General features: G+C 47.4%; 1 protein-coding gene across 1 annotated transcript; it reads right to left on the bottom strand.

The window, feature by feature from the left end:
• Positions 1-3,369: 3,369 nt before the first annotated feature.
• LOC148509537 (uncharacterized) lies at positions 3,370-49,074 on the bottom strand. The gene is made up of 10 exons (XM_088442991.1): positions 48,062-49,074; positions 47,117-47,184; positions 12,317-12,509; positions 10,381-11,922; positions 9,340-9,439; positions 8,884-9,137; positions 8,101-8,598; positions 7,808-7,889; positions 7,590-7,708; positions 3,370-6,761 (listed from the first exon to the last, which is right to left on the bottom strand). The coding sequence occupies exons 1-10, from the start codon at positions 49,001-49,003 to the stop codon at positions 4,452-4,454; spliced, it is 6,108 nt and encodes a 2,035-aa protein (XP_088299117.1). The 5' UTR covers positions 49,004-49,074; the 3' UTR covers positions 3,370-4,451.
• Between the last annotated feature and the right edge of the window lie 23,015 nt (positions 49,075-72,089).

Genomic DNA, 72,089 nt, shown 5'->3' on the forward strand with positions numbered 1-72,089 from the left:
CACAGGACAGATCAAACTCGGCATTTAATTCACAATGGCCGGGTTCCTGGTTTTAAATGTAGGCAAGTAAACAATGGCATGCACTCGCTGGACTTTGTTTTTTCTCATTATTGCAGTGCAATAATATGGCGATGTGTTTTGACCTCATGGTATAAAAAGTCACAAACACCCTATACAAACCTAACTGATCTACTAAAAGCAATACCGCCAAAAAGATGAATGTTTACAAATTGCCTTTAAAAACACACCACCATCCAGATTTTCAATAAATATAAAATAAAAAAAAAATAAAAAAAAATAAAAAATCGGTCAGATTTATCAAGCACCACTTTTGAAAACAATCAATAGAAGCAGACTAGAAAGATGGCTCAAATAGCATATAGTTTGAGCCATGTGGCCATTCAGTATGTGAGGACATTTAGAAAAGGCAATCGTTGTGTATTGATGGAGGAAAACATTAAATACTTATAGGGCGCAATATTATTTTAGGAATATATGTGGGTGCAAAAATAGTGTCTAGTTTGATTAAAATAAGATATTACATTCTTCAAGTATCATTAATTGGTGTTAAAAATATATTTAATTTATTTTTAGGACTCTAGAAATGGTGCACACAAATAAATGTTGCCCCCTTTATAAATATATATGTTTTAACACCAATTAATATTGGCTTTACTATACTTGCTATATAGTGCTCTCAAACATTTTTGCACCCAATTATATTAAAAGTAATATTGCTTCCTTAACAGTATTCCTAATGTTATTTTCCTCCTTCAATACAGATGGATTGCCTTCATTAACACTGTATTGGGAGTACTCACTTTCTGATTGGCCACATAGATGCAGCGGTTTTGTGGAGAGTTTTTCCGGAGGGGTGGCCATTTGAAATCTGATGCCCATTGCCAGCAGGTTTAAAAGCATCACCCAAATCGGCGATTAGTAAATCTGAGTGGTTGAAGGTGAAAACTGCGGGCAATGGGCAGCAGGTTGAAAACATGACAAAAAAAACCCCTTCCCTTTAGTAAATCTGCCCCTAAGTGTAGGGGCCCACGCTTTTACTTTTTTGAGGATTTTTGCCGTTTTGCCGTTTAAGTGAGCGTTGCAGTGTGGTATATACTCTTGTATATCTATGTTTTGGGATACCCTCTGTAATGAATACTATTAAACGTCCACAGTTAAGGTGCCTACACACTTGCTCACGATCATAGTGTCCGATTTCCCCTCTCGCCTGCAGCTCCCTGGCAGTCGTGTGCACAATTTGGTGTTAAAAACTGTCCAATGTGACAAAAGATCTATTGTGCCTCCTAACTATTCCAGTGCATTGTGACTGAGAATGTCAGATCTGCCCTACAGCACAGCAGATCTGAAGATGCGATGTACGACCTGCGGGGACGCGCATCGGCATCGTGAGTAGACACTCACGATTAGGACATATTTTACACGATTTGTCATCACAATACGTCGGAATCAGGAAAAATCGTGTAAAATATCGCTAAGCGTGTAGGTACCTTTAGACTTAATTTCAAAACTCTACATAAAGGGTTCTCAACTTCTGTCCTCAAGTACCAGCAACAGGTCATGTTTTGTGGACATCTTTAATCATGCACAGGTGAGGTCATCTGGGTCAGTAATTATCCCACCTGCTTCTACAGACCTGTTGGGAAAACTTGAGGGTTGGTGCTGAGAACCACTGCTCTACATATCTATTATATTTACATCAATATTTGTAATATGCAGCAGGTATAGGAAGGCATACCCCAATTGGGGTACAAACCTATGCAGGGGATGAAGCATGGTAAACATCTGGACTCCCTCCCTATAACATCTCATGTGTTCTACAGCATTGACTCAATTTCAATTTGCATGTACTCCCCGACAGGTTATGTTTTCAGGAATTCTTTCTGTGGGATTATTACTGATCATAAAAAAAAAGAAAAAAAGAAAAACTAATCTGTGCATGATTAAAGAAATCCTAAAACCATGACCATGTTGATGGTACTTGGTGACTGAAGTAAAGAACCAGTGATCTACAGTATCACTTCTCTGCAGCAAATACCCCAGCACCTAGGGCAGGACTATCACTCTCCATCCTCTCACACACAATTAACAGACATTTATAGGAACACACTATTCAGTGCGAGGGAGTGAGATGCCGTTGTACCTTCGTAGAAAGGCCGATAACAGCACAAGTCGCCCCCCTTTCATCTCTCAACCCGATCTAGCGTTTCCGCTAGGCTGTTTTGGTGGGGTGCCGCGCCGCGCCCTATTTCTGAAGGGCAGAGAGCACCCTGCCCTGAAGCGTGGCGCCCCGCTGAGAGCCTGTGGGTTCTGTCTTCACCCGCGGATCAGTTTCCCGCGGATGGTCAAAACGGCGGCGCAGCTGTCACCGCCGGTGAATGGATGCCGGGCGCATGCGACGAAAGTGACGAAAAGGAGACGCGTCATAAAGACTCGCCCCCTTTTCTTTGGCCACGCGCGCAGAAGTGCCCTAGCTCTAGATTTGGCGCCCTGCCTGCTGCCGGACCTAGAGTGAACATTACCGATCTCGCACCGGACTCGTAGATTTTTGTAAGGAGCCATATGGGGATGTGAACAAACATCAGCGAGACCAGAAGTAACGCAAGTACGGCATATAGCCGCATTTACTCACGCACAATGGGCTATGCGGCTAATAGCATTTACTGCTACTTCACACCACTTATGGACTCTTGAGTTTCCTACATACATATATCACAGCGAGAAGATCAGGATATTAAATATTTGGCTTAACATCTGATGGAGTGTTTAAGGAGCAGATAAGCTGATTTGCAGACTTTATTTAATTAGTAAACTTCAGAATGGTCGAATGCACACAGCATGACATAACAGGACTTCATTCAAAACCACTTCATACAATCACTTGTTTTTCCTCAGAGGGCACTAATCTAGCCGCTAACTCTTCTCCGATAAAGATAGTTTGTAAAATGTGGTGTTTGATGCCGGAGTTGCGGAACATTACAGATGTCATTCCGAGTTCTGACTTTGCCGCAGTCAGCGAGACTGAGCTGTAAGAGAGTGATGCCGATCTCCGCTTAACTTTGTACTTTTAAATTATCTGATGTTGTCACATACACAAATCACGTACATTTCATATTCCTATAGACTGATTGAAGCATATGTACAGAAAACATGGGCAAAAAAAAAAAAAAAAAAAAAAACCAGTTGATGCATCTATAAATGTACACTGAAGTGCGAGACTACGACATTGTGTGTTGTTGGTTCCTGTTTATACCATCAATTTTACGCAAGCACAAATATTCTACTGCAAATGTTTGATGTACACGTCGGAATACCGACCAAAATAAACTGGGGGGGGGGGGGAGGCAAGTATTAACTATTTATGATCACCTTTTATTGAAATGTAATTTTTAGCATACACTGCACAGATATTTTAAAGAAAAAAAACAAAACAAAACAATGCATTCCAAGAGGTGGAAAGGTATTACAGCCACAGAACATGTGTGCCCATTATACAGTGTTCGTCTCAGTCTTCGTAACACGCAGCTGAACTGCGATGGGCGATTGCATGCATTTACTTCATTTCTCTCCAAAAGGCAGTAACAACGTCTAAGACATCCATGGTTGGGTCTGCAGTCTCTCAGACATCAACTCGACAATTAGTTTTCTGCAGGATACCACAATGCCTGAGGAACAATTATACAATGACACCAGTATGAACTCAGCCCCAAAAAAACTAAAAGAAAATAAATAAATATTTATAAACCAGGGGTGGGCAATAATTAGCCCTCCAGCTGCTGCAGAGCTACACATCCCAGAATGCTCTGCCAGTTTTGCTATTTGGCCATGTTTAAACTGTCGCAGGGCATGCTGGGATGTGTAGTTCTACAGCAGCTGGGGGGCTGCTTATTGCCCACTGCTGATCTAAACACAGGTATGCATATGAACATAGAACGGTGATCCTAAAACAAGTATTTACAGAACCGCAATACAGCAGGTTTGAAAAAAAAAGAAAAAGGTAAGTGTACCCCACGTAGAGCCGTTTCTTACTGCGTACTTACACACATCTCTGGTCCCAGGACATACCTAGCACGTTGATGATGAACAGAAGCTTAATTTGAACAGTTTCCAAACTTCTGAAAAGGAAAACACACCCTTCCTAAACAATAAGTATTTACAAACCAAAAGGATTATGCTTGAACACCAAGAATTTGATGCACAATCCAACATTTAAAATCAAATTTTGTAAGGTTACAATTGAAAAGTTGAAGTACATTTAAATGTTGAAAGCAGTTTCCTAACATATTACAACCTGTGGATTTATGGTTTTAAACACAAACAAGTAATTTTGCTGGAAGCAGAGGTAGTACTAGCAGGGACTGGAACCCTCCTAATATTTATACTCAATTGCGTTACTATGAATTTTACTGTTCGTCATAGCGGTGAGCGCGTGTTTAGTCAGAATCACATGTGGTTAGTACTGACAAGTCGTCCATGGAATAATCCGATACAGGTGGGGTCTTCTCTTGTATGGTCTTTGAATAATCCTTATCCACAAGAGATTTTCCATATGAAATATTCACAGGCTGCTTGGTTGCAGACAAATCCAATTGTGATGATGCGTAACCAGATGACATTAAGCTCTGACCAAAGGGTTTGTGCTTGGAAGCAGCAATAGCACTCATGGAGACATCGGGGACTTCACAAGCCATATCGGAGTCATCCAGATCTTCACAAGATTCCACTGGGATAACAGCCTTAATAGGTGTCTTCGTATGAGGCTGTGCGTGCTCTAGTTTTATGTTCTTTCTTGGATTTTCCACTTTCATTTGCACAGTAGCACTGATGGCAACTGGTTGATCTTCCATTTCTTGATCCTCAGAAGTTGTTAAATCTTCAGGATCGTCTTCTGTAGCTATTAGCTTGTAATAGGAGTCCAGTTCATGCTGCAGATCTTTAGTCGGACTTGTTTTAATAGTCACCTTGTTCTGCTCATGGGGCTGTTGACCTGCTGCATAATTATCTGCTTTAGTGGACTTCTGGGCTCCTGCAGATGATATTTTAATATACCCTATGTCTGGTGTGTGGCCAAACAAAGATGGCAGAGACAGAGGTGCCCTTTTAAATTTTTGGTTTAGTTTGGTAGTAGCACTGTAAATGGGATTTAGCTTCACAGCAGGCACTGAAGTTGGCTTCACACTTGGAGCAATAGTTACAACAGGCTTCTTTTCCAATGGTTTTGGGACAATGGTTTCCTTGTTGGTCTTTGTTTCTTGCAAAGGTATATATTCCAGTTTACCTGTCACTGGATTCATTGAAAGACAGGTGAATTGGGTAGTAATTTCTTTTGGTTTACTAGGTGCGTTGGTATCTGAAGGCTTTTGCACACTGGTGTTTATTCCTTTCTCTTCTTGTGAATGGGTGTACCCTGGCTTACTAGTCAATGGAGTAATGGAAGCTTTGATGTTCTTGCCTGTTTCAACTTGGGATGTACTTTTTGTTGAACTATTTGGAATGGTCACTGCTTTAGGCGGCTCCATTTTGCCAGGTGCTGTGTTAATTGGAGGCTGACATGTTTTGACAGGTGCCACATGGCTAGCACTTTGAGTAGAAGACTTCGTCACCTGCACGTGCTGGTCCTTTACAGTACCTGTTTTTTTTGTTAGATCACTGGGATTACTAGTAACTTTATGTGAAGGGTTGGAGGAAGAGGCAGCATTAGTTGGGCTGGAATTAACACTACTTTTCTTAGAGCTAGAATCCACCAGTTTTGTGGGCGCTGCAGTCGCTCTTCCTTTTTTAGCCGCAGTATTATGATCAACACTAACTGTCTTTTTATTGAAAAACATATCATATTGCTCTTTTTTTCTTTTCTCCAATAACTCATTATTGGCCACTTTCTTAGTGATTTTGGTCTTTTCATGGTTTGGTTTCACACCACTAGAGGTCTCGGTCAGTTTGACTGTGGAAACCGGTTCTGGTTTCGATACGGACTCTTTTGTTTCTTTCAGACTCACCAATTGTCCTGCAGAAACTTTGGAATCCAAATCTTCCAAAAATACCTCTGCGGGCTTACCTTTCAATACAGGGATAGCTTTGGATGATGTGCTTGAAGATTTTATAGACAAGAATGTATTGAGAGGAGCCGGCTTGCTTATTGGAGCCACGGAGGGAGTTCTTTGATGGGTCGTAGGATCTGGCAGATCGGGTTGAACTTTAGTTTGTGTTGTGAAAGTTGAAGAAGTAGTAGTAGAGGAACTGGGGGTGCATGTGGAGACTGTTGACGTGATAGATTCAGTGGAGGAGGAAGAGGTTGAATTTCGAGGGCTTTCCTGTGTATTACTGGGCTTACACAATTTAATTTCAGTTCCCTTTGCCGTAACAGCATGACCCTTAACCTCATCGTCTTGATCTTTTTTAGCTGCAGCCTCAACTTTCGGTGTGCTGCTAACGGTATGGCTTTTAGACTCCGATGTCTTCCAGGCATGCTTCCCAACTGCAGTGGATTTAACTGCCCCCTTATCTGGAATAGTATTCCGTTTCTGGTCAGACTTGGCAGGTGAAAGAGAAGATTTGCGTTTGACATTTCTTTCTCTCTCCTCTTCCTGTTTTTTCACCTTCTTAGTTTTGCTCTGCTCATGTTGCTCATTAGCCTTGCGTTTTTGCTCTCTCTGTCTGCGAGCTGTCTCCTGAGCAGCTATTAAGCCCGCGTTCTTCTTCAAGAGACGCAGTTTTTCGTAATTGATGTTCACAGCAAGGTATTTCTGGAGGATGCAAAAAAATAATAATAATAAAAAAAAAAAAATATATAATAAATTTTATTAAAATTTATAAACCAGGTAAGAAATTGCAAGTTTTATATTTATGAGAAAGGGGTTAGTCTTTACTAGGAAACTAGTACTCTCTTTATTTTAACAATGTCTGTGGTATATAGGCGTCTCGCTGCTTAAGACAAGTACATCTTAAAGCCTGCAGAAGTTCTTTTTAGCGGACTCATACAATGTAAGCCGTCTGCAGGTCTTTAAAAATGTGAAAAAAAGTCAGCACTGCATTTCCATAAAACGCACAATTTGAAAAGTTCAGGATTAATGTGGGAAGAGTTTAAGTAGTCAAGTCTCCTATAAAACTGTAAAGCTGGCCACACACTAGACCAACTTACATCCAACCAGCCAACTTGTTGATTGGTTGGAATGAAAATCTGGTAAGGAATGATGATCAGCAATTTGCTCCTAAATGCCATAAAACAGATGAAAATGGTCGTCAGACAAGTTTGTTAAATGTTTGATCTAAACTATTTGTTCAAACAGGTTTTTGTCCATTTTCTGGCATTTGGGAGCAAATTGCTGATTGTCATTTGCTTTCATACCTTACCAGATTTTCATTCCAACCAATCAACTAGTTGGCTGATTGGACAGATAATCTTTAGATGTGTGGCCAGCTTATGAGGAGAGTTCATCACAGATAAGCCCTCTAGACAGACATTGACTACATCCGTACCCAGGACTGCTCATGAACCATAGCAAAAGACTTACCACTGCCCTAAACCTCAAATAAAGCATCTGGTTTAAAGACATCATTTTGGAAATACATACCTCGTACTTTTCATTGTGTGGATAAGCTTTGACATGCTCTACAGCAACCTTGTGATCTGGAAAGAGTTCTTTACATATTTCACAGTAGTATCCACAAGTTGGGTGCATGAACTCAGGACCTGCAACGTTTGACAGTAGAGCAGGCAAGTAAGAGAACATTCAAGATGTTGCCCCTCCTCCTCCTCCTTTCCAAGCAACTATATGGAGCAAAGTCTCACCTCTCAGAGTAACATTCAATTTTGTTTTAACACTATTTTCAGTTCTCTCTTTAACCCAAGGAGTTTTCTGCGCTTCCAATTTCTATTTGAATAGAAAGGGGAATGAACATTTCATGTTTATGAGCACACATCTACTCATACAGTATAGATGTAAAAATATAAATATATATTTAAAAAACTACTAGTTGTACACAAATGCCCAAAACACCCAATTTCTCAGTGATGAGTAACATTACAAGCACCCATAATCATTCGGTCATACAATAAACAGATACCGATTTTTAAGGTCATACCTCACTGTGTTGTTTATCATGCAAGTGCAGGAGGAACTCCGGCAAAGTCATGAAGAGGAGATTGCAGCTCTCGCACCAATGTCCACCAAAATCACAATATTCAAATATTTGAGTCGTATCAAAGGGTGCAGGCTCCTCGTGGTTAGGGGATGTCTTGGAAGGCGGGGCGCTGGACTTTGGGCTCTTTGACCTCGACTCGTCTTGCGACATTGAAATATCCTGTGTCTTGGATGAGCAAGACGAGCTGGGCTCTGATGGCACTTTCAAGTCAGAGTTTGATTTTGGTGGGCTGCTTTTACGCTTGGAATCGTCTGACTTCACAGTACTGCTGGATAAGTCTGATGAACTTGCAGATGAGTTGACATCCCCTAATTTAATGTCAGAACCAGGTTTTGTGCCAGTCTCGAGTTTGTCAATCTTTGGCACTGGGTCAGTGCTGCTCTTCAAGTTAGTCTTTGTCTTAGAGTCACTACTGGCTTTTGACTCACTGTCAAAGCCCTGGGTGAGAAAAAAAAACATGTTTAAGTAGAAAATGAACATGGAACACTCGGAGGAGGAAAAACGGGTAAGATGGATCTTAAGAAATGTATAAATGGCAGATATTTCATCGGAGAACACTAAATGGAGCTACTGGCCAAAGAGTGGCGCCATTTGTGCTACTGATTAAGCAATTCAATTTGGGCTCATGATATAGAACTACTTACTGCAATTTCACTACTAAAACTTAGACAATTCTCATATGAGACACGAAAAGGAATGAGATGACCTCTGTGAAACTCTCACCCTTGACGACACAGGAGAGCCAGGGCTCCATTCCCGTTTCTTAGACGTTTCTTTCCATTCAGCTAACTCAGTAGGGCTGACTCCTAGGATCCCTGCCAGCTTAATGAGCTTCTGCTTTTTCTCCTTTGTATCTTCAAGTTCTTGACACAGGGAGGTAATCTGCTTCTGGGCAGATGACAAAACTGTATTCAGTTCCTCTAGAAGGGGATCCTTATGGCCAGCCTTCTCCCTTTGTTTCTTCTGCAGCAGAAGACCTGTGAGAAACAAAGTCAGTCATCATGTGCAGTCTATGGGTGGGTGGGTGGGTGTGTTATGGTGATAAGAGATTTAGAAGTACACATTTGCCAAACTCCTATTGCATTCCCATCTCACAAAACATTATAATGGGCCGACGGTTGACCATAATCAGACACTACGTCATTGTCGTCAGTGTAAACTAGGTGTGGTAACACTCACCTTGATGGATACTTAGCTGCTCCACCTTTGTACTGAGTGTTTTCAAATTCTCGGTCTTGGCTTGATGCACTTTCTGAAGTTCATTCAGCTCCTCCATAACCTTCAATAAATGAAAGGGTCTTTTTTTTTCCCATGTCAAATGTGCATGTATCTTTACATATTACATACCTAGATATGGCCCAATGGCCAGTGTGAGGAACGACGCCAGACAGCTCCGAAGCTCGGTAAGGACGTAAATAGAATTGCTTAACTTCAGTCTTACTTAAAACTTTGCATGACAGTTGGGTTCGCAACCTTTTCAGTGAGTACCACCACAATAAATAAGAGACATCACTGGAATGCAGCACTAATCAGACATGATCTAGGTAGCTTAAAAACAATGTAAAAGCCAAAACAAAAATCATGATGATTAGAAACATGGAGACTGCTGATAGGGTTTAACAATTACTTCAATTACATGCAATATCCAACATAAGGCACCAATGATCGACAATGAACATCGTTACTTATATATGTAAGAGACCAGAGGGGGGAAGCCCGCCCCCACCCCATAAAAGCATGGGGAGAACACTGCAATTTAATGTTACGCTACTATACACCAGCTGGTATTGAGATGATCTGCGATTGCCATTTACTGCTGTCTCACTATTTATTCTTCTGTGCATTCCAGAGACAGCAGCTATTGCTCAGAAAGCATGTGCTTCACGATCTTTAATCACTCCAGGGTAGTGAAAAAAATAAAAATCAGATGCCCAATTGGTTTCTTAGTGTACCATGTAGCGGAAAAGGCTCTATGCAAACTGCAGATTGGAGGTACTGGAACAGCAAGTATAACTGACATGCTAGGCTTTATTATTTTAGCTTGCTGCCTATAATAGATCTCCTTTGTACACGGTCTAACAGCTGAGACAGGGATTTTGAAATTCTGTTTTTAGCTGAGCTACGGTGAATCATCAGGGTAAACAAACAATGCATCTCATCACTTGAGACATACAAGGTTAAAAAAATAAAGTGCCCTTTAATATTCAAGAAGAGACTTACTTTAATTTTCTCAGTTTCGCTTCTGCGGTCGGCTTCCTGTTTGGACATTCGTTCATCCTCAACAGCAGATGATGGTCTGACCTCACTTTTGACAGGCTCTTTAGTGGTTTCAATGATCAGTAAATTACTACGGGGGTTGTAGATTATGGGAGGAGCCACAGGGGCAGGCATGTGAACCTTATGGACCGGTGGATACATGGGCCAGTTGGATGGGGGATACGTCGGATAGGGAGAGTAGGGAATATAGTTTGGTGGCGGTATGGAATATGTCTGCACTATTGGTGTGGGACTGTAGGGCGGATAAAGGGGAACTTGGGGAGCGGGAGAGATTGGCTCCGGCACATAGCTAATTGTGGGTGGCTGCATGGGTATTTCTACATTGTGTGAGGGAATGGCCTGCTCTTTGGGAACTGGCTTCTGTATTAGTGGAGGCGTTTTCGCTTTGGTGGCAGGTTTTGAGGGCTGGGGTATTGGTGGAGTCTGCTCTTTAACCGGCTGAACTGGCTTTGCGGCTTTCTCTATCTTTGCTGTTGGTTTAGTGAGGTCTTTTTCCTTCTTTTCTGTTGTAACAGGGGGCTGAGCAGTCTTGAGTTTGGGGACAACAGGACTGGTTTTGGCCACACCCTGTGGTTGCTGTGCTGGAGCCTGTGGTATCTTCTGTATCCATTTCTTTCCATGAAGTCGTTCATGAGTTCTGTCAGCGAGTTGTCCGATTTCTGCTAAGCCAATGTCCAACCCGATAGTCTTCAGCAGATCATGGATCTTTTCAAACTCTTGTTTATTGGGAGCCTCGGCAGGTGCAGCTACAGAGGATGTTTGGCTAGATGACACTTTCTCGGAATCAGTTTTCTTATTATCCTCATCCCCATACAAGAATCTTTCCTCATCTTCAATTTCCGAGGTACTTCTTTGATTCTTATCCGGAGTGCTGCTAGAAATATTTTCTTTTGCCACGGGAGGAGATAATTTGCACTCAATATCCTTTGCATGTTCGTGTGGTAACAAAAAACGGTCGAGATTATCAACATCTGGTGTTTTAACTTCTTCCTTACGTACCAAAAAGGGTCTGGTGGGATTGAAAGGAACTCGAGTTTCACAGGCACTCTTGTTAAACATATCCAGGAAGTCTCCCATAGAGCCATTCTGGCTTCTCTTAGGGACATTTGCTGTAGGCAATTTGTTCTCAGAATTGTCATGTTGAGGTGTCTTGACAACATTGTCTGCATTGGCTAGTGTGCCACCCTGTTTTGCTGTGGTCAAGGTTCTGCCCATTGGTGTTGCTGGAGATGGGTTACTCCCAGTTACAAGTGGAGAGTTGGTTTTCATTCCAGCTAAAGGAGGGTTGGAAATGCTACTCATCTTGTGTGCTGGAAGGATAGGACTGGGCTTCTGGTTTACTGGTGTCTTATGACTGGTTGTGATTTGTGGCAAGTTAGTCTTGCTGGGGCCAATAGCAGCAATTTTAGAGCCTACTTCACTGGTTCTCACTGGAGCTGGGGAGGACTTCAAATCTGTTAGATCTTTGTTACTTGAATTATCAACCTGTTTTTAGAAGGAAATAAAAACAAAATTAAACTGTGAATAGAACCATGAATGTCCATGTGCAATACACCAATGCTGGCCGACAAAGGACTCCATTGCTGGTGTCAAGGATTTCTCAGGACATTTCTAATAATACTTTTACAGCAGAGATGAAGTTATTTTCCAACACCCTAAAACAAAAAATGATTCCACACATTTGTAGTTTAATCAAGTTCCAGTGACACATAGGAGGAAGCACTTACTAGTGAGAGGCTGCTGATCCTAGAATTTGCACTATCAGTTCAGGAAAAAAAATCCATTTGTTGTGGGAAGTTGCACACAGATAAACAGATTCTTAACAACATGAGTATTGGGGTCCAGTTATAGAGGAAGATGCATGGGACTGAGGACATACCCGAGGGGACTGGTCATTGCGCGTGGCCTCTGGTTCAGTACGTTTCTTTAAAATTGACTTTTTTGGCATGGGTAGTGGTTCACCTGGTCTTCTATCCTGGAGGCTTGGATAGTTATAGGGGAACCCAGAGATTGGACGTGAGTCACTAGAACTCTTGTAGATACTGGACGTCGCCTCATGGCCAGATGCAGATCTGAAACAATAAAGAATAGGACTAAGAACTCCAACAACTACATGGCAACAATACCAGGCAACCTGACTTGTCGAAGATTGAGCTGATCATCTTCCCTCCTATCCAGGTCCCCTCTGCTCCCTCGATTTCACCATCCATCAACAACCTCACCATCTCATCTATTCAGCATGTCTGCTGTCATTGTTTCCTTAAATAAAACACATTCAGTCCCTATCCCAGTCTTGTTGCTTCAACCTTTGCAATATCTCCAGGATCAGACCCGCTCACCCTAGAGTAGTGGTGGACAAACGGCTCCCCAGCTGTTAATAAACTACACATCCCAGCATGCCCTGCCAGTTTTGCTATTTGGCCATGTTCTAACTGTTGCAAGGCATAACTGGGATGTGTAGTTCAACAACAGCTGGAGGGCAGCTTATTGCCAACCCCTGCCCTAGAGGAAGCAAAGACCCTCATCCACTCACTGGTCATCTCTAGACTAGACTACTGTAACCTCCTCTTATCTGGTCTCCTTGGAACCCATCTCTTTCCACTCCAATCTGTCCTCAATACTTCGGCTCAGCTCACCCTCCTCACCAAACATAATGCTTCTGCCTCCCCCCTTCAATTGGTCCCCTTTCCTTTCAGAACCCAATTTAAACATTTCACACTAACCTATAAAGTCCTAACCCAATTCACCCCCCCTACATTTCCAACCTCATCTCCCTTCACACTCCTGGGCACCCACTTTACAAACCTTTACTTCCTAGGAGACCAATTATATAGTGTCTATACACTTTCAACTTACACTGTCCAAACACTTTCAACATCTCCTCTTAAGTATATCCATCCAATAACTTCATTTATATGTTAAACGATTTTAAGAACCACCCTCAAACTTGATGGACTACCTGTGAAAACTACAACTCCCAGAGCACCATCTGATATTATGACCACATCCGGTCTCGACCTTCCATTTCCGGTGGTCACGTCTAGCTAAAGAACTATGCACACTGGAGACCGAAGAGGGAAAGAAAGGAAAAAAAAAAAAAAAAGGAAAGAAACTACAATTCCCAGAAACTTTCAATATCATGACCACTTCCGGTTTCGGGCTTCTACTTCCCGTCCGCCAGCCGGCACCGGAAGTGCCTCCATTTTGTATTCTACTATCTACACTATAAAATGAGCCATTAATAGCTCTACCTCCATGCCTTGATAAAGAGTTTATTAACTCGAAACGCGTTGGATCGGAGGACCTACTACCTGATGGGACTTTTTTTAGACACACTACTGGAGTAAAGGTATGACCATTTAACTTTTTTTATATAAATCCCGGGACTTTTTTTTATACATTTCTCGTTACTTGGTCTGCCTCTCCCTAAGTGTTGCCCACCCCTTCAGTCTAATTTTAACTTTTAATTAATTATTTTAGTGGGTTTTCTTTTATCTTTGTGTGAATAAAACATTGCTCTTTTATTAATATTGGAGTATATTCCGGAAATCATCATTTTTAAAGATACCGCTACATGCTTTCTACCACCACGATAACACGTGAGTATCGGTACGAATTATTATGAATGACCTATAACGATACCTTTACAAGCTTTGCCACCTGCATATTAGTGTAAGTGAGGTACGCCACCTCTGCGAAATACACTAGATATCAACTATACTTCACAAGTCAGAGATACTACTGATCTGTAGGAGCTTTAATTCTCGTCCTAATAAAAAAGATACCTTTATGGGAAAATCACCTCCCTTTACTCAGTGAGAGGGGGTACGGTTGAATTTATCGCACATAGATGCATAAATTATGTTGAGAAAGACTTTCATTCTATGTTTTTCTTCAGTTTTTACATCATCTTCATTTATTTGTTTGCATAAACCCTTGGTGAATCCAACCCACATTGAGGACGTGCCAAACAGTATACAGAATCCTTGTCTATATTGAAAAGAGAAGTATAAGTATATATCTAATACATACATTCACTCCAAGGTGACTACAATTTTAGTGCCGTGACTCTCACCATATCTATTTTTTCGCCCACTTTACTCAGACTGCCATCTCTTGTCCCAACAGAGTACCTCCTCCCACTTCCAAGATTTTGCCCGTTCTGCTCCCCATCACTGGAACTCCCTCCCTATACCAAATACACTCTCCACTTCAATTCAAAGCTTTAACAGAGCTCCCCAGACACTTCAATAATAAGCCTTCTAGCTCTCACCCCTTCATGCGTCTCACCTTTGTATCCTATCTAGGCTGTAAGCTCTCACAAGCAGGGCCCTTTTCCCTCTGGTGCTCCTCTTCTACCCACATTGGCTCTAAAGCTTTAGGCATCACTACCATTGTGGGTACTGTGAGTGCATATGTAACAATGTATATGCAGCTTGTATCCCATGCCCTGCATTGTTTTGCATTGGAATTTTTGGCTCTTTTGTTTCTTGCGCTTGGTTAGTACTGTTGAGGCATACGTACTGCGGAACCCTTGTGACACCATATAAATTACACAATTTACTAATGTAATATAATACAAATAGAGGTGTGTGTGTGTGTATGTAAGTAAGAGACAGCACTGAATACAAAATAAAAATTAATCATATGTAACCAAGGTGCAAGATCCATAAAACAATCATACTTCACCCATCTGATATACAGATAGGAAGGATCAGCAATCGAAGAAAGTAGTTGAAAAGTAGGGATGTGCAGGCTCGGATTAGTTCGGATTTAACAGCCAAATTCTGATTCTTCCCGCCAAAAATCGGGTCTCAGAAAGAGGCAAAACAATCTTTCATGGACTTTTGTCCAGGAATGTTGAGGTTTGTCCATGAAAGATGACGTTTGCCTCTTCTGAGACCCGATTTTTGGCTAGAAAAATAAGAATTGACGGAAAAATGCGAACTAATCCAAGCCTGCACATCCCTATTAAAAAGTAGTTACATTTATTTCAAATTGTCCAGCATTGATAAAAGCCCAATGTATGTTTCAATCATATAGATGCTCCTGATGAAAAGCTACATGACTGAAACATATAATACACTCAATCTGTGCAATCCAGAAAGAAACGAAGGACCGGTACTCACTGTTGTGATGAAAATAAGAGAAATCTTTTAATCCAGCATACAGATGTATAATGCCAGGGGCGTGGCCTAGGTATATACCCTCATAATTAGTTCTTTAGGGGTCATCTATTACTCACTAGTGCTCCCCCCTTCCATATCCCGCGAGAACTCAAAACTACATTGGAACTTAATTACCCTTTCGGTGGCATCGCCGTCAGATGAAATATCTGTGAGTTATGCCGGCCATACACAATGCGATATGCACCGTACCGGGGTATACAACATATCGGGCGGTCCCCACACCCGGTGCAATCAGGTGGCCGACCACCCGATATGCCTGCACCCCCCTCCCCCACTCGCATAGCGCTGCATGGGATCGCACATCGCATCCCCAGATCGACTGAACCTAAGATCTGGGGGCGTGATGCATGACCCCACGGGTGCGGACACTATTCGATATCATGCCCATACACTGTGCGATATAGCAGCCAAATCGTACCAATCCGTCGGATCGGCCGTTTTATCGCACCGTATATGGGCCGCTGTACTCTCACTAGAAACCATCAGTTATTTCAGGCTAACTACCCCAAGCTGTTGGCACAACTCAAGACATATTGACAGCTGGAGTGGCAGTTATATTTCATGGACTGGCTGGGTCAATGCTGTTAAGATTAATTTATTGCCTCAACTGTTGTACTTCTTTCAGGCCCTACCAGTAAGAGTCCCTCCATATGGCTTTAAGAACTTACATCATATCACTTCACAATGCATATGGACGAAATAACGCGAGTGAGACTTGAAATATTACAGAAACACGCATCAAATTTCAAAGGCTACTACATAGTAGCCAGACATGCTCAAGGTGTCTTATGGAACCAGACTAAAGCTGCCCACACACAAAGCGATATTTTACCCGATTGGGCCGATTCCGACACCATGGAACGACAGATCGTGTAAAATATGGCCAAATATTGAGTAAATTGTGAGTCCCCAGTCATGACCACGATGCGATGCGCATCCCTGCTGGTCGCACATCGCATCGTCAGATCTGCCGTGCAGTAGGACAGATCTGACAATCTAGGACACGATGCACTGTAAAAAGTCTGGATGCAGGAGAGATCGTATGAAGATTGGACACCAAATCGTGTGCAGAGCTGCCGGGGAGAGTTTCAAGGGCAATCGTACACAACGGCTGATCGTGAGCACATCGCTATGTCTGTGGGCACCATAAATCAGAAAGTATCAATTGAAGCTTGAATGCTCAGAGTAGATTTGTTTCCTCTCTGCCGTGCCTCACTCGACTTGTAAGACCTAGATCCTCTTTGCATCATCCAGTTATATTGCACACCTTAGCTACAGATGTGGCCACATAAATCTTTCTTGTGCGTTAAACAGCCCTTCTAGTCGTGCCATGCAGTGAATCTGTAGCACCGTGCGTCTTTACATGAGAATAGGACACACAAGCAGCTTCTGCTGATTAAAATGATATGCAGCATATCTATATTCTGTGTGTGACTGCGGAAGTTATCTGCATGCGAAGCGCTACGCTACAGTGTCACAGCCGCTGATACTGTAACTTAGCATCTTGCATGTAGATACAGCCGCAATCGCACACACAATATAAGCATGCCAATATCATTTTAATCAGCAAAAGCGGTTTGTGCGTCCGACGCATTTGAAGGTAGAAAGTCGCACTAGAAGACGCTCAGCGCTACAGTCACAGCACGGCCTGACTAGAAGGGCTGTTCAACATGCAAGGAAGATGTATGTGGACACATCTGTAGGATTAAATACACCTTTTAACCCTAAATACTTTCTTTTGTCACAAAACATCCCTGATGCCATTAGTCATCAACATAAACTGATAAGCCGCACGGCCCAGCAGCAGCTTCGAAAAAAGAAAGATTCCAACTGCAAGAGAGCATAGCCAAAGCGTGGCACATAGAGTCTATGGAATAGATGACTAGCATTCTCTATGGTTCCTCCAACAGTTTTACCAAAACATGGGAACCATGGATTTCACACTTTCACGTCCCTCCAGCATTTATCTGACCCCTGGTCATATAGATCAGAGAGGAGAAAAAAAGGACTCCGTATGTGGGGCACACTCCTATAGAATTAACATGCTATAAAAAAGACCTTTTATTGATATTAAAAAAAAAAAAAAAAAAAGAGGAAAAAAGAAAAAAAATGGCCAAACACACCGATCAGGTTTGAACACCACAAACAAAAACAATACTCCAATCATAGGAAATACACTACAATGTTACTGCAATTTGTGTTGTATATTTTTTGTCAATACCTATGGAAAAAATATATCATGTTCATATCTTTGAAAAACCACAAGGCAGGGCTTTTGGTATTAAAATATACAATTTGGATGTAAATTGGCAATCACAATTGTTTTCTGTGTATATTGAAATATATATAACAATTGGTGATCACAGTTGTTTCTATAAATATATATATATCATTTAGCAATGCAGGTATTCAGGATTGACTCTGGGAAGATTCCTGCTATGCAATCATCTCAATTTGTGTTGTGTATGTAGTCCAAAACTATGGAGTAAGTATATATATATCATGTTCATATCTTTCAAAAACCACAAAACAGAACTTTAAGCATTGAAATATATATTTTGAATGTGACCGGCAATCACAATTGTTTCCTGTGTGTATTGAAATATATTCAACAATTGGTAATCAGTTGTTTCATACATACACACATACATATATATATATATATACATACACACACACACACACACGTATATAGCATTTAGCCATGCAGGCATTCAGGATTGCCTCTGAGCAGATTTCTGCTGCTATGCATCCATTCTCAATAGAGGAATAAACAGTGAATCTTCTTAAGTGTGGTAACAGCAATAAGACAAATGCATATTAAAGTGTAATAAGCACTCTAACAGTGCAAAAAAGGGCGAAATAATAAATAATAATTCATATGAAAGTGAAAAAAATACACAATTAAAATTGCTATACGCCACGGATAACCACAGTAATATATTAATATTGGTAGTAGAGGCGTCCCTCGATTCTACCTATGACACGGATAACCACAGTAATATATTAATATTGGTAGTAGAGGCGTCCCTCGATTCTACCCATGAGACTAAGTATAACAAAATTATGATAGATATAGATGAAAGTTGTGTACTTATACACCTGGGATCTGCTGTTTCCTGTCTTATAAATATACAGAGGCTAGGAAATGAGAGTCCCCACTACTGGCACAATGAAGATAAGGAGCTTCCGCTTTTAAAGCCAATTCACACCATTGTCCCTGTTGCCTAACAGCAGCGCAGGGAGTACCGGCGGCTGGCAGTAATGAGAGAGCAGTAGGGAGTAGAAGGAAGTACCTGATAGTCTCCATTCATATGTGGTAACCGTGGTGCGGGGGGTCCAGAGTGCGCACTGAGGAACCCCCAGCAGGCTGGCCGGCACGTGTTTCGCCGAGGCTTTGTCAAGGTCATATAGCACGGTAGAACGGCTCTCCTTTTATTTCTATAAATTCTCCTATTTTCTTCTTTATAACTCCTAAAATCAGATGAGACCATTTAGTGGAATGGGTAGCAGTCGGGAAGCCGAAGGACGTAAGCCCGACCGCCAGCTTCCCGACTGTCTAATCCCGGCAGGGGTCTAATGACAGGTGTCGAAATCCTGACGCCTTTCATTAGCCCTACGCCCGGCATACCGATCAAAGGTAAGCCGGGCGCGGATAGCCACGGGGGAAGGGGAGGGGGGATCTTAGGTTTAGGGCTCCCGGGAGGGTCTTAGGGTTAGGCACCCCCCCTCCCCCCCGGGAGGTTAGGGTGAGGCTAGGGGGGGTTAGGCACCCCCAGGAGGAGGTTAGGGTTAGGCAACCCTGAGGGTTAGGGGGTAGAATAGGGTTAGCAAATACTTACCTTGGACGATCAAGATTTTCGCCTCTGCCGGGCAGCCGCTGTCGGGAATTTGAACCGCCGGCCGAATCATACTGATTCCCAGTGGAATAACTACTCTCAATGTAAAAACTTACATTATACTCTATTATTCATAATTCACGATTGTCATGTCTTTTGATTATTGTGGACCTCTGTGCAGGCCGTATACATGTTGTCTCTCATCCACCAAATAAAAAAAGGATGTTTAATGCCTGCCCGACAGCATCCACTTCTGCTTTAACCTAGGCTTCTATCATCAAGCTCCCCCAGGTGGTGATAGCCTAGATTAAGGCAGAAAGACGCCATTGGGCGGACATTATACATCTTTATGCTGGATTAAACGTTTCCTTTGAGTGCCGGTCCTTCATTTCTTTCTGTATTTCACAGATTGGGCAAGTGTATTATATTATTTTTAATAGACATTTTATGGAGAGAGAGAAAAACGCTTGTCTTCAGAGGAGTTGGCTGCTGGTACCAGGAAGCAGCAGTGCAAACAGCAGAGACTCTGTTACAGACAGAGATGTGTCCGGAGCCCCTGCTCGGAGCAGACCCCGGGGCTGTCTCAATACCAGGTCCCCCATGTGTCGCGCTATTACTGGTCTCGGATCAGCCTGGAGGAGGAGGGTAAGAGCTGCGCTCAGCAATTGGTTAGTCAGCGCTGATCTGCTCAATAACCTATCAGCATGGCACTCCTTAAAAGGGCACAATGCTTTTTCCCCATCACAAATCTGGCAGTGTGCGGTGCCCTGCTAAAACACCCTAGTGCAGAGTTTACCAAACTCTGCCATTATAGTCCAGATATTAAAGGATATCCACGCTTGAGTCCAGTTGGCTAAAGCAAATTGACCGAGGTACTATGCCACCTGTGCTCAAGCATGGAAATTGTAAAACCTGGACTGTAATGGCGGAGATTGGGAACCTCTGCCATAGCATGAACACGAAGTATGCTGGAGAAAATATGAGATATGGTAAGAACTTACCCTTGTTATCTCTATTTCTACGACGTCCATAGGGTATCCACAGGATACCTTGGGGTATAGGTGTGACGTCAGTCGCTGGGCACCATAGAGTTAAGCTTTTCAGCCTCCCAGGATGCACTAGGGTCCCCCTCCTATACCCCGCCCCCGAGCCAAGGCACCCCAGTTAGTTATCAAGCCATAGGCCGGAGGAGGAGAAGGAAGAGAGAGAAAAAAAGATCTGGACACATACAAGAATCACATTCTCACCAGAGGGAGACGGAAAACCGGTGACCAGAGCAAAGCCCATCTGCAGCACAGGTGCGACAGGGTGGGAGTCCTGTGGAACCCTATGGACTTCGTAGAAATAGAGATAACAAGGGTAAGTTCTTACCATATCTCATATTTTCTACTTCAGGGTCCATAGGGTATCCACAGGATACCTTGGGGATGTCCCAAAGCAGTATCCTTTAAGGGTGGGGACGCTCCTGTGCAGAAAGGAGAATCCGCCACCCGAAGGAAGCATCCTGAGAGGCGAAGGTGTCAAACCTGTAATACCTCACGAAGGTATGGACAGAGGACCACGTAGCAGACTTGCAGATCTGAACTGCCGAGGCACCACGTCGAGCTGCCCACGAAGGACCCACAGACCTAGTGGAATGAGCCTTCAGAGAAGGAGGAACCGGTAGGCCTTCATGAAGATAAGCTTCAGAAATAGCCATACGGATCCAGGCTGCCAAAGTTTGCTTTGAAGCAGGCCAACCCTTTTTATGGAAGCCATAGAGGACAAACAAAGCGTCCGACTTCCTAAACGAAGAAGTGCGGTCAACATAAGTCCTTAAGGCCCGCACAACATCCAAAGAGGCCTCATCCACGGAAAGACCCGGTGAGTTAAAGGCCGGAACAACGATTTCCTCGTTAACATGAAACTGGGAAACAACTTTGGGAAGAAACTCAGGCCGAGTGCGGAGCACTGCCCTGTTCCCATGAAAAACCAAGAAAGGGGGTCTACAAGAAAGAGCCCCTAACTCAAACACGTCTGGCCGAAGCAATGGCCAGAAGGAAAACAGTCTTAGCTGTTAGCCATTTAAGATCCACTGAGCCCAGTGGTTCAAACGGCGGTCCTTGGAAAGCCCTCAGGACCACAGCCAAATCCCAAGGCGCCACAGGTGGAACAAAGAGCGGCTGAATGCGGAGAACACCTTGCATAAAGGTGCGCACATCCGGGATTGTAGCAATCCTACGGTGAAACCAGACAGATAGGGCCGAAACCTGTACCTTCAAAGAAGCAAGGCGAAGCCCATGATCTAGTCCCGCTTGCAGGAAGGCGAGAATCCGAGACAGACGAAACTCCCGCGGTGCATAACCTCTCGGTCGACACCACTGGAAGAACGTATGCCACACGCGATGGTATATCCTTGCGGAAGACGGTTTCCGAGCTCGCAACATGGTACGCACCACAGAGCTGGAAAACCGCCGGGACCTCAGCATGGCCGTCTCAACAGCCACGCCGTCAAAGACAGCCGAGTCAGGTCCGGGTGAAGACAAGGACCCTGAGACAGAAGGTCCGGTCATAGCGGCAACCGCAGAGGACTGTCGGCGGACTGACCCTGAAGGTCTGAGAACCAGTGCCGTCTGGGCCACGCGGGAGCTATCAACAGGAGCGTCCCTCCTTCCTGTTTGAATTTCCGGATTACCCGTGGAAGAAGGGAGACCGGAGGGAACAGGTATGCGAACCGGAACGTCCACCGGACGGGCAGAGCATCCACCAGAGACGCCCCTTCGTCTCTTGTGCGAGACCCGTACACCGGCAACTTGTTGTTGTGCCGGGACGCTATAAGGTCGATCTCTGGAAGACCCCACCTGTCCACCAGCAGTTGAAAAACGTCCGGGTGCAGGGACCATTCCCCCGGATGAACGTCCTGGCGACTTAGAAAGTCCGCCTCCCAATTTAGCACTCCCGGGATGAAGACCGCTGATATGGCCGGAAGATTGCGCTCCGCCCAAACCAGGATCCGAGAGACCTCTACGAGAGCCGCCCGACTGCGAGTTCCTCCTTGCCTGTTTATGTAGGCCACGGTGGTAGCGTTGTCCGACTGGACCTGCACCGGGTGACCCTGGAGAACCCGATGTGCCTGCTGGAGAGCATTGAAGACCGCACGGAGTTCCAAGATATTGATTGGAAGCTCCGCTTCTGTCGGCGTCCACCTGCCCTGGAACAAGTGTGGACCCGAAACTGCTCCCCAGCCCCGAAGACTGGCGTCCGTTGTCAACAGGACCCAATTTGGAACCCAGAACGGATGTCCCTTGTTGAGGTGGGTCGTCTGTAACCACCACGCAAGGGACAGGCGAACCTCCGGAGTGATCACAATCGTCTGGGACTTCAGAGACTGAGGCAGCCCGTTCCACTTGGACAGGATCAGGTGCTGCAGAGGTCTGGAGTGAAACTGGGCGTATTCCACCATGTCGAACACCGACACCATGGAGCCCAGTAACCTCATCGCTGAGTGTAGGGACACCCGGCGGCTGTGCAGACAACTGCGCACCCTTGACTGTAAAGCAGAGATCTTGTCCTCCGTCACGAAGATCCTTTGCTGTCCCGAGTCCAATAAGGCTCCAAGATGCAGAATCCTCCGAGACGGGATTAGAGTGGACTTCTGCCAGTTGATTAGCCAGCCGTGCCGTTGCAGCAGTGCAATGGTCAGGTCCAAGTGGCGTAACAGGAGCTCTGGAGATCCTGCCACCAATAACAGGTCGTCCAAGTACGGCGACATGCGGACTCCCTGCAGCCGCAGAGAAGCCGCCATGACCGCCATCACCTTGGTGAAAACACGTGGTGCTGTCGCCAGGCCAAAAGGTAACGCCCGAAACTGGAAGTGGTCGCTGCGGATTGCAAACCTGAGGAACGGTTGATGGCGCAAAAGAATAGGGACATGCAGGTAAGCGTCCTGTATGTCCAATGACACCATGTAGTCCCCAGGTTACAGCGCCAGAATGATGGACCGTAGGGTCTCCATCTGAAACTTCGGAACCCGCAAAGACTTCAGTGCTTTGAGGTTGGGAATTGGACGATACGACCCATTGGGTTTCTGTACCAAAAATAGATTTGAATAGAAACCCTGGCCCCTCTGGGAGAATGGAACAGGCACTATAACTCCAGCCTGGAGCATAGTGTGCAATACCTTCCGCAGCTCCGTAGCCTTGTTCCGGTCTGATGGTAGACCCGTGGTGAAGAATCGAGCCGGGGGTCTGTGCCGGAAGGAGAGGGCGTATCCGTGGGAAACCACCTCCAGAACCCAAGTGTCTGTCGTAGTGGCTGACCAACACTGGGCGAACTGCAGCAGGCGGCCTCCCACCCTGGGATTCCCCCAAAGGGAGGCCCAGACCGTCAGGCCGCAGGCTTGTCATCTGGCTTGGGGGCCGGACGTCTGGTACTCCATGCCTGCTTCCGGGGCTTGGCCGATTTCTTAGGGCCAGCCTGTCGAGGAAACGACTGTGGTTTGGGCCTGCCCTGGGCCCTAGATGACCGAAAGGACGATGGTCCAGAACCAGAAGGAGCAGCGGCAGACGGGAGTCAAGCCGATTTAGCTGCCGCCAGCGTGGCCACAATCTTATCCAGATCCGGACCGAAGAGAACTTCTCCGGTAAACGGCAACGCCTCCAGACCCTTTTTGGAATCTGCGTCCGCCTTCCAGGATCGCAGCCGCCTCGTTGATATAAGTGGCCGAATCACGGAGATTACCAATCAACTCCGCCTGTTCGGCCGGACAGTCGGAATCAAAAGAAGCCTCTAATGAATCCGCCCAGCGCTCCATCGCTCTGGCAACCCAGCAAATGGCCATAGCCGGCCGCGCTGCCCCCCCCGCAAGGGAATAAGCGGACTTCAGGCAGATCTCCACCTTGCGGTCCGTAGCATCCTTAAGGGAGGACATAGATGGCATCGGCAATGTGGCACTACGGACAAGACGGGTCACGTGAGAATCCACCTGTGGAGGGGATTCCCACTTTGCAAAATAATTATCCGCGAACGGATAAGCCACCGCCAGGCGTCTCTGCGGCTGGTATCTCTTGCCAGGCTGTTTCCACGCCTCCTCTAAATGGTCCACCAACTGACCCGAAAGAGGAAAGACTGTGGCATCGCCCTTCACATCTTTGAAAAAGGCATACTTAGATTTAGCCGCTGGGGGAACTTCGTCCTCAATCACCAAGGCTGTGCGGACCGCCCGAATAAATCCAGGAATATATACTTTGGACTTAGCATCAGCGTCCTTAGTATGGAGAGGTTCCTGATCGTAAGGATCCAGAATCTCCCCATCATCAGACGTCCCCTCGTCATCCTCATAAGGAGCCGACAGACGCCACCGGCCGTTTATGCGGCCGCATCACAGACTCCCCTTGCAACACATCCAACAAGTGCTGTACCGAACTCGTCAGGGAGTTAACCCACGCTGGCTCCTGAGAAACCGGGAACGGGGAAATAGGGAGACTGTGGGGTACCACAGACTCCTGGGATAAACCCATCGTTGTAAACGCGGGCTGCGGAGCTAACTGGCCCACTAAGGCTGTAAGCGCCTGAGCGAAACAAGCCCAGGGTGGCTCCTGTACCGGTGCTGTAACCGTAAGAGGCCGCGCCATGGACAAACACTGCCGGCAAAGGCCCTCCGCGCTACCCTCCCCCTCCGCTAACGGTACTTTACACGTAGTACACTGTAGCCGGAGGGGAAAATCACTTTCGGACATGATGGTACCAGGTATGTGACCTCTCTCACCAATTATAACTTAAATAGGCGAGAGACCACCCTGCAGCACCGCACCGCAAGGGCTTAGCAGAAAGAACAGGGACAGTAATAAAGCTGACAGTTTAGAGAAAAGTTACAGGCAGCAGCGCTAGCACAGTCACATACAATGCAAAGAAAATCAATTCCTGCACTAACAGCGCTGATCACTCAACTACGCAGACACAGGGCCTGGTAGGACACAGCGCTGCATACACAGACCTGACCACAGCGGAGGAGAGGTATGCGGGGGGACCCAGACCACGATGCTTCCGTCCAGCGCTTCCAGCAGCGTTCACCATGCGTTCTGGAGAAGATGGCCGCCGAGGAGCAGAGAGGAGGCTGGGCTGGGGGAGGAGCGCTGCCACAGGACCAGTCGGCAGCGTGCAGAGAGGGCTGTGTGCAGCGGGGGAGGCGCCGGCTGTGAGACAGGGAAGGCGCGCTCCCCTGGCATGCATTTAACCCCTGGGACGGCGCAGCGCTACCGCTCTGCTGCGGTCCGCTGTCCCAGGGGGTAGTGGAAAGCGCAGGTTGGTCGCCTGGCTCCACGCTGCAGCCAGTCCCCAGGGAGCCCCCTGCCTGGGGACTTAGGACCATGTGACCAGCGGGGACCCACCGCGGGACCCCGCTGCTTACCTTTGTCCCCCTTGGATCCGGCCATGGTCCGGAACATCTGGGGTCACAGCTAGCGGTGACCCCAGATGCTCACCAGCATCCCCGGATCGGTACCGGCGGGGGTATAGGGAAGACAGCATGGACGTCAGGACTGATTGTCCATGCTGTACAACCAGATGTGCAGCCACAGCTGCACTGAAGAAAGCTTCAGGGGCTCTTCTAGCCCCCACTCCGACAGGTGCACCCGACTCCGGCCGGGCACCAAACGAAACTGAGGTGCCTTGGCTCGGGGGCGGGGTATAGGAGGGGGACCCTAGTGCATCCTGGGAGGCTGAAAAGCTTAACTCTATGGTGCCCAGCGACTGACGTCACACCTATACCCCAAGGTATCCTGTGGATACCCTATGGACCCTGAAGTAGAAAAACAAGATATATGGTAAGAACTTACCTTTGTTATCTCTGTTTCTACGAAGTCCACAGGGTTGACCTTGGGATATAGCTGGATCTGGATCCACGGGCACCACGCAGTTAAAGCTTTTGCTGCTCCTAGGATGCACTTGGGTCCATCCTCCTCTATACCTCACCCCCGAGCCACAGGCACCTCAGTTGGTAAGCAGCCAAGGCCGGAGGAGGAGACTAAACAGAGAGAAGGAAGACTGGAACACACAAGAAACAATACTCACAGAAATGGGAGACAGAAAACCAGTGACCAGCCACACAGCCGATATGAAGCCAGGTGCGTCAGGGCGTGTGCCCTGTGGACCCTATGGACTTCGTAGAAACAGAGATAACGGTAAGTTCTTACCATCTCTCTTGTTTTCTACTTCAGGGTCCATAGGGTTGACCTTGGGGATGTCCCAAAGCAGTTCAACTAAGGGCAGGGACGCTCCTGTGCAGAAAGGAGAACCCGGCGCCCGAAGGATGCATCCTGAGAGGCAAAGGTGTCAAACGCATAGAACCTCAAAAACGTCTGAATGGAAGCCCAGGTGGCCGCCTTACATAGCTGAACAGCAGAGGCGCCACGTCTAGCAGCCCAAAAAGGACCCACAGACCGAGTGGAATGAGCCTTAACAGAGGCTGGAACAGGTAAACCCTCCTGTGCATAAGCCTCACAAATAACAGAACAAAGTCAACGGGCTAACGTTTGTTTGTTGGCAGGCCAACCCCTCCTTTGAAAACCAATGAGGACAAAGAATCAGACTTCCTAACGGAAGCAGTCCGGTCCACATAAATTCTGAGAGCACGGACCACATCCAAGGAAGCCTCACCAGCTGAAAGATCAGGTGACTGAAAAGCTGGCACAACAAGTTCCCGATTGATGTGGAACTTCAAAACCACTTTAGGCAATAACTCAGAACGAGTGCGAAGCACAGCCCTGTCCTGGTGAAAAATCAGAAAAAGGGGGATGACAGGAAAGCGCCCCAAATTCTGACAATCTCCTGGCAGAAGCAATTGCCAGGAGAAAAACAGTCTTAAATGTTAACCACTTGAGTTCCACCGACTCAAGAGGCTCAAAAAAGGAGGACCCTGCAGGACCCGAAGAACCACCGCCAAGTCCCAAGGAGCCACAGGAGGCACGAAGGGAGGCTGGATTCGGAGAACACCTTGAAAAAAAAGTGTGAACATCTGGCAGTGTAGCGATCCTTTGTTGGGACCACACAGACAGCGCGGACACATGAACCTTCAGGGAGGCAAGACGTAAACCTAGGTCCAAACCTGATTGCAGAAATTCCAAGATCCTAGAAACTCAGAACACCTGAGGAACATAGTTTCTGGACTCACACCACATAAAGTGCGCCACACCCTGTGGTAAATCCATGTGGAAGCAGGCTTGCGTGCCCTGAGCATGGTACTAATAACCAAACCAGAGAAGCCCCGAGACCTTAAGACTGCTGTCTCAAGAGCCACACCGTCAAAGACAGCCAACCCAGATCCGGGTAAAGGCAGGGCCCTTGAGACAATAGGTCCTGACACTGAGGAAGAAGGTACGGAGCGTCTATAGAGAGGCTCTTCAGATCGGAGTACCAAGGACGTCTGGGTCACGCTGGAGCCACCAGCACGAACGTGCCGCCGTTCTGCTTGAATTTCCGCAGGACCCGAGGCAGCAGGGATATCGGAGGAAAGAGGTACGCCAGTTGAAACGACCATTTCACCGACAGCACTTCCACCAGACTTGCGCCTGCCTCTCTTGTCCTTGACCCGTACAGGGGCAACTTGTGATTGTGACGAGAGGCCATCAAGTCCAGCTCCGGCAGCCCCCATCTTTCCACGAGTAGCTGAAACACCTCTGGGTGAAAAGACCATTCGCCGGGATGTACATCGTCACGGCTGAGGAAGTCCGCCTCCCAATTGAGGACTCCTGGGATGAAGACCGCCGAGATTGCTGGAATGTGGCACTCCGCCCAAGCAAGGATGCGAGACACCTCCGACATCGCAGCCCGGCTGCGAGTTCCTCCCTGGTGGTTGATGTACGCCACCATGGTGGCGTTGTCAGATTGAACTTGAACCGGACGACTGCAGGGCCCTGTACACAGCCCGCAGTTCCAGGATGCAGTCCAACGTCCCTGAAGTGACAACGAGCCTGTCACTGCACCCCAACCCCGGAGACTGGCATCTGTTGTGAGCAGGACCCAGTCCGGGATAAAAAAGGGGCGCCCATCGACCAGATGAGTTGTCTGAAGCCACCAAGCCAAAGACTGCCGAACCTCCGTGGACAACAACAGCATCTGAGACCGGATCCGGAGAGGTAACCCGTTCCATTCCGATAGAATCAGTCCCTGCAAGGGCCTGGAATGGAACTGGGCAAATTCCACCATGTCGAATGCCGACACCATGGACCCCAGAATTCTCATTGCCGAATGGACAGACAGGCGGCAACTGCTCAGGCAACTGTGTATCCGCAGCTGTAGGGAGGAGACCTTTTCCGGAGTCAGGAAGATCCTTTGCTGACGAGAATCTAGCAGGGCTCCCAAATGAACCATCCGCTGTAATGGAATCAGGGAGGACTTTCTCCAATCAACCACCCATGCGCTTGCAGACAAGCAATTGTCAGGAGAGCTCGCCAGCAAAAGGAGGTCGTCTAAATAGGGCAGCAGCCGTACATTCTGGCTCCGAAGATGTGCGGCCATGATCGCCATCACTTTGGTGAATACCCTTGGTGCCGTGGAGAGGCCAAAGGGTAGCGCCCGAAACTGGTGATGTTGTAGGATAGCGAAACTCAGATACCGCTGGTGCAAAGGTGCCATCGGAACATGGAGGTAGGCGTCCTGGATATCCAGGGAGACCATGTAATCCCCGGGTTCCATCGCCAGAATGATGGAACGTAACGTTTTCATCCTGAATTTGGGAACTCTGAGGAACTTGTTCAAAGACTTCAATTTGAGGATAGGGCGATGAGAACCATTTGGTTTCTGCACCAGAAACAGAGTAGAGTAGTACCCCGTCCCTCGTTGTGACTGAGGAATGGGAACAATGACCCCTGCTTTCAGCAAGGACTCTATAGCTGCCTGAATCTGCAAAGCTTTGGTTTTGTCCTGAGAAGGACTCGTGCAGAAAAACTGGTGGGGCGGTCTGTGCCGAAAAGACAGAACGTACCCGTGGGAGACCACTTCTCAATCCCAGGCATCCGTGGTGGTATTGTGCCAGCACTGGGCAAATTGAAGAAGTCGGCCTCCTACTCTGGGGTCCCCCAGAGGGAGGCCCGTCACATCAGGCAGAAGGTTTATCTTCCTGCTGGGAAGAAGGGCTCCTAGCACTCCGGGCCTGCTTCTTCGGCTTAGTGGCGGCCTTGGTCGCCGACTGCCTCGGGAAGGACTGACCTTTTGCCTTACCCTGAACCCGAAAGGACCGAAAGGCAGAGCAGGTGCTGAAGCCGAAGGGAGGAAGGCTGACTTGGATTTAGCCAGAGTATCCACTATTTTGTCCAAGTCTGGACCAAACAGCAACTTCCCATTAAAAGGTAAGACCTCCAGGTCCTTTTTAGAGTCTGCGTCAGCTCTCCAGGACCGCAGCCACAAGGACCGACGAGCAGACACAGCTGCAGCCGAAACCGCAGAGGTTAGCAGGCTGGCATCTAACGATGCTTCCCCAATATAGGAAGCCACATCCCTCATCTGTCCTATTAACGCTCTCTGGATATCCGGAGCATCGTCTGGAAAAGTATCCTTTAATGCTTGGCCCAGCTCTTAACGGCTTTAGCCACACAAGAGATGGCCATGGACGGACGGGCCACTGCCCCAGAGAGAGAGTAGATAGACTTTAAACAAGTCTCCACTTTCCTGTCCGTGGGATCCTTCAGAAAGGAGACAGACGGTAATGGCAATGTAGCGCTTTTAATTAAGCGGGTGACATGGGAATCCACCGCAGGTGGGGTTTCCCATTTCCTGCAGTGAGCCTCAGGAAAAGGATAGTTGGATGCCAATAATTTCTGTGGTTGAAATCTCTTAGTGGGCGACTGCCAGGCCCCCGCCATATGATCCGTCAATTGGTCAGACAGGGGAAAAACATTTGAAGTTACCTTAGCCTTTTTAAAATTAGGATATTTCGACCTAGGAGCCGGTGCATCATCCTCTGTGTGAAGGATGGCCCGCACCGCCCTAACCAATGGCGGCACATTAATGGAGGACTTAGTCTCCACCTCCTGGGCCATGGCATCCGAGTCAGTGTCCTCATGTACTTCTCAGTCATCTGAAGACACGTCCGTGAACTGCGCAGCCAGTGACGCCGTAAGGGGGAGCTTGGAGGCATGTCACTTTGTAACATCGACTGAAAAGCCGAAGACGAGGCCGCCAGACTCTGAACAGAGCTGGAGAGTACACCCACCCAGGGTGGAGGAACCGCCTAAGGATAACCCTGAAAGGGCACCATGGACTGCTGCGTCACTGGGGAAGACTGCACATACACAGGCAACCCCGAATAAGTACCCACAGTCTGAGACCCGGGGGGGGGGGGAGACTGCAATAACTGCGGAATACCCAGGGAAAGGGAGATGGTAGGCTGGGGCAACGCTCAAGTAGGGACTGCTAAACGGTCCGCGATCGACGCCAGCACCTGCGAAAACATCGCCCAAGGAGGATCCTGCGACATAGGGGGTTTAGAGGGGCCAGGCACTAGCTGGCACCGCCCGCACAGACCATCCTGTGATAAATCCTCCCTATCAACTCCTGCAGAACAGCGTCTGCAGGAAAACAACACAGGAGCCACGGAGAGCTCAACCTCCTCATCAGACATGACAATAATTTTTCAATAAATATGTATCACAAAGAATAGGTGAGGCATATAACACCCGCGCACTCACAAGTATGCAACACAAACAGGCCACAATATGGTACTGTGAAGCACACCACTGTATGTGACTGACTTCACAAATACTTTGATTTAGATAAGTGAGGTACACAGAAAGAACGTCCCTCCCCCACACACCTGCCGGGCCGTAGAAGGAAAGGGATAGGTATAAGATGACAGTCAGCAGAAATTAGCACAGACAGGCAGCACTAGCAAAAAGTCACATACCATGCAGGAAGGTAATACTCACTGCACCTTTCGCTACAATCAACCTCCCAGATTCAGTGTCTGGGAGGGCCATAGCGCTGCGAACCAGCGTCCTTTTGCAAGGGAGAGGTAAGCAGGGGGACCGGACCATGCACCGCCTGGGAGATCTGCGCTTGCCACGAGAAGATGGCCGCTGGAGAGCTCTGAGTGGCCGCAGGAGGAGCAGCTCAGCGACGCCAGCACGCATGAGAGACGGTGCGCTGAGCTGAGGGGAGGAGCCGCTAAACCAGAGAAGGCTGCCTCCCCTGGCTAGTGATTAACCCCAGGGACGCTGGTTCCCTTCCAGCCATTACTTCCTGGTGGTCCAGCGGTCACGCGGGGTATTCCTGAAGAGGGGGAGTCCGCCGCCGGTCAGTCCCCAGAGACAGGCGGTGAGACTGCCTTTTTTTCTCACGGGCAACGCGATGCGCTGCCCGCGCTTACCTGTCCCAGTAGAATCCAGCAGCAGTCTGTGGGAGGTCCCGGAGCCACGCTAGTACTGACTCCGGGGTCCCGCTGCGTTACCCAGATCAGTACTGGCATTGCAGCGCCAGCGGGGTTGTTGGAGCGGCAGCGTGGACGTCCAGATGGACAGTCTGATGCTGCTGCTCTGAAGAAGAAAAAATAAATAAAATCTTCATTTAAAAAATAAAAATAAGCTTAGGGGCTGCATATGCAGCCCCACCGCGCCAGGGTGACCCGACTCCGGCCGGGCACCAACTAAAACTGAGGTGCCTGTGGCTCGGGGGCGGGGTATAGAGGAGGATGGACCCAAGTGCATCCTGGGAGCATGTTGGGGGCACCTGATGGTTGGCGTTGAGAACAACAGTTCTTTCTAAAGGTCCTATAGATTGTAAGCTAGGGAGCAGGACCTTCCAACCTCTGTCTGTCATTACCCAGTTTTGTTCTATTAATGTTTCCAATTGTGAAGCGCAACGAAAAATGTTGCGCTATACAGTGATCCTACCTGACCATTTCTGGGTTGCATCATAATTTATGCTTTAGAGCTCCCAACATGCCTCCACACATCCCGACATGCCCCTAGATTCTCCCAACAGCATCAGACCTCCCCACATGCCCCTTCAATGCCTTCATGATCCTACATGTGCTATGACTTGTCTGTACACAAAACCCATAGTGAATAAAACATTAGGTAACAAAAGGCATATTTATCAATGAATGTGTGTAGTATATCCCAGAAAACAACAGTTTTCGGAGGTGGTATGTAAAGATTAAGAACTACCAGGATGTATGTACAGGGGACCACAGCTGATATCCCAGATATCTACTGCAATCCCCTAGTCTTCACATTAGGACAGGGCACCTTACAGAAATGGACACTTCACAACGCATTGAAAGCGTGCCCAAAAAAAGGGATGTGGCCATTTAGAAGACCGGCAGCCGTGAACTCCGATTGGACTGCGACCGGCGCCTGTTTGATGACAGGGCAACTGGGTCGGGTCCCCGAGGCGCTGTGCTGCGGCCAATCCCTTAGAGCCTTTCAGGCATTGGCCACAGCACAGCGCATCCCGGACCTTTTTTAAAAGAGATTCCCCAGTCCCCTAAATTGGGTAAAATACCCGCTATTAGCATTCCCACTAGGCTGTTTTAGTGGAGCGTCCCGATGCTATTTAAGGGCAAAAAGCACCCTGCCCTCTGAAACAGCCTGCAGGTGCCGTCCCCACCCGCGAGTCGCAATGTCCCGCGGGTGGAGAAAACTGCAGTGCAGCGGTCCCTGCCGGTGAATAAATGCCAGGCGAATGCGCCCAGCATCCATTCACACTGACAGCAGCGCTTGGGGGCAGCCCAGCATATCCGTAAGTGCCCGACAGCGCCAAGAGTGACGAAAAGGGGACGCATCTTAAAGACACTGCCTTTTCATTGGCCACGTCCCCTTTCTCTAGGTCTGGCGCCAGACCTAGAGTGAACACTATACAGGGTATTTGTGATCACTGCTATACAAGAAACTGTTACTAATTAAAATGACTGATATTTTCTTTGCCATTCTGGCCACAACTTTGATCAACATCCCACATAGCTCTAAAGTCCATTTTTAAAAAGCTAAAGCGTGCATAAACATTTGGAGAGTTGCTCTTTGATAATGGCTTCTTTCAAAACTGAACACACTCGCGTGGAACCCTTGGACTTTCTAAAGCTGTCCTGAAAGACACTGACACATACCTATTATTTAGGTGTTTGAAACCAATATTTTTAATTGAAAATATGAGATATGGTAAGAACTTACCCTTGTTATCTCTATTTCTACGAAGTCCATAGGGTTCCACAGGATACCTTGGGGTATAGGTGTGACGTCAGTCGCAGGGCACCAAAGAGTTAAGCTTTCAGCCTCCCAGGATGCACTAGGTCCCCCTCCTATACCCCGCCCCCGGGCCAAGGCACCTCAGTTAGTTACCAAGCCATAGGCCGGAGGAGGAGAAGGAAGAGAGAGAACAAAGATCTGGACACATACAAGAATCACATTCTCACCAGAGGGAGACGGAAAACCGGTGACCAGAGCAAAGCCCATCTGCAGCACAGGTGCGACAGGGCGGGAGTCCTGTGGAACCCTATGGACTTCGTAGAAATAGAGATAACAAGGGTAAGTTCTTACCATATCTCATATTTTCTACTTCAGGGTCCATAGGGTATCCACAGGATACCTTGGGGATGTCCCAAAGCAGTATCCTTTAAGGGTGGGGACGCTCCTGTGCAGAAAGGAGAATCCGCCGCCCGAAGGAAGCATCCTGAGAGGCGAAGGTGTCAAACCTGTAATACCTCACGAAGGTATGGACAGAAGACCACGTAGCAGCCTTGCAGATCTGAACTGCCGAGGCACCACGTCGAGCTGCCCACGAAGGACCCACAGACCTAGTGGAATGAGCCTTCAGAGAAGGAGAGACCGGTAGGCCTTCATGAAGATAAGCTTCAGAAATAGCCATACGGATCCAGGCTGCCAAAGTTTGCTTTGAAGCAGGCCAACCCTTTTTACAGAAGCCATAGAGGACAACAAAGCGTCCGACTTCCTAAACAAAGAAGTGCGGTCAACATAAGTCCTTAAGGCCCGCACAACATCCAAAGAGGCCTCACCCACGGAAAGACCCGGTGAGTTAAAGGCCGGAACAACTATTTCCTCGTTAACATGAAACTGGGAAACAACTTTGGGAAGAAACTCGGGCCGAGTGCGGAGCACTGCCCTGTTCCCATGAAAAACCAAGAAAGGGGGTCTACAAGAAAGAGCCCCTAACTCAGAAACACGTCTGGCTGAAGCAACGGCCAGAAGGAAAACAGTCTTAGCTGTTAGCCATTTAATATCCACTGAGCCCAGTGGTTCAAACGGCGGTCCTTGGAGAGCCCTCAGGACCACAGCCAAATCCCAAGGCGCCACAGGTGGAACAAAGGGCGGCTGAATACGGAGAACACCTTGCATAAAGGTGCGCACATCCGGGATTGTAGCAATCCTACGGTGAAACCAGACAGATAGGGCCGAAACCTGTACCTTCAAAGAAGCAAGGCGAAGCCCATGATCTAGTCCCGCTTGCAGGAAGGCGAGAATCCGAGACAGACGAAACTCCCGCGGTGCATAACCTCTCGGTCGACACCACTGGAAGAACGTATGCCACACGCGATGGTATATCCTCGCGGAAGACTGTTTCCGAGCTCGTAACATGGTACGCACCACAGAGCTGGAAAACCCCCAGGACCTCAGCATGGCCGTCTCAACAGCCACGCCGCCAAAGACAGCCGAGTCAGGTCCGGGTGAAGACAAGGACCCTGAGACAGAAGGTCCGGTCGTAGCGGCAACCGCAGAGGACAGTCCACGGACAGACCCTGAAGGTCTGAGAACCAGTGCCGTCTGGGCCACGCGGGAGCTATCAACAGGAGCGTCCCTCCTTCCTGTTTGAATTTCCGGATTACCCGTGGAAGAAGGGAGACCGGAGGGAACAGGTATGCGAACCTGAACGTCCACCGGACGGACAGAGCATCCACCAGAGACGCCCCTTCGTCTCTTGTGCGAGACCCGTACACCGGCAACTTGTTGTTGTGCCGGGACGCCATGAGGTCGATTTCTGGAAGACCCCACCTGTCCACCAGTAGTTGAAAAACGTCCGGGTGCAGGGACCATTCCCCTGGATGAACGTCCTGGCGACTTAGAAAGTCCGCCTCCCAATTTAGCACTCCCGGGATGAAGACCGCTGATATGGCCGGAAGATTGCGCTCCGCCCAAACCAGGATCCGAGAGACCTCTACGAGAGCCGCCCGACTGCGAGTTCCTCCTTGCCTGTTTATGTAGGCCACGGTGGTAGCATTGTCCGACTGGACCTGCACCGGGTGACCCTGGAGAAACCGCTGTGCCTGCAGGAGAGCATTGAAGACCGCACGGAGTTCCAAGATATTTATTGGAAGCTCCGCTTCTGTCGGTGTCCACCTGCCCTGGAACAAGTGTGGACCCGAAACTGCTCCCCAGCCCCGAAGACTGGCGTCCGTTGTCAACAGGACCCAATTTGGAACCCAGAACGGACGTCCCTTGTTGAGGTGGGTCGTCTTTAACCACCACGCAAGGGACAGGCGAACCTCCGGGGTGAGCACAATCGTCTGGAACTTCAGAGACTGAGGCAGCCCGTTCCACTTGGACAGGATCAGGTGCTGCAGAGGTCTGGAGTGAAACTGGGCGAATTCCACCATGTCGAACACCGACACCATGGCGCCCAGTAACCTCATCGCCGAGTGTAAGGACACCCGGCGGCTGTGCAGACAACTGCGCACCCTTGACTGTAAAGCAGAGATCTTGTCCTCCGTCACGAAGATCCTTTGCTGTCCCGAGTCCAATAAGGCTCCAAGATGCAGAATCCTCCGAGACGGGATTAGAGTGGACTTCTGCCAGTTGATTAGCCAGCCGTGCCGTTGCAGCAGTGCAATGGTCAGGTCCAAGTGGTGTAACAGGAGCTCTGGAGATCCTGCCACCAATAACAGGTCGTCCAAGTACGGCAACATGCGGACTCCTTGCAGCCGCAGAGAAGCCGCCATGACCGCCAAAGCGTCCTGTATGTCCAATGACACCATGTAGTCCCCAGGTTCCAGCGCCAGAATGATGGACCGTAGGGTCTCCATCCGAAACTTCGGGACCCGCAAAGACTTGTTGAGTGCTTTGAGGTTGAGAATCGGACGATATGACCCATTGGGTTTCTGTACCAAAAATAGATTTGAATAGAAACCCTGGCCCCTCTGGGAGAATGGAACAGGCACTATAACTCCAGCCTGGAGCATAGTGTGCAATACCTTCCGCAGCTCCGTAGCCTTGTTCCGGTCTGATGGTAGACCCGTGGTGAAGAATCGAGCCGGGGGTCTGTGCCGGAAGGAGAGGGCGTACCCGTGAGAGACCACCTCCAGAACCCAAGTGTCTGTCGTAGTGAACGACCAACACCGGGAGAACTGCAGCAGGCGGCCTCCCACCCTGGGATCCCCCAAGGGGAGACCCGGACCGTCAGGCCGCAGGCTTGTCATCTGGCTTGGGGGCCGGACGTCTGGTACTCCATGCCTGTTTCCGGGGCTTGACCGATTTCTTAGGGCCAGCCTGTCGAGGAAACGACTGTGGTTTGGGCCTGCCCTGGGCCCTAGATGACCGAAAGGACGATGGTCCAGAACCAGAAGGAGCAGCGGCCGACGGGAGACAAGCAGATTTGGCTGCCGCCAGCGTGGCCACAATCTTATCCAGATCCGGACCGAAGAGAACTTCTCCGGTAAACGGCAACGCTTCCAGACCTTTCTTGGATCTGCGTCCGCCTTCCAGGATCGCAGCCACAAGGTGCGACGAGCAGCTACCGCTGCTGAAGAAATTCTAGACACCAGAGTACTAATGTCTAGAGCCGCCTCGTTGATGTAGGTGGCCGAATCACGGAGATTGCCAATCAACTCCGCCTGTTCGGCCGGACAGTCGGATTCAAAAGAAGCCTCTAATGAATCCGCCCAGCGCTCCATCGCTCTGGCAACCCAGCAAATGGCCATAGCCGGCCGTGCTGCCCCCCCTGCAAGGGAATAAGCGGACTTCAGGCAGATTTCTACCTTGCGGTCCGTAGCATCCTTAAGGGAGGACATGGATGGCATCGGCAATGTGGCACTACGGACAAGACGGGTCACGTGAGAATCCACCTGTGGAGGGGATTCACACTTAGCAAAATAATTATCCGCGAACGGATAAGCCACCGCCAGGCGTCTCTGCGGCTGGTATCTTTTGCCAGGTTGTTTCCACGCCTCCTCTAAATGGTCCACCAACTGACCCGAAAGAGGAAAGACTGTGGCATCGCCCTTCACATCTTTGAAAAAGGCATACTTAGATTTAGCCACTGGGGGAACTTCGTCCTCAATCACCAAGGCTGTGCGGACCGCCCGAATAAGTCCAGGAATATATACTTTGGACTTAGCATCAGCGTCCTTAGTATGGAAAGGTTCCTGATCGTAAGGATCCAGAATCTCCCCATCATCAGACGTCCCTTCGTCATCCTCATAAGGAGCGGACAGAGACGCCACCGGCCTTTTATGAGGCCGCATCACAGACTCCCCTTGCAACACATCCGACAAGTGCTGTACAGAACTCGTCAGGGAGTTAACCCACGCTGGCTCCTGAGAACCCGGGAGCGGGGAAATAGGGAGACTGTGGGGTACCACCAATTGTCGTGGGAACCCCTGCATGGGTGACGACACCACAGACTGCTGGGACAAACCCATCGGAGTAAACGCGGGCTGCGGAGCTAACTGGCCCACTAAAGCTGTTAACGCCTGAGCGAAACAAGCCCAGGGCGGCTCCTGTACCGGTGCTGTAACCGTAATAGGCCGCGCCATGGACAAACACTGCCGGCAAAGGCCCTCCGCGCTACCCTCCCCCTCCGCTAACGGTACTTTGCACGTGGTACACTGTAGCCGGAGGGGAAAATCACTTTCAGACATTATGGCACCACGTATGTGACCTCTCTCACCAATTAAGTATTAAATAGGCGAGAGACCACCCTGCAGCACCGCACTGCAAGGGCTTTAGCAGAAAGAACAGGGACAGTAATAAAGCTGACAGTTTAGAGAAGAAAAGTTACAGGCAGCGCTAGCACAGTCACATACAATGCAGAGAAATAACAATTCCTGCACTAACAGCGCTGATCACTCAACTACACAGACACAGGGCCTGGTAGGACACAGCGCTGCATACACAGACCTGAGCCACAGCGGAGGAGAGGTATGCGGGGGGACCCAGACCACGATGCTTCCTTCCAGACTTCCAGCAGCGTTCACCATGCGTTGCAGAGAAGATGGCCGCCGAGGAGCAGAGAGAAGCTGGCCTGGGGGAGGAGCGCTGACACAGGACCAGTCAGCACAGTGCAGAGAGGGCTGTGTGCAGCGGGGGAGGCGCCGGCTGTGAGACAGGGAAGGCGCGCTCCCCTGGCATGCATTTAACCCCTGGGACGCCGCAGCGCTACCGCTCTGCTGCGGTCCGCTGTCCCAGGGGGTAGTGGAAGCGCAGGTTGGTCGCCTGGCTCCACGCTGCAGCCAGTCCCCAGGGAGCCCCCTGCCTGGGGACTTAGGACCATGTGATCAGCGGGGACCCACCGCGGGACCCCGCTGCTTACCTCTGTCCCCCTTGAATCCGGCCATGGTCCGGAGCATCTGGGGTCACCGCTAGCTGTGACCCCAGACGCCCACCAGCATCCCCGGATCAGTACCGGCGTTCTGGTACCGGCGGGGTGTAGGGAAGACAGCATGGACGTCAGGACTGACTGTCCATGCTGTTCATCCAGATGTGCAGCCACAGCTGCATGAAGAAAAAGCTTCAGGGGCTCTTCTAGCCCCCACTCCAACAGGTGCACCCGACTCCGGCCGGGCACCAAACTAAACTGAGGTGCCTTGGCCCGGGGGCGGGGTATAGGAGGGGGACCTAGTGCATCCTGGGAGGCTGAAAGCTTAACTCTTTGGTGCCCTGCGACTGACGTCACACCTATACCCCAAGGTATCCTGTGGATACCCTATGGACCCTGAAGTAGAAAAATAATTACCCCACCTTCTGCAGCCTCTACCCCCTACCGTAGTAATTTTCTACATTATGTACGATTATCTGCTGCTATCTCTTGTGTGCCAGACAAAGGAGACAGGGAGCACGTTCAATGAGCATGTCTGAGAGGAGAGGGCGAACACTGGTGGGTAGGCTAAGATGATGGAATAGTATGCACCACATTGAAATTATATATTCATTATGGCGTTACACAACAGAGGGCATTCAGCAGAAAGAAGGAAAGAGCATATTTCTACTCCAGGGTCCTTAGGGATCCACAGGGATACCATGGGGTATAGGAATGGGCTTGTCCATGGGCACCACACAGTTAAGATGTCATCCCAGGATGCACCGGGCCCCCTCCTATACCCTGCCCCCAGGCCAAAGCACCTCAGTTTCAGTAGGTGCCCGGCTGGAGCTGGGTCACTGCACAGGGGGGCTGTGTGCCACTGAAGATCTTCAAGAGCGGTAGCATAGGACAGTCCAGCGGACGTCCATGCTACAGCTCCGACACCCCCGCCGGCGCCGACCACCGGTAGCGATCTGGGGAACTCGGTGGGCTCTTGGGGGTTCTAGCTAGCGAAACCCCCAGGGGCCGTGGACTGTGGCCGGACGTACGGGGGGCAGCAAAAGATAAGCAGCGGGCGTCTGCGGTAGGCGCCCGCTGTCTCACAGTCCAGTGTCCCCAGGGCTGGGGGCTCCCTGGGGACGGCAGTATAGTGGAGCCAGGCGGATGCCTGCGCTCACACTAGACCACCAGGGATGCGGGGCTGGAGAGTCGCGGAACACGCTCCTGCATCCTGGGGGGTTAATGGCCTGCCAGGGGAGGAAACCTTCCCTGTAGCGCACAGGAGGCTCCTCCCCATCACTGCTCTCCAGCGCCTCACTGATGTTTTGGCGGGCTGAGGCAGTGATCCTCCCCAGGCACGCCTCTCTTCATCCTCCGGCAGCCATCTTGTGTGCAGGATGCTGAGGTGGGATGCGGAACCTGGGTGCCCCTTACATACCTCTCCTCCAGATAAGGTCAGAGTATGTAGCGCTATCACTGCCAGGCTGTAAGTCTGTGTAAGTGATAGTGCAAGATTTTTCTGCATTGTATGTGCCTTTATGCTAGCGCTGTGTGCCTGAACATTTCACCTGTCAGCCATTTTAGCTATCCCTATTTCTCCTTACTGACCAGCCCTCTTAGTGCCAGTACTGTCAGGGTGGGAATTTGCCTCCCAGTTTAAAATTTATTACTGTGAGAAAGTGTCACATACCAATATGTCCAGTGAGGACTGTTAGAGGAGCACCTCTCCTATTTTCCTGCTCCAAATGTAAAGCAGGGAGGGGGCGGTACTTCAGGATGGTTTATGTGCTGCATGTTTGGCCATTCCTGGTACCTCTGCTGTACCCAGCACCTCTCAGGAACTACCTTGTGCTTGTTTTGCGCAAGCCTTGACTGTCCTTATAAATAGGTTGGCAGTCCCTCCTGCGTTTCCCCAATTGGGGTTCGCGCAACAGGCGGTAGTCCCGCCTCCAGTTCTAGGGGTTCCGGGGCCAATAGTAATCACGCAGTGCCCCCCCGCAACAGGTCCTTACTCCGACAGACCCTGGTTGGACTAATTCTGGGGAGAAGAACACTCAGCGGCATCAGTCTAGACCTGCTAAAAGACCATTATTGTCATATCCATCCACACAGGATGACGACAATGACGGGTCATCTGATGAGGGCGAAATTCTAGATTTGTCGGACACAGACACTCCTCAAGCAGGGGCAGAGGTTAAGTCTACAATTTATATTCCAGGTCTTATATGGGCGGTCCGTGCGGCCATGATGATTACTGACGACAACCTCCCTGCAGCACCTACCCATGCTTATTTTAAGGAGGTTAGAGGAGCTGCAGCAGTTTTTCCTCTTTCTGGTCAACTAGTTGATCACATGGAGGAGACGTGGAAATCGCTGGGAAAAAGATTTCAGCCTCAAAAGCGTTTAACCCGTGCATATCTCTTTGCGGAAGATTATTTCACCAAATGTGAGTCTCCTCCTCAGGTGGATTCTCATGTGACGCGCTTAGTAAAGAGCGCAACTCTGCCTATGCCGTCTATATGTCTTCTCTCACAGACCGTAAGGTGGAGGTGTGCCTTAAGTATCTATTCCCTCGCTGGAAGTGCATCTAGACAAGCTATGGCGGTTTGCTGGGTGGCCCAAGCTATGGAAAGATGGGCGGACGCTTTGGAAGCATCATTTGCTTCAGAGGGTACCAGCGAACAGGTTGTGTGGGTAACCTACGTACATTAACGAAGCATCTTTGGATTTGAGCCTGCTTACTTCTAGGGTTGACGCTCGACGCTCCTTGTGGTTACATTCTTGGAGGGCGGCTGCTGAATCCAAGAAAGGCCTGGAATGCTTACCTTATAATGGGCAGGTTCTGTTTGGGCCAGCTTTGGACAAGATAGTGGACACGCTGGCGGCTGCCAAATCTGCATGTCTACCTTCAGCTCCGACTCCATCTGGGTCTAAAAACCCATCCTTTCGGCCCTATCGCCCTCCAGGAAAACCTAAGGTGCAGTCCTTTCCGAGACCTTCAGGCCCCAAGAAAACAGCTAAACCCAACAAACAAGCTTGGAGTACCAGACGTCGCGCCGGACGACAAACCCTCAGCCTGACGGGTTGGGCCTCCCCTTGGGGGATCCCAAGGTGAGACGCCGATTTCTGCAATACGCCCAGTGTTGGTTCCAGACCAAAACAGACATTTGGGTAAGGGAGGTGGTATCTCAGGGATACGCCCTCTCCTTCCGCAGAAGGCCTCCTCATCAGTTCTTTGCAGCAGATCTTCCTTCAGATCCAGGGAAGGCCCTAGCGATCCAGGAGGTGGTGCGCTCGATGCTTCATATGGGAGTAATAAAGCCTGTTCCATTATCCCTAAGGGGGACCGGATATTACTCCAACTTTTTTCTGGTTCAAAAGCCAAATGGATCATTCCGACCTATCCTCAACCTCCAGTCCCTGAACAAGTTTTTAAGCAGCCTGGGGATTTTATGGTGTCCCTGGATGTTCAGGATGCTTACTTGCATATCCCCATTGCCAGGGTTCATCAACGTTACATCAGATTTGCGTTATCGGACCATCATTACCAGTTTCGGGCTCTACCGTTTGGCCTTTCCACGGCTCCTCGAGTGTTCACAAAGGTAATGGCGGTCATAGCGGCACACCCGCGGTTGCAGGGAGTTCGCCTATTACCGTACTTGGACGACCTTCTGTTGTTGGCAGGGTCGCCACAGGTTCTTTGCAGCCATCTGCAACTGACAATATCTGTGTTGCAGGCTCACGGTTGGTTAGTGAACTGGAAGAAGTCCTCTCTAATTCCTTCTCAGAGAATGGTCCATCTCGGGGCATTGTTGGACTCTCAGCAACAGAGGATCTTCTTGACGGAAGATAGCCCTGTTGCAGTCCAAGATACACAATGTTCTAAGGAGTCGCCGAGTGTCTCTTCTCTCGGCAATGAAGTTACTGGGTTCCATGGTGTCAACGTTCGACATGGTGGAGTATGCCCAGTTCCATTCCAGGCCTCTGCAGATGTTGATCCTCTCCAGATGGGACAGAATTCCCTGTCAAAGACGCAGATGATCAGGCTCACTTCGGAGGTGCGCCTGTCCCTGACTTGGTGGTTACAGAAGTCTCATCTCAGCAGGGGACATCCGTTTTGGATTTCGGATTGGGTCCTTCTAACAACGGATGCCTGTCTTCGGGGCTGGGGCGCTGTGACAGGTCCACACGTCTTCCAGGGCCGATGGACGTCAGAGGAGTCGGATCTGCCGATAAACATATTGGAACTTTGGGCAGTGTTCAAAGCGCTGCAGCAAGCAAGACCGTTCCTGCAGGGGAAACCTGTGCAGGTTCAGTCAACGCCACCATGGTGGCTTACCTAAACCGTCAGGGAGGAACTTGAAGCCAAGCGGCTCTAAGGGAGGTGTCCCGCATTCTGACTTGGGCAGAAGGCAATCTCCCAGCCATCTCAGCCGTCTTCATTCCGGGCATGCTTAACTTGGAAGCGGACTTCCTCAGCCGCCACGATGTACACCCGTGGGAATGGTCTCTTCACTAGGTGGTGTTCCAGCTCCTGATGGACAAGTGGGGCCTTCCCGAAATATAGACCTCATGGCCTCCAGACACAACCACAAGCTGTGGGCGTACGGATCACGAACAAGAGACGCAGGAGCTCTCCTGGTGGACTCTGTCGGCACGTTGGAACTTCCAGTTCACGTACCCGTTTCCTCCATTCTCCCTGCTGCCTCGAGTAATTCGAAAGTTCAGACAGGAAGGAGGCAAGATCCTGCTGGTGGCCCCTGCGTGGCCCAGACGAAGTTGGTACTCGGATCTTCAGTGTCTGTCCATCGACAAAACATTGCTGTTACCTCAGCGGCCAGACCTGTTGTCTCAGGATCCTTGCCTCTACCCGGATCTGAGACGGCTGTCTTTGACGGCGTGGCTCTTGAGGCTTCCTTCTTGAGGTCCAAGGGTTTCTCTAGAGCGGTAGTGAATACCATGCTACGGGCTCGGAAGCCGGCTGCAGCTAGAATTTACCACAGGGTGTGGCATACCTATTTTGAGTGGTGTCGCCCTAAAGGGTATGATCCTCACGAGTTTCGGATATCAAGAGTGTTGGCTTTCCTACAGGCGGGCTTGGATCTAGGTCTAGACCTCGCCTCACTGAAGGTGCATGTTTCTGCCCTGTCGGTTTGGTTTCAACATAGGATTGCTACGTTGCCTGATATCTGCACCTTTATGCAGGGTGTCCTTCGCATCCAGCCTCCCTTTGTCCCTCCGGTGGCTCCTTGGGATCTGGCGGTGGTCCTGCGGGCGCTCGAGGGTCCTCCATTGTAACCTTTGGGTTCCGTGGATTTGAAATGGCTTACGGCAAAGACAGTGTTCCTTTTGGCTATTGCTTCAGCCAGAAGGGGGTCGGATTTGGAGGCTCAGGCTTCATTCGGACAGGGCGGTACTTCGTACCCGTCCCGACTTCCTTCCTAAAGTAGTGTCTAGTTTCCACATTAACAAGGAAATTGTGGTCCCAGCCTTAAATTCATCTGATCTCTCGGCTGGTGAGGCTTCTTTGAATGTGGTACGGGCTCTGCGAATTTATGTGGACCGTACCAGTTCTTTAACAAAATCTGACTCTTTGTTTGTCCTATATGGATTTCATAAGAGGGGTTGGCCTGCCAATAAACAGACTTTGGCACGCTAGATTTGCATGACAATCGCTGAGTACACTCATGAAGGTCTTCCAGTCCCACCCTCTGTGAAGGCCCATTCTACAAGGTCTATGGGGCCTTCGTGGGCAGCTCGACGTGGCGCCTCGGCTGTTCAGCTTTGCAAGGCGGCCAGGTGGTCCTCTGTCCATACTTTTGTCAGGCATTATGCCTTTGACACATTTGCTTCTCAGGATACTTCCTTCGGGCGGCGGGTTCTCCTCTTGGCACAGGAGCGTCCCCTCCCTTGAAGGATACTGCTTTGGGACATCCCAAAGGTATCCCTGGGGATCCCTAAGGACCCTGGAGTAGAAAAGAAGAGATATGGTAAGAACTTACCTTTGTTATCTCTGTTTCTACGAAGTCCTTAGGGTCCACAGAACTTCTGCAGGGTGTTGTTCTGATCGCCAGTTTCTGTGAGAATGTGATTCCTATGTGTTCCAGACTTTCTTCTTCCTTTTTCTCCGCTCCGGCCTATGGCTTGATACTAAAACTGAGGTGCCTTGGCCTGGGGGCGGGGTATAGGAGGGGGCCTGGTGCATCCTGGGATGACATCTTTAACTATGTGGTTCCCATGGACAAGCCCATGCCTATACCCCAAGGTATCCCTGTGGACCCTAAGGACTTCGTAGAAACAGAGATAACAAAGGTAAGTTCTTACCATATCTAAGGTTTTTTAGAGACAAGATAGAAGTGACAGTCTCAATGACCTTGCAGCAGTAGGCTTATGGATATGAGCCTTGTCTTCAAGTTCCATCCTTCACAACTTCAGTTCCATCTCCACTTATGTTTCAGTACCAGACTAATAAGACTTCTGCTCGAGTACCAGCTTTCTCGCTCTTTTAGAGGGATACAGTCAGTATCCCGGCGGACGCTATGCCGGCACTGATATTACCGGCACCGGAATCCCGATGCTTCTCACAGTAACGATGCCGACATTCCGGGTTAGGCACTTACTGGAGGGTTAGGCACTAGAAGGAACAGTTAGGTTCTGGCACCTACCCTGACGGTTTGGGTTAGGTACCAAGGGGAGGGTTAGGAAAAAAAAAAACACATGTCGACCTTTTGCTTGTTTAACAACTGGTGTCTATCTAGACATTGCCTTCCTTTTTACCGTAGATCTTTCAAACCATAGCAGTTTTAGATTACTCTTCAGGAAGGTAAAATCTTTGTCCAGGACAGTTCCAGCTTAGGCCAGCCCAACAATTTTTGTACATGAGGGATGTGAGCTTCAACTGAGCAGAGGTCTAGGTCACATTGGCAGATAGAAACCCAGTAAGCTATAGTGTAAAGAACACTTCCCCCACATGGCTGGAATATATAAAATTCTTCCAGACTAAATAGTGTCCTCAAAAAGTAATAAGGGCGGTAAATCTTACCTGCAAGCAACGGTTGACCAGAGTGCACTTGACTAACTAATGCAAGGCATAAAATGTCAAATGTATACAAATCCATAGCGCTTGCGAGATTTTTGCATCATACATTAGGACAAAGTTTAAGTCGGATCGCTGCCCCCACACCATTGCAGGAGGCCCGAGTCAAAAACAAGTTGGTGACTGAGCCAGAATGGCCACCAAGCGGAGGACGTCCACCATGACCTGAACAAACATTTAGGTGAATGCATTTCAAAACGCAAAGGTGTCCTAAACAGGGGCCACCAAGATGGCAGACTCCAAAATATTATCTACAGCCAATCATGTCATTTAGCTCTTTCGCCACCATGGGATTTTCTAAATGTTGTACCTTTGATACTATAGTCACCTTACTGCTGCAGTGCTGAAGCAGTGGGAGGTGTAAGCACAAGTCCTAATGTACTTCAAGAAGTCAACTAAACACTTGTCAGAACCTTTACCTACAGCTGCATTAGGGAAATGGCACAGGGTTTGCACACACAATAAAACAATTTCCTCTGCAGGATGTGTTATGAAACCCATTATAAGTACAATAAATACACAGAAAACAAAAGAGGACAAGGGGGGGGGGGATATTTACAGAGACTAGGGGCTCAATGAAGGAAGGAAGGATTGATTTGCTGTTGCAATGGAATAGAAACTTCGGCAACGCCATCGAAGTTGCCCCCCCTCACGGCCACACTTACTCTTGTTGCGGGGGGATTTCAATGCTATTTGGATTGAGATCTAGGAATAAAATTTGGTTAAACATTATTTCCTAAACTGTTCTAGATGTTTGTTAAATACTGGTCGCTAGGGGTGACAGGATCTTTTTGCATAGTTTATAGCATGCCAGTTTCATAAAGTCTCCAGTACAATTAAAAGGATAGCACTACTCGAAATGAAGGTTACCTAATTAAAATCACTATGCTGACTTCTATTTATTTGACCTCCACCTGAAAATTCCTGTTAAAAGCTAAAAAAGCAAACGGATGCCACCAACTGACCAATATGCTGGGAATAACTGACCTTCCTTAATATGCACCAACATTTCCCTTCTGCAACAGTTTTTAATATTCAGGTGGTGTAGGGGAGTGTACCTGTCAGCACTGGGACTGGCCGGAGGGTGATCAGGAGAGCGGTAACAGTCACTGGGTGAGTAGCGATCCTGCGGAGGAAAAAGTCAGAGTTAATATCTGATGACACGGTAGGAGAGAGGGTGGGCCCGTGACAGGAGCAAGAGGCGGTAGGAGAGGGCGGGCCCGTGACAGGAGCAAGAGGCGGTAGGAGAGGGCGGGCCCGTGACAGGAGCAAGAGGCGGTAGGAGAGGGCGGGCCCGTGACAGGAGCAAGAGGCGGTAGGAGAGGGCGGGCCCGTGACAGGAGCAAGAGGCGGTAGGAGAGGGCGGGCCCGTGACAGAAGCAAGAGGCGGTAGGAGAGCGGGTGGGCCCGTGACAGGAGCAAGAGGCGGTAGGAGAGCGGGTGGGCCCGTGACAGGAGCAAGAGGCGGTAGGAGAGCGGGTGGGCCCGTGACAGGAGCAAGAGGCGGTAGGAGAGCGGGTGGGCCCGTGACAGGAGCAAGAGGCGGTAGGAGAGAGGACAACGGTCCAGTGGCAGGGCAGTACATAATTCAGACTGAAGGACAGGTGATGGAGTGGATATGTGACTATGGAAGAGGGCAGAACAAGACAAGCCTGTGATTACAGAATGGGTTGGTAATGGGTCAGGCGACAGATCAATGCTTTATTTATAGCACATGGAGGTGATGAGACATGCTCGCGACTTGGGGTGGGGTGTCACAGGATAGGTACGTGACTATTAGAGGGGTTTAGGTGACAGGGAGTCACATGACTATGGGACAGGGATGTGATGGAGCATGGCAAAAAGGAGAGAGGGAGCAGGAAACATGTACGGAGAGGGTAGTTAAGACCAGCAGGTAGTAACTGGTGGGGAAAAAAAAGGTGTCAAATGTGAGGGGACAAGGCAAAAGGCTCTAACAAGTCCATGTAGGCATGGTAACAGCACCGCAGGGGCGGAACACTCACCTGCTCTCTGCTGCAGTCCTCATAAGTCTTAGATTTCAGTGAGGAGCGGTTACGGTCTGTGTACCGGGGTGAAGGGGATCGCCGAGGAGTCGTAGAGTGGCGGCGTGGTGATGGGGATCGTCGAGGAGTCGTAGAGTGGCGGCGTGGTGATGGGGATCGTCGAGGAGTCGTAGAGTGGCGGCGTGGTGATGGGGATCGTCGAGGAGTCGTAGAGTGGCGGCGTGGTGATGGGGATCGTCGAGGAGTCGTAGAGTGGCGGCGTGGTGAAGGGGATCGGCGAGAAGTCGTAGAGTGGCGGCGTGGTGAAGGGGATCGGCGAGGAGTCGTAGAGTGGCGGCGTCGTGAAGGGGATCGGCGGCGTGGTGATGGGGAGCGGCGGCGTGGTGAGCGTGAGCGTCCGGAACGGGACTTGGAGCGGTGCTTTGTTGCATGCCTGGGGCGGGAGCGGCCCCGGGATCTGGAGCCCAGGGCAGGAGAACGGCCCGGGGATCTGGAGCGGGAGCGCCGGGCAGGGGAACGGCCCGGGGATCTGGAGCGGGAGCGCCGGGCAGGGGAACGGCCCGGGGATCTGGAGCGGGAGCGCCGGGCAGGGGAACGGCCCGGGGATCTGGAGCGGCCCTGGGATCTGAAGCGGGAGCGCCGGGCGGGGGCACGGCTCGGGGATCTGGAGCGCCGGGCAGGAGAGCGGCCCTGGGATCTGGAGCGGGAGCGCCGGGCAGGGGAGCGGCCCTGGGATCTGGAGCGGGAGCGCCGGGCAGGGGAGCGGTCCTGGGATCTGGAGCGGGAGCGCCGGGCAGGGGAGCGGCCCCGGGAACGAGAGCGGCCGCGTCTAGTTGGAGAACGCCCCCGGGACCAGCTCCGTGAGCTACTGCGGGAGCTATCGCTGTGCAGCACGGGTGGTGTGTCCGGGGACAGCCCGCGCCGCATCGGTGTCTTGTACATGTCGAGCACCCAAGTCACAGCAGGCCGCTGCAGCGGCAGCGACGAACGATCAAAACCCTGAGCTCTAGCGTTGCAGCGCGCGTAACTGACGCTGCCACATCATGACGTCATCGGTGCTGCACTCGCCATCTTTCTACACCCATCATTACAGCTAATATCAATGTCCAGCGCCATCTTACTACTCTCGTCTATACTCCTTCCTCATTATAGCTAAGGCTGTGCATTGTGCAAGAACAGCCAATCAGAGTCGATGAAAAAGTCCGGGAGGACGACATGTCTGGTTGCTAGGGATGGTAGAGACATAGCTTTTTCACACACGCCGGTTTTCACCGGCCTGGCAGGGGAGCGGCCCCGGGAACGAGAGCGGCCGCGTCTGACAGGAGAGCGGTGTAGTAAATTGAATTAAGTATGTAAACGGCTGGGTCCTTTCAGACGGCACGGTTGCCGTGTAACAGCCGGAAATATCCACTGACAAGGACGGCTACCCTGCCGTCCCCGTGCCGTCACTGCAAGTCAGTCAGGGCCGGATTAAGGTTTTATGGGGGCCCCTGGACAACAAACATGTGAGGGCCCCTATTAGTAATTAGTATGGCCAAATTGGGGGTATGCGCAATGGGGACTGTATCGTTCGTAAGTTGTACAGTGACAAGCAGCGATAAGCTCAGCGCTGTTTGTTAAATACTGGAAGGAGAACATAACCTCTTTAGTGAGTGCTTAAGGGGCCATGGGGCCCATTTATCAAAGTTAATTTGAGGTAAAATTCGGGGTTTTACCTCAAATATTAAGTATCCCCCGGATGTATGAAAGAGGGACCGCAGCAGGTATCATTGCCGCCTCCCCCATAGGTTTCTATGGGGAATGCGATGCTGCCAAATGTATCAAAATTCCCGATATTTGCCCCAGCAGCTAACGCTATCTGTAGATAGAGTTAGCCGCTGTAGGCTATGGGGACTTACCGCATTTCAGCCGGCGGAGGGATCTAACATCCCTCCGCTGGCAATGGGCGGCGCTCATGTGCAGTCCCGCATGCACTCCGGCCACATCGCAGGGACGGGCTCCTTCCGGAGCCCGTCTCCCTGCATGTGCCGAATAGTACATTCAGCCGGTATGATCGCATTTTGCAATGCGATCATGGGCGGTACTGGATGCCCTGATCGCATTGCAAAATGCGATCATTAATAAATGGGCCCCTATGTCTCATTGTGAAATGGGACCATGGGCTCCACGTGAAAAAAAAAACCATTTACACCCACAGGCAGGGCCGAATTAAGAGGGGGTGACGGGCGGTCGAGTCGGGGCCCCCCACACATAGAGGGTCCCCCACACAGGGTCGATTTGACCCTGCCGAGAACAGGTGACCAGCGGCACCTATTCCCAGGTAGAGGCTCTGGTGCCGCGCTGTTCAACAGACTGCATGCATCAGCTAAGGGAGAGAGAGGGCCAGCTTCACTAGCGCGTAAATCCCCTGCGACCCCCACCAATGCCTCTGGTGGCTGCATTGGGGACAGAGCCAATAGGGCAAGCCCCACCCTCATATCCCTGCAAATTGCATCATTAATCGCGGGGGGGGGGAGCCTAACGAATTGAGTATTTGCCCTGGTCCTTTTGCAACCTGCTGCTGTTTCAAGTATAAATGTACTGTTTTAGTATGTATGTATGTGACAGGGGCGTATCTATAATGGGTGCAGGGTGTGCGGGGAATACAGGCCCCTGGGTCCAGAGGGGCCCCGCACACCCTGCATTCGTAATATTGCAGGGGTCCGGCGCTGTAAAACGTATGGAAAATGGCCCGGCAGCCATTTTACCATCGTTTGCGCATGTGCAGTACAGGGAAAATGGCCGCTGCAGCCATTTTCCCGGTGACCTGTGCAGGCACTATAGACTCTGGGCACACTGTAGTTCCCAGAGTCTATAACTCCGGCGCTGGCCGTGCACAGCTCAGTGTGCTGCTAGGCGGAGAGGAGGGGGGCAGGTGTCGGAGACTGCAAACGGGCCCCCTCCTCTCTAGAAACGCCCCTGGTATGTGATATTGTGCATATGTGTTATGGTGCGTACACACGGTACGACTTTTGTGAGCGATTTGAAAGATATCGTTATCGTTCACTTTTTGGCAGTCACCAACCTGACAACTGCCAATGATGCGCGTTCCCGCAGGAACGATAACGATATCGTTCATGCATGCAGGCCAACTTGGACGATTTTGTAAAGATTTGATTATAAAAAGATAGATATCTATGATAGATATTTCAGTGAAGCTATCAGTGTGTACAACTGATAACACAGAATTATTATTATTATTATCCTTTATTTATATGGCGCCACAAGGGTTCCGCAGCGCCTTACATAGTACATAAACATAGTGCACAAACATAGTACATAGACATAGTACATAAACAGTTGAGCAGAACAAGAAAACAGTATCATACAGTTTAAGACACTACAAGACAAGTACATGGTTTATAAACACTGCTGCAACAGAAGCAGGATGGCAAAAGTCACGGGTTATGGAGCGTACACACGGTCAGATTTGTCAGACTTGTCAGATTTGTCAGATGAACGATTAAACGATCTGAACGATTTGAACGATTTTACCAAAGTTTTGAACGATTGAACGATTTTTGACTGCATTAAAATGAATGGAATCGTCCAAGTCTGACTGCAAACCCATCAGATGTCAGATATCGTTATCTGACAAACGGGAACGCGCATCGTTGATCGTCCATCGTTCAGGCATGTCAGATATGAACGATTTTCCTTCAGATATGAACGACTGAACGATTTTTAAATCGTTATCGTTCATATCTGAAGGAAAAATCTGATCGTGTGTATGCACCATTAGGTGCTTTTGAGTATAGAGCAGATAATATAAGTAAAGAAAGGATAAGCACAAGAGGAAAGAGGGCCCTGCTCGTGAGAGCTTACATTCTAGAGGGGATGGGCAAACAGACAGGGGTGACACGGATGAGGTAGACAGTGAGCATGGGACAGAGGGTTAGGATCACAAATGGGTGGATTCCTATTTTACAGTATGTGTGGAAGTCATTTGAATTAAGATTTATGCCACTGACATTCTACTTTAAGAGGCAGTTTTTGTAGGTGTCTGTGGGAAGCCATGGCTGTTATATCAGTTTATGTGAAGTCTGACGGGTAGCTGAAGCCACTTCATGAAGGGCTATTTAGAGAGTTTGGTTAACGTATAAACCAGCAGTCTCAGGTAAATGTAGAAATTGGTAAAAGTAGTTATTGTAAAGAGATGTTCAGATGTAAAATAATAAGTTGTGATCAAGTGTGAATTCTATAAGGCACATTTATTGATTTGGAGGGTGATGGGAGACATGTGAGGTTTGCAGGATATTTATTCCATAGTATATCCGCTGTCCGTGTGTGGGGCCTGGATTTGGTGATATGTCACCAGATAATAAAAGCAGAAGAATGGAGAAGTAGATATAGTTGTAGGTGTGTAAAACATTTTTATAGTGACACAATGAGGCTGTAATAGTCAATTTTTGATGAAAAGAAATCTCATTAGTTTTTAGAGGAGGTGAGTGACTCAATAGGGCGGCAGTGTGCCCAGAGAGGGGAGATGCAGGGAGAGTTAGGGATGTTATATCCTTAGAGAAAATACAAAGGAGGGAGTTGAAAAAAAGAAATGTGTAGTACATGGTGAGTTTTAGGTTTGGTTTTTTTAGACAAATTTTAAAGTAATCAGTATCTTAATCTGAAATTACCTTAGATGTTGGTCAATGTTTGTTCAATTGTTTGATTAACTGTTATATAATCACACTTTGTGCATTTAACACTTGATGTTTTTAACCCCAGCTGCAAACAGCCCCAGCTGCCCCTAGACTGAATATAAGGAGTGGTATCCCTTGATTAAGACAGACTACAACTGACTCAATTGGCCTGCTGATCAAAGGAGATAACTTGCTCTGAGTTGGAGCAAAAACCAGGCCAGATATATACCATAAACTATGCTTCACTGACCAATACAGACTATACAGGAAGAGAAAAAAAAAAAATCTATGCAAGAGATACAGTCACATACATTTGAATCAACACACGATTGCAAGCATGAGGTTCTATGCAGAATATCGGTGCAATAAGCAAGATGAGACAGTCACATACCTGAGGGATGAAATGAAATAAACAGATGATTAGTCCATATTCATGCAGGATAAATGTTTGATTAACTGTTATGTAATCACACTTTGTGCATTTAACACTTGGTGTTTTTAACCCCAGCTGCAAACAGCCCCAGCTGCCCCTAGACTGAATATAAGGAGTGGTATCCCTTGATTATGTGGATGTACATGTTTCTTCAGCAATTCATGAATATATGCATGCTTGTGTATTTCACTATTACTTTTATTGCAATTAAGAGTGTATAGAAATGTTTGAGATTATATTTAGTACTAGAATTAGTTGTGTGAGTTGCCGAAGACCGCGTTTGTCGAATGGCCTCAGGCCTAGAAGGTATAAGGCCTTCCCTTAGCTGTCTAAAGTACATAAGTGCGTGTCTGAGACAGCAGCCATTTTGTTTAATATTCTAGTTAAAGGTATGTTATTGATGTAGTAAAAAGTATATAGGGATTAGTGTTTATTTCTATGCAGGTGCGATTAACTGCGGAGATATGTATAGGTTAGAACCAGTGCTCGAAGTGTGCTGGTATGAAACGGTATGTCATACCGGCACTTCACTTCGGCACCTGGCGCTGGGACTGTCACTGTCCCAATGCAAGTTAACAAGCTGCTGCGCTGCCTGTTTGCACTTGGTCCTGGCCACGAGCCAATCATGGCTCGCGGACCGGTGGCCAATCAGCAGCGACCTGTGGCGTATTGAATTTGGCGCCGGCCGCAAGCCAATCAGGGGCGGTCACGTGGCCGTCCATAATTGGCTGCCGGTCTGCAAGCCAATCAGGAGCGGCCACGTAGCCGCCCCTAATTGACTGCCGGTCCGCGGCTGATGCTAAATTCATTATGGTGCAACAACGAGGAGTGAGAAGAAGAGGCAGGAGCAGCGCTGGTCAGCAGAGTGCAGTGCGGCACTAGTGTGTGCTGGAAGATGACATGGAGGTGAGCTGGTAGCTGTGGTGTGAAGGTAGATGAGTGGGTAGCTGTAATGGGAGGGCAGGTGAGTGAGTAGCTGTAATGGGAGGGCAGGTGAGCAGGTAGCTGTAATGGGAGGGTATGGAAGCTGTAATGGGAGGTCAGAGGAGCTGTAATGGGAGGTATGAGGGCAGATGTGATGTGAGGGCTGGCGAGCTTGGAGCTGTGCTGTGAGATGGGAGGGCAGGGGAGCTGTGAGGTGGGAGGGCAGGTGAGCTGGGAGCTGTGCTGTGAGGTGGGAGGGCAGGGGAGCTGTGCTGTGAGGTGGGAGGGCAGGGGAGCTGTGCTGTGAGATGGGAGGGCAGGTGAGGTGGGAGGCCAGGTGAGCTGTGAGGTGGGAGGGCAGGTGAGTTGGGAGCTGTGAGGTGAGAGGGCAGATGAGCTGGGAGCTGTGCTATGAGGGGAGGGCAGGTGAGTTGGGAGCTGTGCTTTGAGGTGGGAGGGCAGGTGAGCTGGGAGCTGTGCTGTGAGGTGGGAGGGCAGATGAGCTGGGAGCTGTGCTATGAGGGGAGGGTAGGTGAGCTGGGAGCTGTGCTGTTAGGTGGGAGGGCAGGTGAGCTGGGAGCTGTGCTTTGATGTGGGAGGGCAGGTGAGGTGGGAGGGCAGATGAGCTGAGAGCTGTGTTGGGAGGTGGTAGGGCAGGAGAGCTGTGCTGTGAGGTGGGAGGGCAGGTGAGCTGGGAGCTTTGCTGTGAGGGCAGGTGAGCTGGGTGCTGTGCTTTGAACTGGGAAGGCAGGTGAGCTGTACTGGGAGGGCTGGTGAGCTGGGACCTGAGGTGTGAGGGCAGGTGAGCTGGGAGCTGTGATGTAAGCTGGGAGGTGTGAGGGGAGGAAGTGGGGGTATGGAAACATAAGGGGGGCTCAGGATTGTGTCTGCTTATTTCCTGATATTTGCCTGATATTTCCATACCCCCACTTCAAAATTTCCACTTCGACCACTGGTTAGAACTGTGGTAGCCATTTTGTTCTAGCAGAAAGAGTCATGGGTTTAAAGTGTGTCAGTTTTAGCGTGAGCAGACTAGCGGACAGCAAGTCTCAGAAATTCTAAACAAATGATCTAACTGAGATAGCCTTTGTCTGCAATAGTCAGAGGTGAAGGCTAGATGAGCAATTATGACATGAGAACAGAAAGATAACACCGAATAGTGTCAATATTTTGGTTAAGAGACATAGCCAATTAAGGTCTAGTATTCTAGCACTTACAGATATTAAATAAATTAATATTCCCCATTGGGTTAATTGGAGGTATAGCCAGGATTAAGTATAAAAAGTCCCCAGAGAGAGAGGGAGGGGGGAACAATCGGGGAGCACTTGGAGGAGGGAGCACACAACGAGGGTGCCGTTGCCGTACTTATGTATGAAATTGGCTGACTGATGCTGCACTATGTGTCACTAATTTATTTTACAAGTATTCCCTGCTAATATAACCTAAGTGTTTTTGTTGTAACTCTGCATTGTCAAAATACATGTATAATTATGCTGTCTAAGTAAAAGCATTGTCATTTATTTTAGAATCTGTATAGGTGTGAATTTTTTCATTTCTTCTTATAACAAGTAAGGTTTATAAATAAATCTAGAACACATCGCGTTATCAATTATGGAGCCCAGCAGCGAGATACATCAGTTGACACCCGCTGTGGGTCAGTGAGGGAGGGAGAGAGAGAGTCTGCACGGGCAGTTGTTTTACTCATAAATTTATTAAACGTGCAGTATTGTTTTTTTTCTTCCCCTTGCTCCCTTGGTCTCTGATTTAGGCCCGTATTCAATTTGAGCTCAGCCGATATACTTTTTCGCCTCCCGGACTTTTCACCTGTTTTGCAGGCGGAAAAGTTTCGCGCGCGTGCACGCGTGTCACCGTATTCAATTTGAAAGTAGGCGAAAACGGGACCCGGCGAAACTTAAAACACGGAAAGTCATGTCAGATTTGGGGAAATCAGCCTGACATCCCCCAAAAGATGCTCTGACATGGGGGTTCACTATGGTACCCCCCGATTTGGCTTGCTGAAGGTATTTGGTGTTTTTAAACGGGCTCAATAGCTGCTAAATAGCGTTTTTGTATCAGTGGTGAAGAATAGTATTTTGGGGATTTTTATTGCACAAAATAACTTATCCCAGCAAATTTGGGGTACTTGAAAATGGGGGTCAGCATATTTTAAAGTTGCTAAAGTGAAGTTGAAAAAATCATGAAAAATCCACCTTCCGCAAGCACCTGCAATGAAAAAAACACCTGGGGCATACTTGAGGACCCCACCAGAGTCAAGTTCACTAGTTTTTAACTTTGTACCCCAACATTTTGTTTTCACCCCCAAATTCAAAGAGAATTTCTTTTGGTGTCCTTAAGTTTTTTTTATTTTTAAATTTGACTCAGTTTACGTTTGGGGGACTGTCTCAAGGCTGCACAGGGGATCCCGCAATGTTGCACCCCAAAACTCCAATTCTGCACTTTTTCCTGCCTGCTATTCATAGCATAACATTGCATTGACTTTCTGCTTAGGCAGAAAGTCTTACAAATTGAATACGGAGTAAAACCAAAACAGGTGAAAATGACATCGCCGAAAAGTTTTTGCCAAAAGCACGCGAAAACAGCTTTTCGCTCCAAATTGAATACGGCCCTGTGTGGTAAGTTAACTGTGCTGTATTAAATGACTGTTTTTGATTTATTTATTCTTGTTAGAAATTTTTTCCCCGTTATTTTAATAGTATGATATGATATTAAGTGTAGTTTTTCAGCTGGTTACAAAATGGCGCTGGGAGCAGAAGATTCTCCCCTCCTTCACAGTCTGGGCAGTGTGCCTGTTTTTTTTTTTTCTTTCTTTCCACTGAAATATGTTAGGTATAAGATATTGATGGTCTTTAAATTTGCAAATTGAGTGATTATCTTTGCATTATTATTTTTATTGGTGCGGGATTTCTGAAATTATTACTGGATTGGATAGACTGTTATGCTATAATAATTTCTTGAGAATAGAATGTATTGAACTTGTAAGTATCAAGGAATTGCATTGATATCTTCTATTTCTTTTTCTGCTCACTGAGATAAAAAAAATTGTGCAAACCAGTTTTTATTTTTTTTTCTCTCACTGTTTTGTATGAGAAAGTGGCGTATGTTTGGTTGAGTGACGTATGTTTGGGTAATTGGCTGGTCTTTACAACAGCAGAATTTGGCAAGAATCCTACCCGGGTATTGCTCACGGTTGCCGCCCGGAGTTAGGATTAGAATAGGTCCTCTGTCACCAGTGAAAAAAACACACACTATAAAGCCGTAGATAGCAGTGTATGTAACACGTGTGAGTGATCCATCAAAATAAGGGTACGCATACTTTCTCACCTATCCTTCTTCCTTTCCTTTGGTGGAAACCCCTGAATGGGTGATCAAAGTAGATGTGTTTTAGTTGTTTGTATTTTGCTGTGTTAGATTTAGTAGACAGCTTGATTTATATAGTTCAGTTTCTGCTGATGTGATATGATATATGAAAACTTGAGGTGTAGTATTTATTGAAATATTGTTTAAGATTTGTTGTGTCAGATACATGTTTAGGGGTTGAAGGAATAGGCATTGGTGACATAAGTGTTTTTTTGGATTTTCTTTAGTGTCTTTTCTGAAAGGTGTGTGTAGAGAGACGTGAATCTGTTTATGTGGAAGTTGTAGGGGTAATATTATAGCCAAAGAAGAGAAGTCCACGTGGCTAGATAATGTAAAATCAATCTGCAGATATCTGATAACCAGATAATATACATGTGAATGTGCTAAATCTGATAACGAAGGGCAGATAAGCACAGTATAGGTACAAATCTGATAACAGGGCAGATTGTACATGAAACGTGCTAAAACCTGATAACGAAGACAGAGGCACAAGGTAGACGTGTAGTTACAGGTGGTGTAACAGGTGTGCTGAACCCTGATAATGAAGACAGGGGAGCACAAGGTAAAACTGAAGTACTAAATCTGTTAATGAGGTCAGATTGTACATGAGAGGCGTTTGACCTGATAACGAAAAGACAGATAACACGAATAGGGTAGGTTTTTTTTAGGGTTTTATTTTGACAGACGTGTCACAATCTTGGAAAAAGAAAAAAAAAGTTAATTTCATTTGTTTTTTAAAGGGCAGCATTGTCTAAGTACTTGTATGAGATTGAAGAGAGTTCCTGTAAGTGATATGGAGGGTACGAGCAAGTGATTTGAAGGTGCAGAGGTTGATTGTGGGCTGCAGAGTATAGGGAGAAGGGCGTGTGAAGCACCTGGATGGTAATGGTTGTTTGAAGATGGTGAAGGAATTGGTTTGCTGAAACAGAAAACATATCAGGATAGTTAACCGAACATTGTATCGGATTCCACTAACACGCTTACGCTTAGGGAAGCTTCTCATTGCAGGTGTAAAACTTGTGTGAGATAGAAAGACAGTGTACCCATTTCAAAGTCAAGAGATTGGCTATTTGGAAAAGAGTTTTATTTATTTTTTTTAGCTGGAACAAAAAAAAAAGAGAAAGACATTTCTTGTCCATTGCTTCGAGTGAGTTGCCACGGGGTTGTCGAAGCCGGATGATTGGCTGAGATCAGATCTTTGAAAATATCTGAAGACGCCATGTTTGCGTTGTCTGCACGACGCCATCTGGCATAGTCAGTATAATATCATTGTATACGGCGCTATTTAGCATTGTGTACATCTGCTGTGTTACTGCACACTGTTAAAGTCTTTACATAATAAATGCGCAGGGATACTCATATGTCTTTAAAAGACTTTATATATATATTTAAAAATGCGAGGTTTGGCCAGTGCTGGGAGACAAGTCCTGTGGTCATGTCTGTGACTAGTAATTGAAAAACACACATATTGTGAGGTGCAGACGAATGTTTTGAATGAAACATTGTCTTTAAGTCTGACTATCATTGTATGCCTAAAGGAACTAGCGTTTACATTCTAAATAGGCTAGAAAGGCCTTTGATTACATTGTGATTCCATCAAGTATCTGCTGGCCATCTCTGATCAGAACAACTCCATTGTCTGTCATTTTTTAACTTAGTTCAGACAGAAGTAAACGTAATATTACCAGTTACTGAATAAAGCTAGATATATATATTAATATATGTATATATAATTATATATATATATAGATTTGCACACACACATATATATATATATATATACATACACTTAAACGATCGCATGTGTATCCACAATGCGTGCACACATACACAGTTGCTATTGTAAATATAATCACACACAGCTCATGTTTGCGCTGTACACAACCCCTGCACACAGCGCACCTTTTACGATGTGTGTTGACACACAACGCATACTTACATATAATCATAAATATACACTCACTCATAAAAGGTTCCTTTACATTAGATGTAATATTAGAGGTTTTAATAGCATATAATTATGTTGTGAAATGTATGTACTGTATATGATATTTAAGGTATACAACATGATAGACATGGCATGCTTGGTACTATACTGACGCGCTGTTTGTTTCCAGATATCCGAACCTACCAGCGAGGGAGTCGCATCTTGTGTTCGATGGTTATGGATCATAGGAAATTATTGGTTAGAATGTATACTCTGTATATAGTGTCTTAAACCAATTACAGAAAGACAATGTAATCTCAAGAGACTGTGGAGAATTGGGACATACCCCTAGTGAACTGTCCTATGAACTACAGTGTACTACAAAGACCAAGAACCAATGGAATTATGTTTGTCTGCCTACATTGTTGTTATCATGATCTGTTAAGGTATATAGCCTGTGTCCCGGTCCCAGTCAACAGTCATTCTCCCTTACTGGATGACCACAGGCTTCTGGACTGATGACTGTATGCTGGGACCGGTGCGCATGCATATGTATTGGGCTGTATCGTATTATGTATTTCATTGCCTTCGTGCTAGATGAAAGCGTGTAACTTTCTTTTATTACAATAAGAACTTTTGTGCGTTGGAAACACAATTGTTGTCTGGACAGCGATTATTTCTCTCTAGCGATTTTAAGGTATTCATAGGGTTAACCAAGTTATTTAAAAAAAAAAAAAATTGTTTAGAGCTTGGTAGCCGGGAATAAGGTTAGCGCAATGCGGGATCTAAGGGATAATAAAAAAAAATGCATATGTGATTAGGAATGACAAGTATGTATGCAATTATGAAAGACTTGACGATGAGAGTGTAAAATTTGTCTTTAAATGGTCACCAGAACCTTTACCAAAGTCTGGCACATTTAGTCTGTTTGTTTAAGAAGCTTTTAAAGCAACAATTATTTTATCCAAATTGGCCAAAGTTATTTCATCAAACAATTGTAATGTACAGTGTAGCAATAAGAAGCTAAGCAGTGACACCTACAGTGTGGTATGGCAGTCAGCCAACGGCACCCACTGCCTTCACAGCTGAATACCAGCTCTCTCCTTCCTCCCCCTGCCCTCCTTCCCCAAACCCCCTTACCTATCTCCTATAGAAATGTTATTATTTCCCCATTTTGTCTTTTTATTCTGTTTTATTCAAGATTTGAACCTCAGAGACTAATGTCTCTGATTATAACAATGCTGATAGCTTATTGCTACAGCTCTGTTTATTTATTTTATTCAACAATATGTTTATAACCATTCCCCAGAAGTGAATTGTTAGATCTGATTCAATTGATGATATGTATTACTGATATCCGTGTCCTTCCTGCAACTAATCTCACTATCATTAGCAGGTTCAATATGTCCTGGATACCTTGCAACTATCTAACCATTTATTGTTTGTGAGTACTTCAGTTTCCTGATGAAGTGACCCGAATGTTGTCACAGAAATCTGTCATCATGTGCAGCTTCATTCACAGCAAAGAAATTGTGCAAGAATTTGTGTCCAGATATAGTATTACATGTGTTGTTAAAGGTGACAAAGATACACATTTTACAGGGAAGGTATTCCAAGCAATGTGTCAATATATGGGTATTGTGACACAGTCGGGATAAGGGTCCCTCTCTTGGGGTAGATGGACTCCCTCCTTACACACACAGCAGCTGAGGAAACAGGATACAAGTCTGGGGTTCTTGTACAAACTGGTCGGTGTAGCGAAAAAGCGGATTTTGCGTCCGCATGGGCAGAACTGCACATGATTGCATCAGCAGAATCCGTAACTTTCCCTTGTAAATGTATATGTAATGTTATCTGTGTAAAGGAAATGACAAACCTTTGAAGATGGACAAAAAGGTTTAACCAGAGGTTATAGGAAGTCCCTGCTAGCCATAATTATGTCAACTTGTATATAGCCCATAAGAAGGATGTCCAGGGAAATTACCTGACAGCTGGCCAGATCCTTGATAGCCAATCTGTAAGAGGTCTGTGTTCTGTGTATGGTCAGAGATCAAAGACGAGGGGGCTGGTTATAACCCCACAGGGGGTCAGGCTTACAGGCCAAAGAGACAGACCGACCAGCAAGGTGTCAAATCTCTTGCCTAACCTATGAGCTTCAAACAAGCTAGGGAGTTAGAAGTGACCTAATCCCTGCTCTGGTGACTAAAAAATCCTGTGACAGTCAGGCTACAGAGGGGTATGTTTAATTACTTAATCTGTGTGCGTTTATTGACCTAAGCCCACTTCTCAAACTTCAGAAAGGGCTGAAAGGTAATTAAAATAACCCCTGCCCAAATGATAAAGAAACCCTGTAGTCCAGCTAGCGGGACAATACACTCTCAGCTGACAAGGGTTAAAATTACCCCAGGGAGGGGTGTGAGGAGGGGTGCTGGAAAAGCAGGATAAAATACAGGCTCACTGGGCAGAAGTCGTGATTTTCTGCTTGAGGCTGTCAACAAGACACAGAGCACCTGAACTCATTGGGGAAGCCTCACTTCAAAGCTGTTCTATCCGTCGCGATCTGAATGGTTTGTTTCTCCCATTTTATTATTTTCTTTGATTTACTTGAAATTGTGATTAACAGTGTTTGTGACTTTTTGTAACATCCTTATATCCTTTTTGTACATAAGCTTTGAAGATATCTCTTGAATTAAACTAAACTAATTTTAGTTCTTGGTATCTGTGTTTTTATGACCTACACGCCTCATGTTTGGCATGTTTAAATATTGATAGATTGTGTGTACAGGTGAGAGCAGAAGTTTACCTTACGATTTAGCGTTAAATTGGTCTGCTGGTGGCAGATACCGGAGTTAATAACCACAAGCACTGAGTTAACTGGTATAAGTCATGGGCGGCGATTCTCAGATTGGCATATCTGGAGAGATCATCCGGAGGTCTATGACATTCGGTGCCAGTCTGTATTGTACCAAATGCATAAACAAAATAAAACCTAAACAAAACCCTAGACCGTCTGGGCACTAACTAAACAGTGGGTACCCTCACTACCAGAACGGTAGGGCCTACTGCCCTCACCATCAAGAACAGCACATGCACAGTACTTTCAGGGTAATCATACAGTGTCTCTGGACATGCTAGCCTGCATGCCTACTTCGTCAGGTGTGAGACACTCAGCCACAAACAAACCATGCTTATATTAGCCATTTCCAGCTGCAAGCCCTAATAAGCCTGTTAACAGGCTGAAAGGCCCAAGACCTGGAGTGGCCTGTGGATGGAGCCCTCCCTCTCCTCACATCCACACCCCCAGGACCCATTCCGGCTTTTCTCCAAAGCCGACATTTCTAGTCTGTTTTTACAAACAGACTTCTCCTGGGGGTCTTAAAACACATAGGACAGGAATCTGGGACACACATAGAAGCCATTCAGCACTTCTCCAGTACTTCTATCACATATCCCTCCCCCTTTGTTTTGACCTGTGGGGTGGAACAACTGCAGCCCTCAAACAATAAACGCATGACAAAGCATCTACATTGGCCAGCTGTCTTCCTGGCCTGTGTTCTACCAAAAACTTAAAGTTTTGCAATGCCAAAAACCACCTCGTTATTTTCCATTTCTCTCTTTGTTCTCTGACATCCACTTCAAAGGGGCATGGTCAGTGATCAGCCTGAATTTCCTTCCCACCAAATAGTACCTGAGAGTTTCTAATGCCCATTTTATGGCCAATGCTTCCTTCTCAACTGTAGCATAGTTTCTCTCATGTACATTTAATTTCCTGCTTAGGTAAAAAATAGGGTGTTCCTCACCATCTCGCTCTGGGACAGGACCTTTAAAAATCAGGAATCATCAGAACTGGTTAGGAACACAATGCTATTTTTAACTCCTGGAAAGGCTTCTCTGCTTCAGGACTCCATTCCACCATGACTTTCTGTTTGCCTTTGGTAAGGTCAGTCAGTGGGACGGCAATGGTGGCAAAATTGGGTATAAACCTCCTATAATACCCAGTAATACCTAAGAAGGCTCTCACCTGCTTCTTATTCAGGGGTTGTGGCTAGTTTTGTATTGCCTCAATTTTATTAAGCTGTGGCTTTATCAAACCTCTACCAATGTTGTATCCAAGATACTTTACTTCTTCCTTCCCTAGACAACACTTTTTTGGGTTGGCTGTCAAACCTGCCTTATAAACAACACTGCTTGTACTCTGGGCAAGTGAGACTGCCAATCAGGACTATGGATGACCACATTGTCTAGATAAGCAGCAGCATACTGCCTATGGGGCCTTAGAATCCTATCCATCATTCTTTGAAAGGTAGTCGGTGCCCCATGTAACCCAAAGGGCAACATCTTTTATTGAAACAACCCTTCTGGTGCACAAAAAGCTGTCTTTTCTTTGGCATTCTCAGTTAACGGCACTTGCCAATACCCTATGGTTAAGTCAAGAGTGGTTAAATATCTGGATGTCCCTAGCCTTTCAATTAGTTCATCCACCCTAGGCATTGGGTAGGCATCGAACTTTGACACATTGTTCAATTTCCGGAAGTCATTTCAGAAATGCACACTCCCGTCGGGCTTTGAAATAAGCACAATGGGGCTTGACCACTCACTATGCGACTCTTCAATTACACCCAATTCTAATTTTTTTTTAAATTTTTTAGATACTGACTCCCTTTGGGCTTCTGGTAACCTATAGGGCTTTAGGTTAACCTTAACCAGTCAGTGATTATGTCATGTTTAATGACCGTGGTTTTTCCTGGTATGTCAGAAAACAACACCCTATTTCTGATAAGAAATTCCTTAACTTCCTGCTGCTGAACTGCTGACAGGGTTTTTGCTACTGTCACTTCGGGAACCAAGGGCCCTGGGTTTACTGGAGGGGCTCAGACGACTGACAGAGCTGCTCTATCCTTTCAGGGTTTTATAAGATTTACATGGTATATCTGTTCTGGCTTTCTTTTCCCCGGCTGGTGAACTTTATAATTGACCTCCCCCACTTTTTCTAAAATTTAAAAGGGCCCTTGCCAGTTAGCCAAAAGTTTGCTTTCTACTGTGGGAACCAACGCCAACACTCTGTCCCTAGGAGCAAAGATGCGTAACTGAGCATTGCGGTTGTATACCCTCTGCTGTGCCTGTTGGGCCTGTTCAAAGTGCTCTCTCACTATCTGCACCACAGCAGCAATTCTTCCATTTGGGAAACATGCTCAATAACTGTTTTATACAGACTAGACTGCCCCTCCAATGTTTCTTTGGCAATGTCAAGTGTCCCCCTTGGGTGTCTCCCATATAACAAATCGAAAGGTGAAAACCCAGTGGAGGATTGGGGAACCTCTCTTATGGCCAACAATAAATAAGGCAACAAGTAATCCCAATCTCTACCATCCTTGTCGACTACTTTTCATAGCATATATTTTAACGTCTTGTTAAACCTCTCCACTAACCCATCGGTTTAGGGTTGATAGACCGAAGTTCTTAACTGTTCAATTTTAAAAAGGCGGCATAACTCTTTCATGACTTTTGACATAAATGGGGTACCTTGTTCAGTCAGTATTTCCTTAGGTATTCCCAAGCTGCTAAAGACATGGACTAACTCTCTAGCATTGGTCTTTGTAGACGTATTGCGCAATGGTATCGCTTCTGGGTACCTGGTAGCGTAATCCATTATCACCAGAATATATTGATGGCCCCGGGCAGACTTCATTAAGGGTCCAACCAGATCCATAGCTATTTTTTCAAATGGCACCTCAATAATGGGTAATGGGATTAGTGGACTTTTAAAATATGGTCTTGGAGCATGATACTGACACTCAAGGCAGGATGCACAATAGTCAGAAACCTCTTTATGGACCCCGGCCCAGAAAAACCTCTGCAAAATTTGGTCAGTGGTTTTCTTTACCCCTAGGTGACCTGCCATTATATGACCATGAGTCAGATCTAACAATGTTCTTCTGTATGCTTTGGGAACTACTAATTGTTCCACAATATCTTCCCCTTTCTTAGTCACCTGATACAAGAAATCCTAACATACTGTCACGTGAGGATATGACAACGGACTATCGGGGTCTATGGGTTTACCATCAATCACTTTGACATTCTCCCTGCCTTTTACCAGATTAGGGTGACAATATTAAAATTAACCTCTATATACCCCTGCCTGTACCTTCTAAAATCCTTCCTATAAACCTCTAAGGATGGCGCTAATTTGCATATGCAGTCATACAATAAATAGAGACTCCAGACTCAGAACATGTGGTTCCAAAGCACAAAGTATTATTCAAGTAAAAATACAGTCAGTTACACGCTATGATCTGTGTACAATTTAGCGCAAAGGAATTATACAGACCCCAAGTACAGTATACATACGTATGCGCTCTGGACCAGATCCCGGCATTCAGAAAGAAAACCTCAGTCTATCAGCATTCAGCAAGAAGACTAAAGACCCAGTGTTTGAGCACACATGTTTATACCCCCCCAGAATAGACAGGACAATAGAGAAGTTTCTTGCTTATGCCATTGGTTCCCATGGGGGAACCATCTGTTACAGAGCGTTTAACATGCTGCTTCAAATAGACTCAACCCAGCCTCCAACAACTAGGGGTCTCTGCCCACCCGCCCCCTAACAGTCATCCTAACAGTTGTTCATAAAATATACATTTCGTTGTTTGAAGTCTCTGCGATCCATAACTTGAGAATGCATGATGCGATCTCCCCACCGATTACATCGGAATACTGTGGAAAGAGTATGCATCAATACAAAACCAAACACGGCTGTCTTAACATGTATAAAACCTTAGTTAACAAATATCTTTATTTCTCAGCATTTAAACTAACTGAACCAACTTAAATCATATACTTTTAAAGCTTATTAAACCTTATGTGTGAATATGTAATGTGTGAGTATTCGGGGTTTGATATAAAGATGTATTCATGTGTAACTCTCACTAAGTGAACATCTTATCCGTGTGACATGCTGAGCCAGATAGTTCCACATGCCCACTCTGCCAGCAGTCCCCCCTACCTGTCCCAGGTTTCAAAAGAAAAACTCTTTATTCTCCCAGTCTCTTGTGTGAAATGCAAATAGCCCAGCTACAAGAGACAGACCTAAGATGACACTCTAGTCTTTGAAGTCATGTCATTGCAGGAAGCTTGCTAATGTAGGTGTGTATTCTAGCCAGACCACCTGTAGTGAGGGCAGACACTGTCCAGGAAGCTTATCTACACAAGCTAGTTGTCACGTAGTCATTTGCTTTATTCAGCTAATGCAATCAATTTTGGCATACTGTAAAGTCATTTCTGAAATATATCCTTTATAATAGGTAAAGTCATGAAATAGGCTTCTGGTGAATCGCCGTAACTTGCTAATAGTATTATCGCCACATGTACTAAAGTGTGAGTTTATCTAAAATGGCGCTTAGGCGGCCATTTCGCAAAATGGCATCTTGCGGCCAGTCGCAAGATGGCATCGCTACGATTCAATTTTAAACTGATCTTGTCTCAGCCAATAATCTAGTTTCGACAGTCCACCCTTTGATAGCGAACAACATGCTATCACAATCTGATCTTAAAATTTAATTTAGGCTTACATTTAAATATTTAGTGGTATTATGGGATGGCACAAGGTGGTTCTTAATCCATCGATAATGTGTCTCTTAGTGGGGACATAAAACTACTATTATACGCACACCGCGGCTCTTGGAAGATCATGTGAAAGGTGTGGGGATGCACCAGTCTTATAAAAGCAGTCTTGAAGGGGAATTTAGACTTTACATTATCTGAGGTGTTTTTTTTTTTAAATAACATTTCAATAATACATTCTATGCATGGCTAAATATAATACATTAAATGGTGGTATTTCCTAGGTCAGGGTTGTAATGCAGTTCTATATTTACCTCGGTATTCATACTGCCCACTATCATAATTTCATTCTTTCGTTTTACTCTATTTGTACATTTTCCACACTTCAACACAATAGGAACACACCGGACGCATATGCCAATTATTATGATGACAATCAGTATAAGGATTAAGAATTTGCCTATGCTGGCGATCACTTCCTGGACCCATTCCCCTAGGCCTGAGAACCATTTCACTGGGTTAAGCCATGAAACCCATCCTTCCATCTTCTCCCCTACTTCAGCCACTGAAGCATTATGGTTCTTACGAAATTCCCATTTTAGCTGCAGAATTTCATCCATCCTCTGGTCTATAACCTCCTTAGAGTCGCTGGTATCATTGGTGATATAGGTGCAACATTTTACTCCAAATTGGGTGGCTAACGTTACGCAATACCCTCCAGTAACAGCAGTTAAATAATTCAACTCTAGCCTGTGTTGCACCAGTTATTTCTTGTACGCTTGCAATTCTCTCCCTGTATACCGGAATGTGTCATCATACATCTCGGTGATATTATCTATCAATTTAGCAAGTTCCTGGATATATCTAAAATTGAATGTACCCCGAGCAATTCTGGTGGGATCCAGTGCGACTAAAACTTGAAAGACAGTTGTCTCACTAATTAACTGAGCGGCTTTATGCACATCACCAGGTATCATATTTCTCTTGCCTCTGTGTTCATATTGCGTGTGAAGATATGGTGATGGTGTGTTTTTATGTATACCAAGCATTTCAACATGTGTGAGGGTCATAACTTCTGGAAGTATTCTACCCAAATAACATAACAATTACAATACTAAAATTGGTCAGACACTCCCCTGATTGGCATTGCACTCCTACTCCTGACTCCACTCCATCAGCTCCCATTTCCTTTATCGGTCCCCCATCACAGAAACTGGGTATCTCCAAACAGATCATCATGACAGAAACTTCTGGAAGAAAGAAGTATGATGACCACAGCAGACCACTCCATTGCTGGAAGCACTGATCTACACATTTCTTTAGCTCAGATATCTCACCATCACCTTTTTAATCCTTCTGGCACAAGCTCGCAATCAACAGGTCCACGTTATCGGCCTTGTCTCCGCCTTGTATCTCCACCGGTTGGTGAGTGGAATGGACCCACGTATCTTCCTCGGCCACCCTTTGTGGATGTAGTATCGTCAGATACGGACCTTTCCACCGATCAGTCAAACAACCTGAGCTAAAAAAAATTTGGATCATAACAAATTCTCCAGATTTGACATCATGACAGTTTGCATTAAAAATGTTAGTTAATAACACTTTCAATCTCTGTTATTCGCATTCATCTTCGTGAGACCCTGTACAGTAACCTCATTATCATATTTTCACATGAGGCTGCCTGTTTGAACAGTGGGCCTGATTCAGAGATGAACGCTCTGACCAGAGCGCTCACTCTGAATTAGGGCCCTCCTACCTTTTTTTAGAGCGTCCTCATGGACGCTCGCATAGCTGTGGGTTACCACCCACAGCTATAGCGAGCGTCCATGATGATGGTCGCGATGGTCAAAGACCATCGCGACCATTGGGCTTGCAACAAGACCCTGCGGTAGGGTCTCGCTGCCGCAAGCCCAGGAGTGATTTTGGCTCTATCAGAGCCAAAGTCACTCCCACTGACATCATTACTGATGTCAGTGGGGCCGGACTCAGACGGTAGGTGTTCCCATGGGAATGCCTCCGTCTGGCCGCCACGCCCCCGGCACGCCCACCAAAGGGGGTGTGCTGTCAGTCACCATCGACAGCACACCCCCTTTGGTGCGAGACCCCGAGCAACGTATTTCTCGTCGCTCGCCGGGTCTCGCGCATGCGCACGACGGAGCTCCCTCCGTCATGCGCAGTGGGGCAACATCGACCCGCTAGCGAGCGTCCTTTGCTTGCGAGCCGGTCTGAATGACCCCCAGTATCTCCAAGGGGGCAAATAAAGGAAAAGACAGTCTGGGATAATCTTAGTGTTGTTACCAATCACCTTACACATGTTCTTGGAAATGTCACCTGTAAAATAAGTCCCCCCATCATTTTTAATAATTCTAGGGATATAGGCCCTCATTCAGAACAACTCGCAAACAGCAGTACGCTCGTTGCGTTCCGATGTTGAATAACCGCGCATGCGTCGGTGTAACAGTGCGCATGTGCGTACGGCAGATTGCGAGCTTTTTTGGTCTCGTTCGTCAAATAGCGTACAGGAAGTGACCTGTCAAATGTGATTGACAGAACAGGACGTTTTTGGGTGTTGACGGGGGTGGAGATGGAAAAACGCAGGCGTGGCGAGGCGTTTTTGGGGCGTACATACATTAGCAAATGCGAGCGTAAAATGTGTTCGGACCGACTCATACGTCACTGGATGATCCTCTTTCCCTTCAAAATGCTCGCACAGCTTAGGGTCTGGATTACTCGACCACATTGGCGATGGCCTTCTCCTCCGTCCCGGGACTCCACGATGTTGTTGCGATTAATCGCGGGAGGGCTGAAAAGCAATTAGTGTTTGATTGAAAACCGGCTTGGTATGTGTTTTGAAATCAGTTTTTTGGGATAGCACAAAACCGTACGCAGGTGGAAATCAGAGCTGCTAATGTCAGGATGACACAATCAATTTGCGTACATTTGTGGGGGTTTATTTTGCCCTCAATTTGGTGGTTAGGGCCTATTGTAACAATAATGTCATCATGTTTTAATTTTCGCACCATTTTATTTTTGCCTCTTGAATTTGCCTCGTTATATGATTTTTTAAACGTTCCTTAAAGAGCCCATTTTTTTTTTTTTTTCCCAGTTTTTGCCTTTTGGTCCAGGATTAAATTTAACCCATTTGTACAATAATTTCACAATCCAATGTCAGATTTTTTGTTTCAATTTATTGCTCAAACAAAATTAAAAAAAATAAAATATTTGGGAACATCTTTTTTTGCCAAAGATATGTCCCAAAATCAAACAAATTGGCCCAACATAACTGTTGACATAAACATACAAAAAAAATTTAAAAACATTTCACAAGAAAGGAGAGGGAAGTTTTGACCAGAAAGGAATATGAGCCAAGCACAGAAGGATTGCGGGAAAAGTCACCATTGCTGTCATCGTTTTTTCACCCGTTTGGATGGAGGAGGGAGGGCGCCAGACCGGGTCTGGGATGTCATCGGGCTGGCCTGTCCAGAGGCAGATGTTGTGGCCTCTGGACTAGGCACAGGGCTAGGCACATTTGGAGGATTGGCTGATGTTGTGCCAGAGGTGGAGGATCCTGATGTTCCGGCAGGAAGGGAGGTCGGCTCCACCATGTGCTGGCGAATGAGCTGCTCCAGGGCATTGGCGATGCGGATGTTGGCCCTGGTATTTTCCGCCAGGGCCTGACCAATGGTCACGTTGGCCGCAGCATTTTGCTCCAGGGCCTCAGCCACCCGTAGCAGACTGGCGTCCATCCTCTGCAGAATCTCCGTATGGAAATCCGATTTGAAATTGAGTTCTGTGAGGAGGGACACTGCCTGCGAGGGGGATTGCCCTGGACTGGCTTCTGCAGGGTCCTCAGCCGGATGTACTGGTTCCTCCCCTGCCGAGCCAGCAGAAATTCGGCGGCCAAGGCTCCCCTCTGGAGCAGACTCATCCGCCTGTGTCTCTGTTAGGAAAAAAGAGAAAAGCCTCACATTAGAATCTACATATTGGCACAATAACATTTCATAGTTGATAACATCCAAAGATTTACCTGGGACAACATGAGGAGCCGCAAAGTCTGGCATGTCCGTATCCATGTTGGACACGCCAAACACCTCCACAGGCTGCACACACCCCTGTGCCAGCTCTTCTAAATCGGTCAACTCCAATGACACAGGGGTGGGACCCCCACCTGTCCCCCTTGCATGCCTAGCCCTGTCCGCGAGTTTTTGCTTTAGGCGATATTTGAAGTCGCCCCATCTGTGGGAAAAAATGGAAGCCATTATCCTTTTGTTTAAAATGGTGTTTGTTTTTAGGGGGGCAAGTGTTTACTTACCGCCGTTTGACATCCCGGGCTAGACGGACATAATCACCCACCCTATTGACAGCAACGGCTACCTCTTCCCACATTCTCCCCTTCTGGCTTAGACTCATATTCCTGTCTGCCTGTGGCAGGATGTCCACACACTTCTGTATCAAAACCTCCATCTCCTTTCTTGTGAAATGTGGCTGCCTTTTTTTTTTGGCAGCTTTGGCCGGAATACTGGGCCCGGCAGCCTCTTCCATGTCATCCTCCTCACCTATTTGTGTAAATATTCAGATTTCACAAAATCACAACTTGCCCAGTCTTATGTTTCAAATTAATCATTGATACAAAATGCATGAAAGACTTACCGCCTGACTCTTGGGCATTGTTTCCCTGGTCTGTCGCCATGTCTGAGGTCCAATCAAGAAATACCCCAGAATTTTAATGTGTTTTCGTGACGTATTTATACATGCGTCCTTATTTTGCGGCCGCATCATTGATTGTGCGTTCCTATGATCCCTCCTTAATTTGTGCGGGAAACTAAACACTATTTATGGCTTGGTGTGTCTCGAGTCGAGGTGGCGTTTTTGGATTGTTGGAGGTTACCTTGGCTGGAGTTTATTGTTTGCGTATAAAGGAGTTGGCGGTTGGAGATTATTTTGTTTGGTAGATTTGCGTTTTTATTTTCCGTTCTCTTTTTTGTTTTTTATTTTTTTTACCTCGTTTCTTGATTTGGTAAGTTTTGTGAAGTCTAACTTTTGATCAATTGTTGTTTCATTGTGTTTCTTCATTTTTGTAAATTTTGGATCCATAATTTCATATATTTTAGCTTTTGATTAATTTCG

This window comes from Taudactylus pleione, unplaced genomic scaffold, assembly GCF_031769625.1.
Source record: "Taudactylus pleione unplaced genomic scaffold, aTauple2 ptg000320l, whole genome shotgun sequence".
Classification (NCBI taxonomy): domain Eukaryota; kingdom Metazoa; phylum Chordata; class Amphibia; order Anura; family Myobatrachidae; genus Taudactylus; species Taudactylus pleione.

Bases quoted from the DNA above. Each gene is read 5' to 3' on its own strand.
- LOC148509537 (XM_088442991.1), bottom strand. From the start codon at position 49,003: ATGTACAAGACACCGATGCGGCGCGGGCTGTCCCCGGACACACCACCC. The intron at 47,185-48,061 runs GTGAGTGTTCCG...TTTCCTCCGCAG, and splicing joins AGGACTGCAGCAGAGAGCAG to GATCGCTACTCACCCAGTGA. The intron at 9,138-9,339 runs GTGAGTGTTACC...TGTTTCTCACAG, and splicing joins GCAGCTAAGTATCCATCAAG to GTCTTCTGCTGCAGAAGAAA.